This window comes from Corythoichthys intestinalis, chromosome 14 (genome assembly GCF_030265065.1).
Source record: "Corythoichthys intestinalis isolate RoL2023-P3 chromosome 14, ASM3026506v1, whole genome shotgun sequence".
Classification (NCBI taxonomy): domain Eukaryota; kingdom Metazoa; phylum Chordata; class Actinopteri; order Syngnathiformes; family Syngnathidae; genus Corythoichthys; species Corythoichthys intestinalis.
Genome location: NC_080408.1, coordinates 44,568,681 through 44,640,769, shown reverse-complemented (window position 1 = coordinate 44,640,769; position 72,089 = coordinate 44,568,681). Strand labels below are relative to the sequence as shown.

At 39.6% G+C, this 72,089-nt stretch overlaps 3 protein-coding genes across 3 annotated transcripts; all 3 read left to right on the top strand.

Annotated features, from left to right (window-relative positions):
- The first annotated feature begins 15,793 nt into the window (after positions 1–15,793).
- mrps14 (mitochondrial ribosomal protein S14) lies at positions 15,794–29,000 on the top strand. The gene is made up of 3 exons (XM_057856426.1): positions 15,794–15,948; positions 26,796–26,960; positions 27,055–29,000. Exons 1-3 carry the CDS (start codon positions 15,880–15,882, stop codon positions 27,235–27,237), a joined length of 417 nt encoding a protein of 138 aa, XP_057712409.1. The 5' UTR covers positions 15,794–15,879; the 3' UTR covers positions 27,238–29,000.
- Positions 29,001–34,291: 5,291 nt separating this feature from the next.
- cacybp (calcyclin binding protein) lies at positions 34,292–37,919 on the top strand. The gene is made up of 6 exons (XM_057857791.1): positions 34,292–34,455; positions 34,957–35,167; positions 35,253–35,349; positions 35,507–35,606; positions 37,192–37,286; positions 37,383–37,919. The coding sequence occupies exons 1-6, from the start codon at positions 34,438–34,440 to the stop codon at positions 37,549–37,551; spliced, it is 690 nt and encodes a 229-aa protein (XP_057713774.1). The 5' UTR covers positions 34,292–34,437; the 3' UTR covers positions 37,552–37,919.
- Positions 37,920–39,848: 1,929 nt separating this feature from the next.
- On the top strand, positions 39,849–52,023 carry plk3 (polo-like kinase 3 (Drosophila)). The gene is made up of 15 exons (XM_057858419.1): positions 39,849–40,201; positions 41,232–41,339; positions 41,413–41,529; positions 42,264–42,393; positions 42,542–42,629; positions 44,820–44,915; positions 46,742–46,940; positions 47,051–47,177; positions 47,532–47,647; positions 49,418–49,538; positions 49,605–49,688; positions 49,772–49,934; positions 50,011–50,140; positions 50,222–50,332; positions 50,416–52,023. Exons 1-15 carry the CDS (start codon positions 39,983–39,985, stop codon positions 50,608–50,610), a joined length of 2,004 nt encoding a protein of 667 aa, XP_057714402.1. The 5' UTR covers positions 39,849–39,982; the 3' UTR covers positions 50,611–52,023.
- Positions 52,024–72,089: the final 20,066 nt, after the last annotated feature.

The window sequence follows — 72,089 nt, the reverse complement described above, 5'->3', positions numbered from 1 at the left end:
TGAGTGTTTTACTCGGTTAAATTGTATTGAAAGCATCATTCGCTGTGTCAAAACTCATATTACAGTTTTTGATTTACTGCCATAGCAACACCTTAACAACGAGGGATGCGCCTCGCTGCCGGCCGCTATCTGATGACGTAATTTACAGAAGACCCTGGCAGAACTCCAATACGAAAGTATAGCACTATGCTATCCTTGCCATATGTTTCAAGATTTTCTGGGTTTTACTCACGAGATTCATCATGCCATCTTGATGTGTAGCGATGTAATGCTCGCACGAAGGCTCAAGACTCTATCAATGCACCCAAAAAACCTTCTTTGCAAGGATTTGGACATCTTTTGTGAGAGTCGAGAGGAAGAACTTCTCGCCAGCTCATTGATCACTCTTTTGTTTTCAACATTTTCAGCAACGACAGCTTTAAAAGGCTAGGAGAATACAACGTTGTTTTTTCAAAGACATAAGCAGACCCTTACTGGCTTTTATAATTCTAAAATTTGATGCAATTCTGTTGATATAAGAGGGCAAATCTTACTGCCTGTTCGTTGAAGTGCAACCTGTTTTTTTGTTGTAGTTGCTGGCCTGTCATAAGTTGATAGGACAGCTGACCAGTCGTCTATTCATGTGAATTTAATACATTTATTACTAGATCTAAATAACTACTCTCTGTTTTTGCAATTACTGATAACTATATCACAGAATAACTAAGGAAAGAAAGGCTCAGAGAGCAATCACGATGCTAGACGTAGGCTTACCACTCTTTCTTTCAAGAAGTGTCGACCCGCCAAATGGCGTCATCACGACGTCTGCTGTGCTGAGTAAAACGCCGTCATCTGACGCCTCAGGTCCAAACATGTCAGGATTAATTGTAGATAATCTTTCCTGGAAGCCCTCGTCGTCGCTAACATCATGAAAAATCAATCCTGAACGGCTATTTTCGCTGGAAATATCACTATTGCTGGTGCTTCTATGGATAAAATATGCCATGTCTTTTGTGACCTTCTGTAAATGGTGTCACACTTCCAGATTTAGGAGGGCAGTATTGATAGAGGGCTAAAAAACATAGTTAGATATTTCACAGTCAAGTTTAAATTTGTTAAATTACACCGAAATCCAACAAACTCTCCATCTGCCCATTAACTGTTGGCGACATAAGGTCAAAACTGCATCTGGAGACTAGCAGGTCGCTTTCGCATGACGATTCAACCTCTGAGTGACTAAGAAGAAACTCTGCCGCTAGGAACTAAATGGAGGACGAGGCACGAGCATGGTAAGGTCGAAACACCATAGGTCGAGGACATCGTAACCCGAGGACTCCCTGTATTTAACACTGGAAGTCCCAGGGGGGGTTTGGCCATAAAGAAAGACCAGAAGGGTGTCAGATAGAGGTGTGCATCGGCACTGCCCTCACGATTCGATTCGATTACGATTCGGAGGGCCACGATTCGATTCAATTCGATTCAATTCGATTCAGAGGGTCACGATTCGATTCGGTTCGATTCGGCAATGCATCGTGATGCATTAAAGCCTGGGATGCATTAAAATTCCAAAGCAAAGCATATTTTTCGTGAATCATGAGGCAACACAAGCGGTAAGACATTAAAAAACTTTTTATTGGCTCTTGTGTCACTCCTGGTTGAAGTCAAATGAAAATACTTTCATATATATGTGTGCATATATATATATATATATATGTATATATATATAATATATATCATATATGTGTGTGTGTGTATATATATATGTATGTATGTATGTATGTATGTATGTATGTATGTATGTATATATATATAAAATATATATATATATCATATATATCATATATATGATAGATAGATAGATAGATAGATAGATAGATAGATAGATAGATAGATAGATAGATAGATAGATAGATAGATAGATAGATAGATAGATAGATAGATAGATAGATAGATAGATAGATAGATAGATAGATAGATAGATAGATAGATAGATAGATAGATAGATAGATAGATAGATAGATAGATAGATAGATAGATAGATAGATAGATAGATAGATAGATAGATAGATAGATAGATAGATAGATAGATAGATTAGATAGATAGATAGATAGATAGATAGATAGATAGATAGATAGATAGATAGATAGATAGATAGATAGATAGATAGATAGATAGATAGATAGATATCATATATATATATCATATATATATATATCATACATATATATGATATATATATGATATATATGATATATATATATGCACACATATCTATCTATAGATAGATAGATATCATATATATATATCATATATATATATCATACATATATATATGATATATATATGATATATATCATATATATATATGCACACATATCTATCTATCTATCTATCTATCTATCTATCTATCTATCTATCATATATATATATATATATATATATATATATATATATATATATATATATATATATATATATATATATATATATATATATATGCACACATATATATGAAAGTACAGATCACAGCATTTAATTAGTGGTTTGAATGAGACCAGGGCTTTCTCTTTTTTTTTTACACACAGTAGCAGACTTTCACACAGTGCAACATCTGAACTCCTGTGCAAAATCAGTAATAACAGTCACTGTATTTTAGTCACAACGACCCCAATAAAAATATTTAAGTAAATATTAAAGAAAACGACAAAGAAAATATTGTAGTGCAGCAGCATCTTTATCGCAATATCAATCCAGGGATCAGTTCAATTGCAAACAAAACATCAACGAAATTGCAATGTAGAACAAAAGTAAAATGTAGGCCTAGCCCACTATATATGTGCAATAGAGGTTAGATTGGGCCTAAAAAATCCAACCCAACCCGACACGGCCTGCTGGTATTGAAGCCCGACCCGGCCCGGCCCGAGCCCGATCAATTAGATTTGTAGGCCCAGCCCGAAAAAACAGAATTTTTTTTTTTTTTTTTTTTTGGAGTGACGCGGGGAAAAAACGCAGCAGCAGCAATTTATTTTCATTTTTTGGAGTTGGCAGTTTTCTTAATATTTAAACAGTCTACATATTTTTATGATAATTATAAAAGCATTTACGCAACGAAATAACTCTGGGAAAGTTTAATATATATTTTAAAAAAACAAAATAAAACGGTTTTGCAGACACACAGAGGAGAAGATTCAAAAGGATCACATTTGTGTTGCCTTTGTGTGCATAAATAAAAGCGTCTTTCGTAACGAATCGCAAGCGCCACAGCGGGAGGAGAAGAAAAAGCGGGCGGCGCCACGGCGTTCATGTGCGTGCACAAGCAAATGCACAATACAGAGAGCCTGCTCCCAGTTTTAGCCTTTTTTAAAAAATAATTTATTAGTCGGCGCGGCGGCCCGACCCGACCCGAACGTGAATGCTTAACATTTTGGGCCCGACCCGGGCACAAGATCTAACCTCTAAGAGATAGGACATAACATAACAATGGCTGAAGCGGAGAAAGAGGGAGCGCGAAAGATTATTGATGCACCTAAGACATTGAAAGCAGACATCTGAGACATTTTGGCTTCTACGAGGTTGGTGGAAAACTTGACCAGAGTTATGAGTGTAAAAAATGAAACATGACAATAATAATACAAATGGGGAAACCAAATCCGTTGCATCACTGGAATTGCGCAGGGAAGATTTTTGAGCGTACTTATATATTTTAAAATGCGCTGAATCGATTCGGCTTGTTGCCCGAATCGAATCATCAATGCCCCGCATCGGGATGCATCGCCGCATCGATTATTGTTGACACCACTAGTGTCAGATGACCCTGATACCAAACTGACTACTTGTCTTTTGTCAAACAATAGACCCCTAAAACAAGCAATCAAGCAGACAACCCCCCTACAAACCCCTGTGGAGTCGCTGCTAGGCGTGACGGGGGGGGTTTCACTCTGGATAGCTACAATTAGCATCTTGAATACTTGCAAATCCTGGGCTCGCTTGGCTTTGTCAAACATGGAGGAACTCTGAGATGGCCAGTCGCCGTGTTCTACAATATGATTGACATGGCAGCACTGAATGCATATGTGTTGGATCGGGCATGCACTGGAAGGCAAGAGAAACGGGTGGACTTCTTGGTGGGTCTTGCAAAGGAACTGGCTCACTCTCATGTGGACGCAAAGAAGGCGCAGAAGGAAAAATTGCGTCGGCAACAAACTTGAACACCTAGTCCTGGGAAAAGGGCCAATTGTCATATGTCACATGTGTCATATGTTTTTTATTACACCATCCCTTGTACAGTATACAGTTTATTTTGTTGTCTTTTTCACATACGTTTCTTTATTGAATAAAAAGCTTTTTTGTGCAAAAAATGACTTGTGCTGTGCATCATCAGCCATCCATCATCATCAATATGACAATTATAGCTCCATACATACAAGAAACAGTTCAACTAAATATTCAGAGGGATTGAGACAGCTGTTCTTTCTCAATGCCGTAATGTCTGACAGTCCTCCGCAACAAATCCCCAGCAAAAAAAGCGCTCTGATATCTTCCCAATTTTGTCAAATCGTGCACAATTCAACCACATTAGACTGACATACTGAGTAGTTACCAAACACTAAAACAAATAGTAAAAAGGTAGTCTGCCCGATTGCCTGCCTGAGCGGTCCACTGTCCGACAAAGCCACGGCAGCCCTGCCCTGCAAACGCTCAAGATGCTAAATGGAGCAATCCAACCCTGTGGTTTTGCGAGTGGGAATGGGAATGACTAATGAGGACCTCATTACTCACAAAAGATATTCTGATTGTAGTCAGATGACCCTTCTCTGGATACAAAAGGGTTTTGTATCAACTGATCCACCCTTGGTAGTTGCAGTTTAAATGCCAGATCAACTGTACATACTAAACGACATTATTTTTTGTAAATATGAAAATACAAAATTACCCATTGTACGTATCAGACCAGGGGTCTGCAAGTCGGGTCCTCGAGAGCCACGATCCAGCTTGTTTTCCATGTCTCCCTCCTTTAACACATCTAAATCAAATGATCAGCTCATCAGCAAGCTCTGCAGGAGCCTGATAACAAACCTGATTATTTGATTCAGGTGTTTTAAAGGAGGGAGACATGGAAAACAAGCTGGATAGCGGCTCTCTAGGACCAGGGTTGCAGACCCCTGTATTAGACCCGACCACCTAATGTAAAATTTGGAGTCGGTCAATATAACTACTCTGCTTGATGGTGGTCAGAAGGGCCAGTGGGGAAAATTGGCTCCAGCGCTTCTGCCAGAATGCCCAAGGGCAGCAGTGGCTATAATAATAATTTCTAAAAAGTCATTTTATTTTGCTTGTATTTGCAGGTTTTGATGGAAAACTTTTTTAAGTACGCAGAACTTTTTTAAGTCAACAGATCTGCCATGTCTCATCATTCTTGAAAAAGTGTTTTTTATGTCACCTTAACTAAAAGAGACTGGCGAATGGAAGTCTGAGGAGACCGGCCATATTGTCGAGCCAGTTCACTCACGCACGCCACGCTCATACACTGCTGGCCAAAAGTATTGGCACCCCTGCAATTCTGTCAGATAATGCTCAATTTCACCCAGAAAATGATTGCAATTACAAATACATCCTCATTTATTTTGCTTGCAATGAAAAAACACAAAAGCGAATGGATAAAAAAAGTTAAATCATTATCATTTTACACAAAACTTCAAAAATGGGCCGGACAAAAGTATTGGCACCCTTTGAAAAATCATGTGACGCTTCTCTAATTTGTGTAATCAACAGCACTTGTTACTTACCTGGTGGCAATAACTAAATCACACTTGCAGCCAGTTAAAATGGATTAAAGTTGACTCAACCTCTTTCCTGTGTCTTTGTGTGTACCACATTGAGCATGGAGAAAAGAAAGAAGACCAAAGAACTGTCTCAGGACTTGAGAAGCAAAATTGTGAGGAAGTATGGGTAATCTGAAGGCCACAAGTCCATCTCCAAAGACCTAAATGTTCCTGTGTCTACCAATAAGTGTAAAGCCCATGGCACTGTGGCTAACCTCCCTAGATGTAGACGGAAAAGAAAAATTGACGGGACATTTCAACGAAAGATTGTGCAGATGGTGGATGAAGAACCTCGACTAACATCCAAACAAGTTCAAAAGAAGGGACTCTATGGCAGGATACCGACTTCTGACCCAGAGACATAAAAAAGCCAGGCTGGAGTTTGCCAAAACCTACCTGAGAAAGCCAAAAATGTTTTGGAAGGAAGGTTTTTGGTTGGATGAGACAAAAGTAGAGCTTTTGGGGGAAAAGTCAACAACACGAGTTTACAGGGGGGGAAAAAATAGGCCATCAAAGAAAAGAACACGGTCCCCACAGTCAAACATGGCGGAGGTTCCCTGATGTTTTGGGGTTGCTTTGCTACCTTTGGCACTGGACTGCTTGACCATGTGCATGGTATTCTGAAGTCTGAAGACTACCAACAAATTTTGCAGCATAATGTAGGGCCCAGTGTGAGAAAGCTGGGTCTCCCTCAGAGGTTATGGGTCTTCCAGCTGGACAATGACCAAAAACACACTTCAAAAAGCATTAGAAAATGGTTTGAAAGAAATCACTGGAGACTTCTAAAGTGGCCAGCAATGAATCCAGACCTGAATCCCATAGAACACATGTGGAGAGATCTGAAAATGGCAGTTTGGAGAAGGCACTCTTCAAATCTCAGAGACCTGGAGCAGTTGGCCAAAGAAGAATGGTCTAAAATTCCAGCAGAGCATCGTAAGAAACTCACTGATGGATACTGGAAGCGGTTGTTCGCAGTTTTTTGTCTAAAGGTTGTGCTAGGCTGAGGGTGCTAATACCTTTGTCCGGCCCATTTTTGGAGTTTTGTGTAAAATGATAATGTTTTTTTTTTTTTTTTTTTTTTTATCCATTCTCTTTTGTGTATTTTCATTTCAAGTGAAATAGATGAAGCTATTACTACCAAAGCATTTGTAATTGCAATCATTTTCTGGGAGAAATTGAGCATTATCTGACAGAATTGCAGGGGTGCCAATACTTTTGGCCAGCAGTGTATGTATTATTTCAGTCTTTCAATGATAAGCGTCACCTTTTTCCTTTTTCACGACCTGCACTATATGAACCCATATTGATTTCTCTCAAAAGAAAATTTGCCGCGCATCCGTCTTGTGGGAAAACAATGAAATCACGACGCTGGCATAAATCGTCGTATTTCGAGGATGTCGTCATATGTCGAGAAAAATGAAGAGCCAAATTTTACGTCGGATGTCGAAAGAATGGTATGTCGATGCGATTGTATTTCGAGGTACCTCTGTATATCTTTATAAATCACAATTGCAAACGTTATTAAATCTAATTGAAGTATGAAAAATGGACAAAAAAAGGAAGGCACATTGTTATTGCTTAAGATGTTATGGTTATCCATTTACACTCCAAAACAGAATAAAATAAATAGATACGTTAAAAAAGATACGTATAAGTGATATACAGTGGGGCAAATAAGTATTTAGTCAACCACCAATTGTGCAAGTTCTCCTACTTGAAAAGATTAGAGAGGCCTGTAATTGTTAACATGGGTAAACCTCAACCATGAAGGACAGAATGTGGAAAAAAAACAACAGAAAATCACATTGTTTGATTTTTAAAGAATCTACTGTATTTCCAAATTAGAGTGGAAAATAAGTATTTGCTCACCTACAAACAAACAAGATTTCTGGCTGTCAAAGAGGTCTAACTTCTTCTAACGAGGTCTAACGAGGCTCCATTCGTTACCTGTATTAATGGCACCCGTTTTAACCCATTATCGGTATAAAAGACACCTGTCCACAATCTCAGTCAGTCACACAACTCCAGAGACAAAATTGTAGACCTGCACCAGGCTAGGAAGACTGAATCTGCAATAGGTAAAACGCTTGGTGTAAAGAAATCAACTGTGTGAGCAATTATGAGAAAATGGAAGACATACAAGACCACTGATAATCTCCCTTGATCTGGGGCTCCATGCAAGATCTGACCCCGTGGCGTCAAAATAATAACAAGAACGGTGAGCAAAAATCCCAGAACCACACGGGGGGACCTAGTGAATGACCTACAGAGAGCTGGGACCCCGGTAACAAAGGCTACTATCAGTAACACAATGCGCCGCTAGGGACTCAAATCCTGCACTGCCAGACGTGTCTCCCTGCTGAAGCCAGTACACGTCCAGGCCCGTCTGCGGTTCACTAGAGAGCATTTGGATGATCCAGAAGAGGACTGGGAGAATATGTTATGGTCAGATGAAACCAAAATAGAACTTTTTGGTAGAAACACAGGTTCTTGTGTTTGGAGGAGAAAAAATACTGAATTGCATCCGGAGAACACAATACCCACTGTGAAGCATGGGGGTGGAAACATCATGCTTTAGGGCTGTTTTTCTGCAAAGGGACCAGGACGACTGATCTGTGTAAAGTAAAGAATGAATGGGGCCATGTATCAAGAGATTTTGAGTGAAAATCTCCTTCCATCAGCAAGGGCATTGAAGATGAGACGTGGCTGGGTCTTTCAGCATGACAATAATCCCAAACACACAACCAGGGCAACAAAGGAGTGGCTTCGTAAGAATCATTTCAAGGTCCTGGAGTGGCCTAGCCAGTCTCCAGATCTCAACCCCATAGAAAATCTGTGAAGGGAGTTGAAAGTCCGTATTGCCCAACAACAGCCCCAAAACATCACTGCTCTAGAGGAGATCTGCATGGAGGAATGGGCCAAAATACCAGCAACAGAGTGTGAAAAGCTTGTGAAGAGTTACAGAAAACGTTTGGCCTCCGTTATTGCCAACAATGGGTACATAACAAAGTATTGACATGAATTTTTCGTATTGACCAAATACTTATTTTCCATCATGATTTGCAAATAAATTCTTTAAAAATCAAACAATGTGATTTTCTGGGGGGGTTCCACATTCTGTCTCTCATGGTTGAGGTTTACCCATGTTGACAATTACAGGCCTCTCTAATATTTTCAAGTGGGAGAACTTGCACAATTAGTGGCTGACTAAATACTTATTTGCCCCACTGTATGCACTGACAAAGTCACGTTATTAGTAGTAGTTAAATAGTTTTTGAGGAAACAACAGTGCTGTTTTGGATTTGCGCAGTCCAGGTTTGGCAGAGGTTTACACGGTCCTGAACTCCATTCTATTTGATCCATCGGTTCATCCATAGGTCATGTTGCACAAAATGGAAAACCCCCAAATGGGAAGCGCAGCAGCTGCATTGTTGTTACACACTGAATTGTACCCATAAATGTTGTCATATCCGTCTGAAGGGATGACCACAACGAGGTCAACTTGTTTTGCGTTTCGAGCAGCGTAACCGATGCAACAGTCACCTCCTTGAGTGGTCTTCCTCCCGACATCCACCACGCGGTGGCGCTGCTTTATTATGTTATACATGTTCTTCTTCTGTTGCTGCTTACTTTTGTATTGGAGTTCTTCTGGGAACGCGTGTGTGCGTACCGCTGAGCTCCGAATGACGAGTGGTCAAGGTGGATTTATTATTATTATTTTGTGAATAAACGTGCATAAGTGGAAGCTTTTCCTCATTTTTGTTATTTTTATGCACGCATCCTACCTCCACGCGTTACACCGAGGAACACCATGGAAACAATGAAGCATGTTGTTCGAACAGTCAATTGATGTTTTGTTCTCATTAATCAGTCTGTTTAGCTTGCAATCATGTCTCTACTTCAAAAAATGAAGATAAATGCACGGTGGTAATGAATGTGCTACTTATTGTTAATAAGCGACTAATGCAATTTTTAATATAGCACTGAACACAGGAACATTTTGATATTGTGAAAATGTCTTTAAAAATATTCAAAGAAGGGGGAAAAAGTATGTGATACCTGCATAAACTGGTGATGAAATGTGGTCTGATCTTCATCACAATCACAAGATCATAATAGCCCATAAACCATCATATTTCCTATTCTTATTGAAAACAACATATACATTCATAGGCTACAGAGAAAAAATGAAAGTGAACCCTCTTTATTCCTAAATGGTTACCCTCTTTTCTTTGCAATATTTCCAAATACAGTATTTTTCTGCAGATTAGACATGGAAAACCCATTAAGATAAATGTTGAATCATTCCGCTTTATTAAACTGGAGCTTACTTTGAGGGAAGTTTCAGGGTCGCCAGTGAACCTGTCACTAGCCAATGCACTGCACCTATAGACCCTACTCACCAACGTCACAGTATGATGTGTCGCTGTATCCGGCCGCCATATTGTCCGTCTCTGTTTAGCCCTATTCTCAATGGTTTCAATTAGTCGTTCAGTTTATAGAGCAATTAATGGAAGCCCCGGTGTTATCTGACGCTGTAAACTCATTGGATGCGGTGCATAAAAGGCGTTATGTGGAAAAGCTTCAGTTCATCCATTCGCCAGATCCATATTTGATGCCTAAATCGATGTTTTTCGACCCGCTGTCTTCACCGTCTCTGCCTAACATCTGCTACCCTGATATCTACAACTATCTTGTCCACACAAAATCAGCCTATTCTCGCGAAAGTTTGAAAAACTGTAAGAGCAGCACTCTAAGCAACATTACCCCGTGTGACCCTTTAATTCCAATTTTCTAAAATGGCGACAGTCAATTTAAAAAAAAGTTGACTGCGATGGCCGACGCTTCAAGGATAGGTGGATATTGGACTATTTCTTCAATAAAACACGCAACAACTGTGTCTGCCTCATTTGCAAAGAGACAGTCGCTGTTTTCAAAGAGTTCGATGTGACGCGATAATAACAACACGCTGACATGTACGACAACATTACAGGGAAGATACGCAGCGAGAAATTATAACAACTTGAAGCTAGTTTAATTTCACAGCAGCAGTATTTCGCAAGAGCCCGAGTGTCGAAAGAGAACACCACAAAGACGAGACTGTTGAAATTATGAATTAAAAAAAATAATAAAGCAAATGTGACACACAGAAGGGCTCGCTAAAATGTGTTTAAACATATTGTTCAATGTAAATCAGCCAAGGTAGCCCCCCACATTTTTACCACACCAAATCTGGCCCCCTTTGCAAAAGGTTTGGACACACCTGTTTAACTGATGATCCATAGACGAGGCCAGCTTCTTTCACTTGGTACCAGCAAAATATTATTGAAAAGTAATGATGGTGGAAGAAATAAGCATCTTGAATTTGAAACTGTATGTTGTCGGCGATTAGCCTCGCAATGATCTTAATTGTGGTTGTCAGCCCAAAACCCTCTAAATATATATTAAATGCATCTTACCAGACATAAAATGACTACTACATAATCTGTGGTAATCGTTTGGAGCCCAGTTTTCTCGTCGAATTGCAGCAGTCCATCTCGCTGTCCTCTCCGGGTCTCTCGGAATACGGTAGAACTTCAAGTCTCTCCGTCTATCTTCTCTGTTATTGCAACCAACCGCCACACACGCCTTCACCATTTTGATTATTAATGTTAACGAGCAGAAAAACATGCCATAATAGGAGGAATTTACGTAGCGGTAATGCTAAAACCCGACGAGTAGACGGACAACATGGCGCGGAGGCGTGGTTGTGACGTCATGTGAGTAGGGTCTATAGAAAAATACACATTCACGCTTATGAAGGATTATTTTTGAATCTTTGAATAATCTAACGTTCAAGAGAAAAGCCGCCCAAACGGCAAGAGAACTTGCAAACTTTAAACAGTATGAGCACTCCCAACATTCATATCACATACCTCAAAATTGTGAGGCACACTTGCTCACCACTATACCACCATGGTGCTTCAGATTAAGCATATCCGGGAATTTTACACACAGAAACCTTTACAAACCCTGTTTTATATTCTAAATGTGTTTTTGCAAAAGCTACCAACTGCTGTTTGTCATGTTTTAATATTTACTTTTAGAGCACCAGCATAATTATGAAAACCTAATGGGATCTGTTGCTGTTTTTAATTGTTAGGCTGATTAAGTAATAAATGGACTGTAATCGGCGCAATGTATGCTTTCCAAAGTATGGATGAGGCAACTCCTCCATGTACAGACTGTACTCTGAGTGTCTCTTGCAGGAAGCCATCACTTGAAAATTTAAATGTATGCCTCACCATAAAGACAATAATTGCATTTTATGGGTGGAAACACTTCATCACACCACCAAACCTCAATTAAAATTGTAATGCTAAAAGATGGCTTGTAGCAGTTTAGGAGTGTTCCATCTTTTTTGTTATTGATAAGTACATACTGCCACCCTGTGGTTGTGATGAGTACCTTTGTCAAATCGAGAGAAGGATGAAGCATGACATTCAATTCCGCTCACGTTGCACATTATAATCGTAATATTTATTGTCATTGCACAGTGTAAGTTGTATTAATTCCGCCCTAAAAGTGGTGAGTTTGTTAAAAAAAAATGTTATATTCAAAGATGATGACAATTTGTATGTATACATTCAAAAAGTATCACACAGTTGCATTTAAATACAAAAACAACATCAACAAGTTTTGTTGCATTTAATTATGTCAATACATCAATTTCATACATCGGTGAATTTGAGGAAAGTGTTGACTTTTAGTTTTTTTACCATTTTTAATCGCATACTATATTATTTTATTTATTCTTTTCATCCTTTGTGGATTAAAAGATCATCTACAATAGGGTGACCAAAAGTCCTCTTTTGCCCGGACAGGTCCACTTTTTACACCCTGTCCTTGGCGTCTGGCAGGGTTTTATAAATTCATGAAAATGTCCGGTTTTCATTATTTTTCACGGGACCAATTAGCGTGTGTTGTAATTGACTGACGCTTTGCACAAACTACTACGATACAGTGCTCCATATGACGTGTTCCCAGAGTAGTACGAGAAAAAATCTACATATTACTACGAGAATAAAAGTCGTATTATTGCGTAGGACTAATGTAGCAGCTACAAAAAGTACGACAAACCTGGAGTAAAGTTCGTAGCTTATTCAGCTACATTAGTATTGAAAGCATTGGTTTTACAAATAAGGAAATCCTTGATATTTTGCCTCCTTTACATCATGTTATGATCTGAGGATATAAGGTACATGTACATAAAGTGCTTAGCGGCTTACAGCTACATTACCCCTACGTAATAATACTTGGATACTTAATACTAAGACTTTTTTTTCTCTCATAGCAACAGTATAACTTTAATCTTGTAGTCCTTTTTTTTGTTGTTTTTTGTTGTTTTGTGGCCCTAATACTTCATCGTAGCCCTAATCCTCCGTCATAACAAAGTGCTAAAACAAACAAACAAACAAAAACTAAAGACTATAGTGATGGGGGGGTTTTTTGTTAGTTAGTTTTTTTTTTTTTTTTTTTTTTGTTAAATTGGTATTGTTGTGAAGCTACATTGTGATTTGCATTATATATATAGAGCTTTTATTAAACAGCTTTTTGTTCAAAACTAGATTTTTTTTTTACCGAATTATTTTAACAGTATTATTTAGAACATTATTTAAGATTATGTATTAGTACAGTAAGAATGTACAGCTTTTATTTTGTTCAAGGATGATTAGCTCATAAAGAAGATGTTTTTTTTTTTATCATTATTTTATTCCAGTTTTTTTTTTATTATTATTATTATTATATTACTGTTCCATTATTTTAGGAATAATGAAGCCTGTTGAGTAACCTCTGACAATTTGAAATTGTGTCTTTGGTTATATAGCTGTTATTTTGTTCTAAAACTGATTTTTTTTTTTTTTTTTTTTTTTTTTTATATCCAGACTGAGGAAGCACATTTTAAATATATTAAAGTGATCAGGCATCTTTGAGTGAACGAGTAAAATTTAAGTATTTAGAGGCCGGGTTGAGTGTCGTCTTTTTTGGAAATAAAAATATGGTCACTTTAATCTACAACGAAACCAAGGACATAGGTTTACATAGGGACGGTAGGGACATAACACTAGTAACTTTTCAGGATGCTCAAATTGTCCCAACCAACTTTTTGACAAACTTATTTGCGTTATATAATGAGTTCTGTTTTGTAGGTAATTTACATTGTCTTCCCAAATGTTGTAAGGACAGTATTTACCCTACCCTAATTGACCCTTAAGTAAATTATTTTCATTATGTTCAAACTTGCATTTACTCCTTTTCACTTGCTGAATGTGCAGTTCCATTTTTCCCTTCAAATGCATGTTTGATTGGCTGATGACTTCCATTTATTTTCTACATTATTAATTTAAAAATATTTTTATTTGCAGCCTACATATGTTGACATTTTTTCCCAGATAATCATACATTAATCATAGTGAAGGTAAAAGTTTTCATTTTTTGTTTGTGGACAAAACAGTAGTTTTACCTTAAGGGAAGCTCCATTTTTATTTATTTTTGTTATACCCTGACTAAGAAGTTGTTGTTTTTTTAGTAGTACGGTATTTATTTAGACAATGTTGAGTGGTCTTAAGACAAATGTTTATTATTATTATTATTTTGCATTCCTGGATTGTAAAAGAATTATAAGCTTGTATTGATTGTGTATGGTAATATAAATTGTGTTCAAATATTGCAATTTAGGTTTGCTAATAAATTCCAGACATTTATTAATATACAAGTTTTCCAAATGTTTCTTTAGTATTTTTTGAAAACAAAGGTTTGAATCGAACGGTGTATCACCTCAACCAATACACATGAAAGTTAGTATGGGTCAATACTGATTTATTTCGCATCAGTGGTGTTACCAGGATGCCAGGTGTGGGTGGGCATTAGTCTTTACCTGGGGAGGGGGGGGAGGGGGGGGGGAATAAAAAAAGCTACAATGCTCAAGTAGGTCGAAATCCAGCGTAGGGCTACTGCGCCTTAAAACATGTTTTGTTTTCTCCTTGAGATACCTATTGTTGTGATTTGATCAAAACAAATAAAAGTTAATTTCATTTTATTTGACTTAGAACACATCCATAACTGAACAGTATGTAAATGCAGGTGACAATGTTTATTTTAGGTAACCAATTGTGGTTCCTCGGTTTTATTATTATTATTATTATTATACTTATTCTTTGTTCCGCAGTCCCTTTGAGCTCAATTTGACGCTTCAAAATGTTCCAAAATCGGCAGGCAGGTCAAGACAGGTAGAGTCTTTGTTACCATGGAAAGACAAATTCCAAATACACTATGTAGCGCTCCCTAGCAGTCATTCGCCGATGCTTTGAGCCCTACTTTTGACCCGCTCAGAATGCTTCAAAAACTCACCAAACTCACCAGCCAGGTGAACACTGGTGAAAACTCACAGAAAAAATAAATAAATAAAAATAAAATAAAATAAAATAAAATAAAATAAAATAAAATAAAATAAAATAAAATAAAATAAAATAAAATAAAAACATGCGTAAATGTGTGTAGCGCCCCCTAGGAACAAAACCAAAATTTCATTTATTTATTTATTTATTTATTTATTTTTTTATGTGAAAGAGGAGGTAAAAACGCAAAGGTTAAAACACAGCAGTACTATATGAATGGGATACCATATGCGGTCCCCAGACTGCCGTGGCGTGGATTGGCACTGCGCCACCCCCACCCCACCCCCACACCCCGGTGACACCCCTGTTTCGCATTGATCATTTATCCTATCAATTAATTAGGTTCATATTGGTGAGAAATCTAGGCCTGACCCCCATTCAACCAATCTTTTTGGTCCAATTAATGTCCCGTCCACAGCAAAAAGTGTACAAGCAGGTTATGCTGGTATATCGTCCCTACCAATGTTGAGAACAAACCTAAGCCCTTGAACGAAACTGAATATTTGTACATCACCATCCTTCGTTATTCTCCGTGTTGTACTCAGATAGTTTTCATTTATTCGCCCTCCTGGTCAACAGGGGGCGTAACTCTATGTTAACCTTCTCAACTGAGGTTTAGTAGTAAGCGACTTAATCCAACATGGCGGCTCCCGTCGTTGCACGGCTGGGTTTCAGTGCCCTTTATAGCAGTTTATGTGCTCCGAAGCAGGTATTGTACTCTATAAAGACATTTTACTTTTGTCGTGTGCGTATTTTACTACACGCTACTATATTGTGATACGTAGGAGACAAAACGTGCAACGTCGTCAAGAACTGGGTGGGAAGCGCAAACAAAGCTACTAAGGCTGAGCTACCGGTCATACAAAATATTATACGTATTTTCTTTTTAATTGAAGGTCATTTATTTTTAAGATAATAATGTCATTAGAAAAATACCTGGTAATTGTTGTGGGGAAGCTGCATGATGCCGCTTAGCCAATGGAGGATTTTCCGTAGTCGTTCCGATATAAATAAAAAAAACACCAATGTGCTTGCTAAAAATGATTAAAGTATAGGACGTAAAAGTTGTATGCGTTTGTATGTTACTTATTTGAAATTTAAAAAACATAATTATACTGTATTTAAATATGTGAGTAGAGGAATACAAGTTAAGGAATACAAACGATATAGGTGTTCACTAATGCCAGTGCATGGAAATACACACATACGTAATGTGTAGGGGTGTAACGGTACAAAAAAAATCTCGGTTCGGTAGCTCCCTCGGTTTTGAGGTCACGGTTCGGTTCATTTTCGGTACAGTAAGAAAACAAAATGCAAAATATAAATGTGCTAGTTGTTTATTACACACTTTTGTGCTTTCAACAATAGGAACAGTAGCCTATAGACCCTACTCACATGACGTCACAACCACGCCTCCGCGCCATATTGTCCGTCTACTCGTCGTGTTGATGCATTACTATTATTCCTCCTATTATGGCGTGTTTTTCTGCTCGTTAACATTAATAATCAAAATGGTGAAGGCGTGTGTGGCGGTTGGTTGCAATAACAGAGAAGATAGACAGAGAGACTTGAAGTTCTACCGTATTCCGAGAGACCCGGAGAGGACAGCGAGATGGACTGCTGCAATTCGACGAGAAAACTGGGCTCCAAACGATTACCACAGATTATATAGTAGTCATTTTATATCTGGTAAGATGCATTTAATATATATTTAGAGGGTTTTGGGCTGACAACCACAATTAAGATCACTGCAAGGCTAATCGCCGACAACATACAGTTTCAAATTCAAGATGCTTATTTCTTCCACCATCATTACATTTTAAATAATATTTAGCTGGTACCAAGTGAAAGAAGCTGGCCTCGTCTACGGATCATCAGTTAAACAGGTGTGTCCAAACCTTTTGCAAAGGGGGCCAGATTTGGTGTGGTAAAAATGCGGGGGGCTACCTTGGCTGATTTACATAGAACAATATATTTAAACAAATGTTAGCAAGCCCTTCTGTGTGTCACATTTGCTTTATTATTTTTTTAAATTCATAATTTCAACAGTCTCGTCTTTGTGGCGTTCTCTTTCGACACTCGGCTCTTGCGAAATACTGCTGCTGTGAAATTAAACTAGCTTCAAGTTGCTATAATTTCTCGCTGCGTATCTTCCCTGTAATGTTGTCGTACATGTCAGCGTGTCTTGTTATTATCGCGTCACATCGAACTCTTTGAAAACAGCGACTGTCTCTTTGCAAATGAGGCAGACACAGTTGTTGCGTGTTTTATTGAAGAAATAGTCCAATATCCACCTATCCTTGAAGCGTCGGCCATCGCAGTCAACTTTTTCTTTTTTTTTTTATTGTCGCCATTTTAGAAATCACACAAGGTAATGTTGCATAGAGTGCTGTTTTTAATGTTTTTCAAAGTTTCGTGAGAATAGGCCGAGTTTCTGAGGAAAAGATAGTTGTAGATATCAGGGTAGCAGATGTCAGGCAGAGAGGGCGAAGACAGCGGGTCGAAAAATATCGATTTAGGCATCAACTATGGATCTGGCGAATGGATAGACTGAAGCTCTTCCACATAACGCCTTTTATGCAACGCATCCAATGAGTTTACGGCGTCTGAAAGCACTGGGGCTTCCATGAATTGCTCTATAAACTGAACGACTAATTGAAACCATTGAGAATAGGGCTAAACAGAGACGGACAATATGGCGGCCGGATACAGCGACACGTCATTCTGTGACGTCGGTGAGTAGGGTCTATACAAAGCTAGAATTCTGCTCAAAAAGTAGCGGGTATTTAAAGATAATAATCCAACAACAATTTGCCTTTCAGACCCCGCGTATTGGTCAGCTTTCTTTCTGAAAGAAAGAAGAAAAAAGAAGTCCTGTGCTAAAGAGAAAAGCAATCCCAATGACAAAGATTTTAACATGTATTTTACAAATGAAATGCCTCAATGATTTTTTTGTTTTCTTATGAACGGTTTTCAAAAGCTTTATTGGTGGATTTTCTCAAGTTAAAGCGCCACACAGAAATTAATAAATGTAATTGTGTAAGCAGGATCTGTGTATTATTATTATTATTTAATTACAGATGTTTTAGTTTATTTCAATTTATTTGATTTAAATGGGCTATTGTTTATTATGTAATTGAATTTTACAAATGTGATGTAGTATTCATTTATATTTTATATTTTATGTTGTATAACTTTAGTTCCTATGTGAATATTAGTTCCTACTTGTTTTGTTGTGGTAGGAGGGTTTTGTATTGAACACGAGGCCGTGTTGGTTATTATTATAGCAGAGAAGACAACTGTAAACTGTAACAAAGACAAGTCAACTGTGCCCTGATTTACCACTCAAGAGATCTGATGGACTTAAAAAGTGGGTTACGATTGCATGTTAGTTTGAAAATCAACCGGATCTACCTTATTTTTACACGAGTGACTTCCGGTATGCTAGCTAGTAGTATTGATGCAGGAGGGCCGTGTCTCGCGTCAGATAATAAACTCTGCCGTTCTTTTCGCCTGCATCGTGTTGAGCCGCTTCTGGGACGCGTCTAACACGCGGCCGCACTGCGACTGGTAGAGCTGGGAATCTTTGGGCACCTAACGATTCGATTACGATTCAGAGGCTCCGATTCGATTATAAAACAATTATTGATGCACCCCCCTCCTTTTTTATTTATTTATTTATTTATTTATTTATTTTTTTTTTTATGTTTTGTACATTAGTTCCAAAATTGTTCAAAAATACTCTCAGGCTAAACCAAACTACTATTTCAGTAACTCCAGTCCCCATTCTGTATCAGCAGCTTTAAACTACATTCAAATAATTTAATGTTGTGATTCACCCGTTAAAGTTGTTAAAATTGCTCCCTGTATTCCATAATTTCCCTTTTGTCTACTTTCAACATGTGAAAGTTTTAAAACTATTTTAAAGATGGATTCAAGTCAATATTTTACCGATTTAGGAATATTTTAGATAAAAAGTTCATTAGGTTCGCTTGGAAGGTTCGCTACAACAGCCTTGCAGGGAAGTGTACTGCTTTAAGATGGCGGCCGTTTACTAACGCGCGCATCTAGCTTTTTGTAGATGTGCTGCTAACGATACCGAATCTATATTGCATCTAGTCCTATATAAATGATATCTACCGTAACATTATGTGGATGTACTTTGTAGCAGCTTTTCGGCAGCAGTCAGGTATGTTGTTGTGTTTTTTTATCTCGTGGCATGAGTTGAGGTAGAGCCGTGAGTTGAGCATTGGCATTACCCGAGGGGCTGGGCAATGAGAAGCATGATGTTGAGCTACTCTCGCTTCGTTCCTCATTGCGTCCCGAAGACCGCGCGGCGCGCTGAGTGTGTTGTACTTCTGCTTTACTTGGCATATTTCAATAATCGGAATTTGGATGTTTGTGAATCGTTCTCGAATCTTCCACGGCCGAATCGCGAATAATCTAAGAATCGGAAATTTTGCACACCTCTAGCGACTGGTGTGCATTGGCTGATTGACTTTAACGGCCGCGTTTCACTGCATTCTCCGACGGCCACGTTGTCTCGCTGTTGACCTTTCTTACTGTCCTACCGTGTTGGTCCTCATTATAGTAGAGAAGACAGAGTAAATATAATCTACACAAAGAAACTGTTACCCGATCGACTCACAGCCTCGAAAAGTAAGGGTTACATTACGTCAGAAACTCGTTCGGTACGCCTCCATTCCGAACCGAGCACCAAGTACCGAAACAGTTCAATACGAATACATGTACCGTTACATCCTTACTAATGTGTAATAAAAAATAATTTAGTAAATAACTTTAGATTCAAATCATAATATGTGGTGGTGGGGGGGTTGTTGTTTTTTGTTTGTAATTATTAAGTATACAAAAATGTATTGTAAACAATAAGAATTAAAGTATGAACATTTATAACAGCTTATATGGCTTGAACAATGTACGTTGTCAAAATAAATATGCCTGTGCAAACATGTCATTGTAATACAAATGACTTACAGCTTGAACAGTACACTTCAAAAAGACGACTTATTGTTAATGGCTGCTGTGACATATTTACTTAACAGAAGTGTTTACTTCAGGGTTTCAGTTTTTTTTTCCCAGTACATTTTTTAATACATGCAAGCACACATGAACCCCTACACAGACACACACACATTAAAGCTGCATTTATCTAATGACACAGAATTAAGCACATACAGAAAAATAGCTGGGGCCATTAAACAGTCATATTAAAATTTTCACTGTTGGATTTAGAGGTGTGCAAAATTTCCGATTCTTAGATTATTCGCGATTCGGCCGTGGAAGATTCGAGAACGATTCACAAACATCCAAATTCTGTTTATTGAAATATGCCAAGTAAAGCGGAAGCACAACACACTCAGCGCGCCGCGCGGTCTTCGGGACGCAATGAGGAACGGAGCGAGAGTAGCTCAACATCATGCTTCTCAATACCCGGCCCCTCGGGTAATGCCAATGCTCAACTCACGGCTCTAGCTCAACTCATGCCACGAGATAAAAAAAACACAACAACATACCTGACTGCTGCCGAAAAGCTGCTACAAAGTACATCCACATAATATTACGGTAGATATCATTTATATAGGACCAGATGCAATATAGATTCGGTAGCGTTAGCAGCACATCTACAAAAAGCTAGATGCGGGTGTTGCAGCCTGGATAGGGATATCAGAATGAACACTCAAACCACGATGTTTTGCCTTCAATAGCTCAAAGGAGAATTGTATTTAACATAAAATGTCCAAGAAAACAGGAAAAACGTATCAAAAATATATCATTAGCATTCTAAATAATGTGCACTTTCCCAAAGGCTTTTTCATATAGTCAGTTTTACAAAGAAAAAAATCATAAACATGTTAATTTCTCTCAAGCTTCTGTTAGACATGTAATACAAAGTTGCAAACTATGTCAAAGAAGATAAATATAAACACGAACAACCAAACAATTGACCTTATCGGCCGTTAATGACGGCCATTTTACCCCTTAACTGGCGAACTAGCTAAGACAATACAGAGAAAAGTGGCATTTTTAACATTCACAGAAAAGTAATACAAATATATATCAAAACGAAATATTTACAAATGTATATGTAAATGCTTTGTGCAGTGTTTCATACCTGGATAGAGATATCAGAATGAACACTCAAACCACGATGTTTTGCCTTCAATAGCTCAAAGGAGAATGAGGCAAAGTGGCGAGCTTTCCCTTTTCCGTCATTCAGCAGACACTACTAGTCGATCGCCGATCATTTTTCTCACTGAGGCTAAACTAGGAGAGCAGGTTTCACATCGTTTCAGTTATTTTAAAAATGATTTCAATGAATGCTAATAATGTTATCCATTTCAAAATCCGTTTTTAACCCCTTCTTCAACACTAACATTTTACCACGTTTTTTTTCATCTGTCTTTTTAATTAACATATATATGAATTTTATCAATCATGGGATATTTCCAATCTATTACACACTCCCCTGCAGAAAAAGATGTCGTCCCGACATCATAGGTTTATGAGATAAAATGAACCGTTTTGCAAGTAATTGTAACTGCAGAAAATAGTGGTTGTTTTTGTCTGAGAATTTTTCTGAAACACAATGGCACTAAATAAACTATCAATCAATACGCTCGCATATCGTGAGGCTGGTATGTTTGGAATGGGTTTGTCCACACTGTCACCAACTGACCTTCTCTGTACTGCAAAGATGGATACTGGTAAGGCTCTCTTCTTGTGTGTGATGTACTACAGCATGATGGAGTTCCCAGCCGGTCATAGGTAAGGATTTCAGGAGGTCGTCTTTCTCTTCTTGGGTATCTACCATTATGTTCTTCGTTTCCTCCTGAACCACTGTGGAGCGATATCGGAACTTCCTCTTGAAACTCTACCCGTGGCTCAACATCACTCTGATTTTCATCTCTCAAAAACACATCATCTTGTCGTCTTCCAGCTGTGTTTGTGTGAGGTCCACGTTCATCAGTGTCTAATGCTGGTGTCTCTCGAGTTGGCTCAGTAGTCATGTCTGTAATGGGTGCTTGATACTCTACTACTGGCTTGTAATAGTACACACACTCATCTTCGTCACTCTCTTGCTCTTGGTCTGTTTCTTCTGCAAGGGTTGTCTTTTTCTTTTGTTTAAGTGCTGGTTGCGGATGAATTTCCAAAGGTAAATGATCACATGGTAATAACAGGTTTCGGTGCAATGTTCTTTGTTCTTCCTCTGCCCTTTTCAGGTTTGATTTCATACACTGGGTTATTTTCTCCTACTTGACGAATCACAATATGGATATCCTCTTCCCAGTGATTACGAAGCTTTCCTGTGCCTCCTCGAGGCGTCAAATTCCGAACCAGAACACGGTCACCAGGACACAAGACAGATGTTCTCACTCTGCTATCATAGTGTCTTTTACCCCTCTCAGTTGATTTTTTTATATTTGCTTGGAAAATTTCGTTTGCTTCCTGCATTTCTCTTTTCCATTTCTCCAGGTATGTTCGGTGGTCTTCATTTCCTACTTCAGTTGTAAGACCAAATACGAAATCAATTGGCAATCTTGGTGACCTTCCGAATAACAGGTAGAAGGGAGAAAAACCTGTGACTTCACATCGAGTGCAATTATAGGCGTAGATCAGTTTGTTCAATGATTCTTTCCAATTTGTCTTTTGCTTTTCTGTAAGTGTTCTCAGCATCTGAAGCAGTGTCCTGTTAAAGCGTTCAACTTGACCATTTCCTTGGGGATGATATGGTGTTGTCCGCGAACCAAGTACACCACAATTTTTCTTTAGCTGGGCAAAAAGCTGATTCTCAAATTCGCCCCCTTGATCATGGTGTATCCGCGCGGGTAGTCCAAACTTCAGGGCAAAATCATTGAATATACGATCAGCTACTACTTTAGCAGACTTGGAGGTGGTGGCATAAGCCTGTGCAAAACGAGTGAAGTGGTCAACGATTACAAGAATATACTCATATCCCCCCTTACATTTGTCCAAGTGGAGGAAGTCAATTGAAACAAGTTCAAACGGTTGAGTCGTGACAATGCTGGTAAGCGGTGCCCTTGTTTCTTTGCTTGGTGTTTTTTGTTTTAAACATGTACAAGTTCTTGCCACATAATGTTCTATTTCTTTTTGCATGTAAGGCCAAAAGAATCTGTCTCGGATCAATGACGTTGTTCGATCGATGCCTTGATGGCCCATGTCATCATGTAATTCTTTCAATACCTTGCTCTTGTACTGTTCAGGTAACACCAGCTGGGTTCTGTTTGTTGTCTTTCGACGGAGAATGCCATTTTCATCAATTCGTAGTCTTTCCCATTCCCGTAGTAAGCATTTGCTGTGGAAACTAAGGGCTGTGAACTCTTGTCCCAAAGGTTTCTTGTTTTCCAATTTGAAGTGCAATATTGGAGCAATGTCCTTGTCGTTTTGTTGCGCTAGCTTGATTTCAGCCATTGAAAAAGGCTTTTGTGTTTCTTCGTCCACTTTTGACCAATGCTGAGATGCCAGTATTGGACCAATTCCTGGTGGACTGGAGTCTTGAACCTCAACAGCATAGGCTGTCGCTGCCACACAGTCTGATGATAGCTCCTCTTTGCACTGTTCCATCATTTCTTCAATATTTACAGGCATTCTCGACAAACTGTCGGCATCCACATTTTCTTTCCCTGGCCGATAGCGAATGGTAAAATGGAAGTCTGTCAGTTCTGCTACCCATCGGCAACCTGTGGCATTGAGTTTTGCGCTTGACATGACATATGTAAGTGGATTATTGTCAGTAAACACAGTGAAAGTTGGTGCATAAAACAGATAATCTCTGAATTTTTCTGTGATGGCCCATTTTAATGCAAGGAATTCCAACTTTCCTGAATGAAGATGATAATTTTTTTCAGCAGCAGTCAGTGTTCGGGAACCATATGCTATGACGCGGAGTTTGTCGTTTTGTCGCTGGTATAAAACTGCTCCCAGACCTTGATTTGAGGCATCCGTGTGCAGGATAAATGGCCGTGAGAAGTCTGGGAATCCAAGGACTGGAGGCTCAGTTAGACAATCTATTAACTGTGACAGTATGCACTGATGATCCTCAGTCCAGTCAATCGGTTTTTGTGATGGTACTCCTTTTTTCTTTCCTGTAGAACGTCTTATACTTGCCCTGTTTTGCGGTGCATTAGCGTCTTCTGTTCCTTTCAGCAAGTCATAAAGTGGACCCGCTATGCGTGAAAAGTCCTGGATGTATTGTCGATAATAGCTCAACAAGCCCATAACAGCTCGGAGCTCTCCAACAGTGCTTGGTTTTTTTTCTTTCAAGCCTCTCACAGCGATGGTGTCAGCTGGGTCAATTCTGCTACCTTCGGCTGAGACAATCCTTCCAAGATAGCGAACTTCATGTTTAAACAATTCACATTTGCTGGGTTTCAATTTGACTCCGTATTTTCTCAACAGCTGGAGGACCTTTCTGACGTGGTTGACATGGTGGTCGAATGACTGACTGTATACCAACGTGTCATCCAAGTAGGGGACACAGATGGTGTCTCGTACTTCCTCCAGACACTCTTCCATACAGCGTTGAAAGGCTGCAGGTGCATTCATCAGTCCAAATGGAATCCTTATCCATTCATACAAGCCCCATGGAGTCACAAATGCTGTTAAATGTCTACTGTCCTCATCCATGAACCCTTGATGATAGGCCTTTCCTTGATCTAGTAAGGAAAACCATGAGTTTCCACCAAGACGGTCAAGGATGTCTTGAACACGGGGAATTGGCTGTCTGTCAGGATGTGTCTTTTTATTTAATGCTCTGTAATCTATACAAAGATGCAAACTTCCATCTTTTTTTCTGACACAGACAATTGGTGAGGCGTAAGATGAGTTTGATTTCTTCACCCACCCTTGGGCAATGAGATTGTGCAAGTATTCTTTCATTTCTTTGTACAGAGGCTTTGGTACTGACAGATAGGTCCGTGCAATTGGATCTACATCTTTCAAGGAAATTCTCAATTTCAATTTCTCAATTTGCCCAATGTCATCATCCGATTTAGAAAAAGAGGAGCACTCTTCGCAGAGCATATTTTTTACCACTTCTCTCTCTAGTTCTGGCAGATGGTTTAAGTCAATTGGTGGATCCCATAAGCATTTCGCGACTGGTTCAGCATCTACACTTATTTGACTCACTGAGACGATGGGTGACCTCTCCAAAATGGATGCTGGGTGAACAGCTTGGATTTGCTGCACTGTGCCCACAACAGTTCTTCCTGATAACTCAATGTCGTGATGGGATATTTCCAATCTATTACACGGGCGTTAGTAAATGGCCGCCATCATAAAGCAGTACACTTCCCTGCAAGGCTGTTGTAGCGAACCTTCCAAGCGAACCTAATTAACTTTTTATCTAAAATACTCCTAAATCGGTAAAATATTGACTTGAATCTATCTTTAAAATAGTTTTAAAACTTTCACATGTCCAAAGTAGACAAAAGGGAAATTATGGAATAACGGGAGCAATTTTAACAACTTTAACGGTTGATTCACAACATTAAATTAATTGAATGTAGTTTAAAGCTGCTGATACAGAATGGGGACTGGAGTTTTTTTATTTACTGTTATTTTTGTATATTTGTTTACTGCTATATGTTAACTTGATACTGAAATAGTAGTTTGGTTTAGCCTGAGAGTATTTTTGAAAAATTTTGGAACTAATATACAAATACACATATACATTTTTTTTTTTTTTTTTTTTTTTTTTTTTTTAAAGGAGGGGGGTGCATCAATAATCGTTTTATAATCGAATTGGAGCCTCTGAATCGTAATCGAATCGTTAGGTGCCCAAAGATTCCCAGCTCTAGTTGGATTGTACTTTATGCTTTATGCTTTACTATCACAACAGCCATCAGAAATCACACATAGACAGAGATACACAATAACGTGACATACTAATTCATGATGCAGTCCGTGCCCAATCCACTCATTAAGTTCAGCTGTTTCGCCAAGGTTAGAGCCGCTATCCGACTCCATCACGTTTATTTGTAGCGTTAGCCACTAGCGTTAGCCTGTGGCTTGGCTACTAGTAGAAAGCATTGAAAGCATCCTCTTTGGAAATCGTGAGAACAAGGGAGGACAGCGGGTGAAAGCCTGTCTGGATGCCACCAAGAGTCTATTTAATGTCGGGTGAAAGTTTGGCGAACCTCCCTTAAGCCACACTCCCATCACGTTTGCTTGTAGCGTTAGCCGCTAGCGTTAGCCACAGGGCTCTTGTTTGTTTGGCTTCCTGATAACCACGTGACTCCATACGTAAGCACACTTTCTGCTTTCTTAAAGGGGAATGAACATTGCCGAACAACACAGAGTCAAAGCGGGATGAAAAGACTATATTTTCTTGTTTTATTAAATTACCGAATTTACCGTCATGGTCAAAATTACGTCGGTCATCGTGAAGAATTTCGGTGCCGGTAAATTTTCGGTTTACCGCCCTGCTGACGTATGTTTCCAAATTATAGTGTACTCATATGCGTTGTTCACTCCTTTTTGTCCACTTATCACAATTTGCTGAACACTTCTTTGCAGGCGCTGAGAGTCTGCTGGGGGGCTGTTGAGCAAGTGAGGGCTTATTACGTTGACTGGAGGATGCTGAGAGATGTCAAAAGAAGAAAGATGGCCTTTGACTATGCTGACGAGCGGCTACGGATCAACTCCCTGAGGAAGAACACCATCCTGCCTAAAGAGCTTCAGGTTTGTCATGTACATGCATTTCCATTCATCTTGGAAGACTGTAAAATCAGAATCAAAAGGTTCATACTTCATATTGTCTTTAACACTTTTCCAGGAGATGGCAGATAAAGAAATTGCTGCGTTACCGCGAGACTCGTGTCCTGTGAGGATACGTAACAGGTGTGTGATGACCTCACGGCCGAGGGGAGTGAAACGCAGGTGGCGACTCAGCCGCATAGTCTTCCGTCACCTGGCCGACCACAACCAAATGTCCGGTGTCCTGAGGGCCAGGTGGTAACTCCAAAAGACAGCTTTCCGTGGCATTGTCTGTGGTGTGGTTGAGAAAACACACACACACACGCGAATCATTTTTGACATTATGACATTATGAAGGCCTTCAAGGAATGGATCATGGCAAAAAACTTTTATTTTTTGTTGGAGTACAAAGTCTTTTTGTTGTCATGTGCTACAGTATGTAAACTTTTTCAACAATAAAACAACAAAAGTCTGTCTTACAGCAGATTTAAGATGAAAATGTCCATCAGTCTCTCAGTATAGCATTGTAAATAAATTAAATGTACTAAAACGTTGGTGTATTGACTATTGATTCATATAAAGATAGCTAGATCATCAATAAACCAGGGGCATTTTAAATGGCCTGTTTAAAAATACTGTCCTTCTCAAAAATTTAGCATATTGTGATCATTATTTTCTGTAGTGTACTGACAAACATTAGACTTTCATATATTTCAGATTCATTACACACAACTTAAGTAGTTCAAGCCTTTTATTGTTTTAATATTGATGATTTTGGCAAAAAGTCAAGAAAAAACAAATTCCTATCTAAAAAAAAAAAAACATATTTCATCCAACCAATACAAAAAAAGTCAACCTTCAGTTGATTATATCAGTTATGCACTCAATACTTGGTTAGGAATCCTTGCAGAAATGACTGCTTCAATGCGGCGTGGCATTGCGGCAATCAGCCTGCGGCACTGCTGAGGTGCTATGGAGGCCCAGGATGCTTCGATAACAGCCTTAAGCTCATCCACAGTGTTGGGTCTGGTGTCCCTTAACTTCCTCATCACAATATCCCTCAGATTCTCTATGGGGTTCAGGTCAGGAGAGTTGGCAGGCCAATTGAGCACAGTAATGCGATGGTCAGTAAACCATTTACCAGTGGTTTTGGCACTGTGAGCAGGTGCCAGGTCGTGCTGAAGAATGAAATCTTCATCTCCATAAAGCTTTTCAGTAGATAGAAGTATGAACTGCTCCAAAATCTCCTGATAGTTGCATTGAACCTGCCCTTGATAAAACACAGTAGACCAACACCAGCAGCTGACATGGCACCCCAGACCATCACTGACTGTGGGTACTTGACACTGGACTTCAGGCATTTTGGCCTTTCCTTCTCCCCAGTCTTCCTCCAAACTCTGGCGCCTTTATTTCCGAATGTCATGCAAAATTTGCTTTCATCTGAAAAAAGTACTTTGGACCACTGAGCAACAGTCCAGTGCTGCTTCTCTGTAGCCCAGGTCAGGCGTTTCTGCCACTGTTTAAGGTTCAAAAGTGGCTTGACCTGGGGAATGTGACACCTGTAGCCCATTTCCAGCACATGCCTGTGCACGGTGGCTCTGGATGTTTGTACTCCAGACTGAGTCCACTGTTTCTGCAGGTCCCCCAAGGTCTGGAATCGGCCCTTCTCAGGGTGCGGTCACCTCTTCTGGTTGTGCTGCGTTTCCTGCCACACTGCTTCCTTCCCACTGAGGTGCCTTGATACAGCACTCTGGGAACAGCTTATTCGCTCAGAAATTTCTTTCTGTGTCTTAGCCTCTTGCTTGAAGGTGTCAATGATGACAATCGGGTCGGCAGTCTTGCCCATGATTGCGGTTTGGAGTAATGAACAAGGCTGGGAGTTTTTAAAAGCCTCAGGAATCTTTCGCAGGGGTTTTGAGTTAATTTGTTGATTCAGATGATTAGGTTAGTAGCTACTTTAGAGTACCTTTTCATGATGTGCTAATTTTTTTAGATAGGGATTTTTGTTTTTTCTTGACTTTTTTGCCAAAATCATCAATATTAAAACAATAAAAGGCTTGAACTACTTCATTTGTGTGTAATGAATCTAAAATATATGAAAGTAATGTTTATCAGTACAGTACAGAAAATGATGAACTTTATCACAATATGCTAATTTTTTTGAGTAGGACTAGTAGGCAGTGTACACTAATGCAAATTTATCTGTATTTGTACTTTCTTTCCTTCATATTCCATGCCACTTAGCCGAATGAGGGTCACAGGGGTTGTGGAGTCTCAGCTAACTATTGGCAGTAGGCAGGGTACACCCTGAATTGGTTGCCAGCCAATTGTAGGACACAACGAGACAACCATTCACCCACACACTCATTCCAATGGACAATATGGAGCCTGCCATACATGTTTTTGAGTTATGGGAGGAAACCCACACAGGCACAGGGAGAACACACTGAGTGAAAACAGGGAGGCCAGAGCCTGAGATTTAGTGATGAAAATGTTTATTTTGAATGTTCAATACATAAGTTCCAGCAATCAAAATTTACCAAAGACAAAATATGAATTTTTGAAAAGTGACAGGAAATCAAACTTATTTGCTCCCATCCATTTTCTTTAAGTACTGGCTTATGAGCTTCCGTCCATAAACATTGGACAAAACCAGGATAAGGGATTAAATCTCTGAATATTGGTCATACTGGATCATTTAAACCTCAAATTGGTTGCTCAAAAGCTGGCTAAACTGATCCTGGACAAGTAAACATAGTGATTTAGCCTCTGCCAGGATAAACTTCTGCTGTCAATCTTTGACAAATTCGAGCAGGCTAAACACATACACAGTGCTATGCTGCCTTATTTTGTCGTGTAGTTTGATGAAAGGGGGAACATTTCAGAGTTAATTCCTGTTTATCCTGAACAAGGGCATCGGTTTGCATAGGGACGGTAGAGACATAACACTACCAACTTTTCAGGATGCTAAAATTGTCCTCACCAAGTTTTAAGCAATCTTATTTGCATTACTGTATATAATGACTTCAGTTATATAGGTAATTTAGATTCTCTCCCCATATTTTGTCAGGATAGAATTGACCCTACCATTATTAAGTGAATCATTTTCATTGTGTTCAGAGACTTACATTTACCCCTTTTCGCTGCTGAATGTGCCACTCATTGTTTTCCCCCTCAAATGCACGTTTGATTGGCTGATGACTTGACACCCCCCACACACACACACACGCACTCACAGCCCCATGCCGCCTCCTCCGTCCCCTTCGAAAACGAGGGATATTGGAATTTTTTTGCGGCCAGCAGCAGCAGCTGCAGCCACTCTAAGTAATGTAAAAAGATGTCAATGTTGTGTAGATGGGGAACACACCACTAATTTTGCTACTGAAAGTCCGACATGTATCAGCTTTATCATAACGTTAAACTGTGAATTTGCTAAACTGCAAAACTTGAGTTGGAACCTGCTTAGAGAGGTGTCCTCCTGTATGTGCTTTCTACTGTGAACATTGACTAAATTGTGAGAAATGTAGAAATGTAAACCAAGGTTTATCCCTCTCTCCCCAATTTTCATTTTTACTTTATTTATGTGGTTTTAAAGCAGCCCAAAGGAACTTTAGTTTTTTTGTTGAGTTTGGCTGTGCTTGTGACAAAAACAGTAGTGTCTTATAGAGCAGGGCGGTAAACCGAAAATTTACCGTTACCGAAATTCTTCACGATGACCGACGTAATTTTGACCATGTCGGTAAATTCGGTGATTTAATAAAAGAAGAAAATATAGTCTTTTCATCCCGCTTTGACTCTGTGTTGTTCGGCTATGTTCATTCCCCTTTAAGAAAGCAGACAGTGTGCTTACGTTTGGAGTCACATGGTTTTCAGGAAGCCAATCAAACAGAAGCCCGTTAGGCTAACGCTAGCAGCTAACGCTAGCGGCTAACGCTACAAGTAAACGGGATGAAGTCGGGCTTAAGTTAGCTTCGCCAAACTTTCACCCGACATTAAGTAAACTCTTGACGGGTTCCAGATAGGGATGGAAAAACCGAGGCTTTCTGAAACAATGAACCACTTTTAAGACAATTGCCCTAAATTGAATCACTGTTTGACACACTGCAAGAGCCCCATCTACTGGATAAACAGTACACGTTTCTTTTAAAAGTAAAGTTGACAAATTGCCTCAGCATTACATATCTTCAATAGAATTAAGTGGATGTCGTCTATTTCAACCAGGAGATCGTATCGTTATTAAGTGTGATTTACACAATTAAACTATGTGAAACCTGTGTCATTGCTTTTGTCTGTGAAGATGTGTTCAAAGCAGTATTTGTAATACACGACAGTGCTAGTCTTGTAAGTGGCTCGTCCTAGATGACGGGGAGTAACTATTGTATTGTTTATTTTTTGTAAAAATTACAGTACAGTAAGCACAGTGCTTGGGAACAGGAATATTATTTATTGCATACTGTAAGGATTTCCAAAATCATAAGATGTAAATAATTGAGCCGAATAAAAGAAAGGAAAGGTTTGTGAAACATTTTATTTTTTAATTAAGTATAATTTCTGGGGGGCGGGTGGATGTGTCGTATTTGTATCTATTCTAAATATCTAAACGTATGCCACTATCTAGTGTATAACAATGCGGAATGAATTTAATGAAATTCAAGTGATGATGTTTTTCAAGTCATACAAGCTGTTATAAATGTTCACAAAAGAATTCTTATCGTTTACAAGATTTTTTTTAATACTTAATGTTTAGACTGCATGTGCAATTGTTAAATTGAAAGCTGGTAAATAAATTTAATGAGAAACTTAATTTGTATTCCATGCATTGATTCAAATTTTCAAATTATATAACAGTTTGCTTGGGCGAATTTATCGTCATTTATCGTTATCGAGGTAAATCTGCTCAATCTATCGTGATACGTACTTAAGGCCATATCGCCCAGCCCTAGTGTCTTACGTGAAGGAAGGCTGATTTTTTATTTATCTTTGTTATTCCCTGACTAATAGTTTTTTTTCACTTATATTTTAATTGATATATATATATATATATATATATATATATATATTAGGGCTGTCAAAATTATCGCGTTAACGGGCGGTAATTAATTTTTTTAATTAATCACGTTAAAATATTTGACGCAATTAACGCACATGCCCCGCTCAGACAAATTTAAATGACAGTACAGTGAAATGCCCACTTGTTAATTATGTTTTATGGAGTTTTGCTGCCCTCTGCTGGCGCTTGGGCATGACTGATTTTATAGGCTTCAGCACCCATGAGCATTGTGTAAGTAATTATTGACATCAACAATTGCGGGCTACTAGTTTATTTTTTGATTGAAAATTTTACAAATTTTATTAAAACTTAGAAATCAAGTTATAGAAATCAAAATTTCTATAACTTGTACGAACATTTTTCTTTTAAGAACTACAAGTCTTTCTATCCATGGATCGCTTTAACAGAATGTTAATAATGTTAATGCTATCTTGTTGATTTATTGTTATAATAAACAAATACTGTCCTTATGTACCGTATGTTGAATGTATATATCCATCTTGTGTCTTATCTTTCCATTCCAACAATAATTTACAGAAAAATATGGCATATCTTATAGATGGTTTGAATTGCGATTAATTGCAATTAATTACGATTAATTAATTTTTAAGCTGTAATTAACTCGATTAAAAATTGTAATCGTTTGACAGCCCTAATATATATACACACATATATATATATATGTTTATTTTTCAACAATGTTGAGTTGTCTTAAGACAAATGTTTATTTTTTGCATTCCTGGGTAGTCAAGAGATTATCAACAAGTTTGTATTTATTGTGTATTTTAATATAATTTGAGTTATGTTTAATTATTGAAATATAAATCTCCTAATTAAATCCAGATATTTATTCTTGAAGTTTTCAGACTGTTTCTTTAGTAGTTTTTGAAAACAAAGGTTTGAATCAAACGGTGTATCACCTGAACAAATACATGTGAAAGTTAGTCTAAGTCAATACAGATGTATTTTGCATTGATCATTTCGCCGATTAATTAATTAGGTTCATATTAGTGAGAAATCTAGCCCTGACCCTAATTCACCTAATCTGTTTGTCCGTCCCCAGCGTGCACATGCAGTTATATCGTCCCTACCAATGTTGACCAGGGGCGGACTGGTAATCTGTAGCTTCTGGAGGATCACAGAACGGCCGGTGCTCTGGACGGCCGGCGGCCGCCATACACTGTCTTTATCCCTCTATCCTCTATGATTATCTACAGTTCGCACCTAATCCGATAGGTGGCAGCAATGCGCTTGGCTGTTAACAGCCAATCTGATAGGAGGAGAACGAAGAAGTGGCCCATTGCCGCAAGGCGCTGTGACTCTGAAAGACTTGCTGTGGGCCACGAAGTGGCAGGATAGAGCGATAAGAGCTTTGGCGGACTTTCTAGTTGCCGCCGGGCTGAGATGGAATGAAGAGGGTTACTTGTTAGGGATATTGGCAATTGTTATCCACCAGGTAGCTATAATTTAAATGGAATAAATGGCAACTAAAGGGCTAGTATTTTAGCTGTAAAACAACATATGCACACGCAGCAGCAATATTAACTCAGAAGAAATATAACAAATATTCATAAAACGAATGGTTTAACTTTAGAGTTTAGGTAGTTAAATTGATATGATATATATTTTTAATCATTTATATATCGTTTTGTTTTCTGGTTAATACTTTCCAATGAAGGTTATGTGTACAGGATTTGTCTTGAAATGTTTATTGTATTTTCATTGAAATTTATTATTTGTGCGGCAAGATTAATTATGACATAAACAATGAAGTCATTTTATAGACACAGGGGATATGTGTTATTATAATCAATTGGATACATAAAACTTGCTTTTAAAAAAATAAATTCTTTAATTTGTTTATTCAGGTTGATCATAGAGCTAGGGCAGAAGATGAATCCAACTCCAGTTCAGCTTTGCAGTATTTTGAGCGCCCCAAGTCAGACAGTCACAGTCAGGACACATTTTCTTCATTTTTCTCTCAAAGTGCGCGAAATTGATGCATTTTACAATAAAACATAGAAAACATTTCTCCCGGGGGGCATGCCCCCGGACCCCCCTAGAGGGTCTGTGTTTCCCTTCGTACAGTGATTCTTTTGGGCTGGGCTGGGTCAAAGTCCAGGGCTGCTTTTTAGTCCCAGTCCGCCCCTGATGTTGACACCAAACCTACGCCCTTGATCCTGAACGTCTTATGCCTTGTTTCTTGTGCAAACCTGACCGAAACGCAAACGGTTCTGTAATTCCGCTTTCATTCGATAAGTGGCAGCAGTGCACTCACCTCGATGATACGTCACTACGGTTTCTTTCGAGGAAGAAAGCGGCATTGCGTTGCGCATGACAAACGGACTTAGCGCGCCGAAGCCACTATCTTTCAGCAAATAAAGACTTAAAAGTGCAGCATTTAAAGCCCAAATGGATCTGACAGAGCAGGTACATAAAGCCTTATAATTTCGTTTACTTAAATGTAAGATGTATGCGCACGGTTTGAATTATTTTACCCCGCTAGCTTCCTTCTACGGTTAAAATGAAAGTAATGCTACATGTGCTAAGTTCTAGAACATTGTATTGCTTTTCCCTTACTTGGATTCCATTTGTATTTTAAAAAGGAATTTGTTACTTGTTAGAATAATTCATTTGAAGAGTATTCGATGGCATATACGACAGTCATAGTCTGGTGTTCAACTGAATAGATTTCAATTTCACACGTTTGTAAGTACAGCGAGATAAGATCGTTGTTTCAGTTCGTTATTTTTAAAAACGTTTTTGTTTGGTGGTGTGCAGACATTTACCTGTTTAAATATGTGACTCGATGCAATAAATGTGGAAAGAGTTTAGTTTGTTGGTGGAGCAGAATCCACCAAAGCATGGAAACGTGTTATAGTATTGAGTTTTTAAAGCATTCATCTAATGCTATCAAATCCCATTGAAAAGATAAACCAGTTGGAGGCAGATTTACTGGAGCTGGGTTCTCTGGTGGAAAAGGCCGAAAGGACAAGAGTGCAGGAAGTCCTCAAACAAGAGCAGAAGAAGGTTGAGAAAGAGATCGCCGTCAAACGTCAGCAGAAAGAGCAACAAGCCCGAAGACAGGCTGATCCAGTGGCGTCCTCCAAGGCAGCGTACACTGTGAAGATTACCAACTATGGTATGACGTCGCGCATTGCATATTTCTTGTCATGTTGAGAGTCTCGATCTTTAAATGCTTGATTGCATCTCTCTATCTAATGCAGCATGGGACCAATCGGAGAAATTTGTGAAAATCTACCTCACATTGAAAAATGTGCACAACATTCCATCTGAGAAAGTGGAAGTCAATTTTACGGAAAGGTTTGTACTATTAATTATAGCATTACAAGAACATTTAGATTATTAAGATTAAGAATGTAACGCCCGTAAATCAATTACCATTTACCATTTACCTCTGTGTTTTTGGGAGGCGTTAAGTGTTGCACATCAAATGAATGTACTTGTTGTCCTGCTCTAGGTCATTTTCTGTGCTGGTAAAGGAGCTCGATGGGAAGAATCACCAAATGACTGTTCTCAATCTGTTGTATCCAATTGATGAGCAGAACAGCAGCACCAAGGTGGACCATGATTTTAAAATAGTTTCTATGTTCATTAAGGGTCTGACTAGAGGTGGGAATCTTGGGGCACCTAACAATTCGATTACGATTCAGAGGCTCCGATTCGATTATAAATCGATTCTTGATGCACCCCAAAAATTAATAAATAAAATACTCAAGTCCCAATTCTGTATCAGCAGCTTTAAACTACATTCAATTAATTTAATGTTGTGAATCAACCGTTAAAATTGCTCCCGGTATTCCATAATTTCTCTTCTGTCTACTTTCAACATGTTAAAGTTTTAAAACTGTTTCATCATTTAAAGATAGATTTAAGTCAAGATTTTGCCGATTTAGGGAGTATTTTAGATAAAAAGTTAATTGGTTCACTACAACAGAGCCTTCAAGAGAAGTCTACTGCTTTAAGATGGCGGCTGTGAAACATTAAAACTGTTCAGACCAACGGGACACTTAGACTTCCATTCTCCGTGTCAAACAGCTGAATGGGACAGGTTAAAAATAACTAAATAAGATGGCGGCTGTTTACTACCGGTGTAGGCGCACTATCCTATTCCCCTCACTATCCACTCGCGGGGGCCTGCGCTTGTCAGTGACGTTCCTTATTCTCGCTATATGAATATACAACTTTAGCATTTGTTAATAATACGCTCTGTGTGTAGTATCATCCATCGATTTTCCTTTTTAAATGAGCACTTTTAACGAACGCAAGAAGTAACAACGGGAACATTTTTAAACAGGCATTTCACGGGAGAGCATTTCGACTCTTCGGCCAATCACGGGAGAGCATTTCGACTCTTCGGCCAATCATATAGCGAGAACGAGTGGATAGTGAGGGGAAGAGGATAGTGAACCTACACCGGCGGCAAGTCTGTCATTTCGCATCTAGTTCTCTATACATGTTCTAACGCTGCCGTCGTCTGTCATCTCGCATCTAGTTCTACGTATATGTGATATCTACCGTAGCCGTATGTGGCTTTGTTTGTAGCAACTAGCTAGACTAACTCACTGTTTGCCATTGACGGCGCTAGACGTCCGATTCGTTTTGACTGGATTGGACATCTAGTGCCGTCAATGTCTCTGAAATCAGAGCATTTACAGCCAGTCTTTTTTGGGCATTTATAGGTCACTTGTTGTTCATTTTAGAGCTTTTACGGATTACCTCCTGTTGATTTTGAGTCACTTCATTTTCAGCAACCCAAATTCAGCAACAAGCGACCTGTAAATGCCTCAAAATGAAAAGGATGTGACCTGTGAATGCCACAACTGGAAAAAGAATTGATCAAAACTAACAGGAAATGACGTCAAATGCCCCAAAACTAACTCGTTGCCTGGCATTGGCTGCCACTGACTGCCATAAAGATCCAATCCGTTTGAAGTGGGAGGGGTTGCAGCAAATGAACTTTCATTCATTCCCTTCCATCCCTCCCAATTCAAATGGATTAGACGTCTACTAGTGATAAACTCATTCCAATTCACAGCGAAAGGATGTGTTTATTAGTTGTATTGTTCCCACACCTAGTGCTAATACAGTTTTGTTTTGAATTGAAGCACAATGTGTTTAAAAGCCCTGTCTTGCCTTCCACAGATAAAAACAGACATGGTTTTGATCATGTGCAAGAAGAAGGCGACCAAGAAGTGGGAGTACCTCACCACGGTGGAAAAACAGGCAAAGGATAAGGAGTAAGACACCGCCTTATTAAATAGGGTCTGTTGTGATCATTGGAAGACAACTAACTTCCCTCGTTTCTGGTATTTCTTCTTTTTTGCCGTAAAAAGTAAGCCCACCCCAGCTGATGACAACGCAGACCCCAGTGAGGGTCTCATGAGCATGTTGAAGAAAATCTACTCAGAGGGCGATGATGAGATGAAGAGAACCATCAATAAAGCTTGGTCGGAATCGCAGGAGAAGAAATTAAGAGGAGATGAAGGTCAAATGGATTTTTGAAATGTAAATCTTATCTTTCATGAGAGTTGATTGTGTCAAGTAATGTCCAATATACAAATGAAATTCCTGACAATATGTTGTCCAAAACATGAGATTGCCTGCTATATGTTGTTCATTGTTTTAAGGTAAAAATAAAAATATTACACTACTACAAGGATATAATTTCTTAGACCAAAACCACACCTTCAGTAAATATACTTAACATGTTTCATTTTAAACTATTGTCTGTTTTGCTGTCATTCCATAACCAATGACCGTTCAGAAGAGTAGCAGTTTCTTCCAGTGATTTTACTTTGCTGAAACATGTGTATCTTGTCACAATTTCGATGGATTGTTAGTCCATACTATTCCAGTCAATTATGCACTTGTCATGAATAAATATGTTTTTAAAAAATTTGGGGGGTTATCTCATATTTTTTGATGGCAAACCTTTAAAACAATTTAGGAAACGTCGAGCAGTTCAGTCGACAGGTGGTGCTGTTGTCTTTCTGGATCGCAATTGCAGGGAAACTTCAATTTACTCAATTGTTTCGGAACGTAACCATTAAATTAACTGCTTTATGTAGAGGATTTCAACCAACGTATGAAGAGACAGTGTCACGAAGAACACTATGCTGGGATGGAAGTGTTTGGAACCTTGAAATGTCGGAAAATCAAATACCCACTATAAAGAGTCTGTACTAAAGTTTTTGTCCAACAGACGGCAGCAGTGTTTCGATCTAAACCTAAGTAAAGGTATTTTCTCCCCATGCAAACTATAAACCGCAACTTTTTTCCCTCATTTTGAATCCTGCGGCTTATAGTCCAGTGCGGTTTATTTGACAGCGGCGTCATTAGACTGCCAAAAGACCGTCATAATTATGACAGTATCATGGGCATTAATGAATGCTTATGACAGATGTCATTAAATGTCATCCAGCAAATTATGTCACCAACTCCATTTATGTCCTGCTTGGATCTTTTCCATCCATTCAAAAGTGAGATAAATTGCCGGATTACACAAAATTACATCTTTCATAAGCATTAATGCTCATGTCAATGTCATGTCATAATTATGATGGTCTTATGACAGTCTAATGGCGCCACTGTCAAATAAAGTGTTATGAAATACCATAATTAGCTATTAATAAAACAACTGGAAAAGTAAAGAAATAATTAGCACAGAATATGAATTTTGATTGTTATTTACATCTGTAGCGCTGCAATGCATGCTAGGAGGCATGTTGGACAACAACAGTGTTGACTGCAGGTGGTAGCACAGGTTGACTGTCTCCGCCAAGGGAGCAGTGTTGGCCAAGTGAAGCTTCTTGAAGTATGAAGCTTTGCAGCCAATTTGTTCAAGGCTTCATGGTGGTTTATTTGGTCTCATAACAGTCTGTCAAATAAAGTGTTACCGTTTAATATCTTTTGGTGTAAATATCCCATAATACAGTGAGGACAGCTGCGGCTTATAGTCCAGTGCGACTTATCTATGAACAAATGCAATTTTCGTGTCAAATTTTGTGGGTGGCGGCTTATTGTCAGGTGTGCTTTCTAATCCGAAAATCACGGTTCATACAGAGATCTAAGTCCATATTCAAAGAAAGAACCAGAAAATTCATTGACTGCTCAGTTTTAGTCAAAACTGCAGAATGGGAAAAAACAAGCATTAAAATCGACTGCACTGTAAACGGAAGCTTAACAACTTCAAAAACTCCAAAACTTAGTTTAATGGAAGATTGCAGGCAAGTATCAGGTGATTACCGCCACCTCCTGTACAAGAGTGTGGTGGTTTTTATTGGTCAATATCTTGTTCACCTGCCTAATCCTGCTTGTACTCGTGTTGCTGCCTCTTGTGCTCAATTACGGTACAGTCACATGTGACTTATCGATTGCGCCAGAGGCATGAAAACGAAACTATCAATTCACAATGAGAAAAACAGCAAACCGACAAAAATATCGTGTAACGCAGGCGACAATTTGAAAAGTCGTGGAATAAAAAGTATAGATACCTGCTGTAAAATTGTGTAGTGAGATAAAAGTAAAAAGAACTACTTCAGATTTGTACTCAAGTAAAGTAGATACACAAAAATACAGCAACCAAGTACTTTTACTTCGTTACATTCCACTACCGTTGTAATGTAACCAACTACGTACTCAACTGGGGTTTTGGGGAAAATAACAGGGTTAGTCGGGTAGTCCTATTTTTCTTTCCATTCACATTTTCGTCCATGACTGTCTGGAGAAGTTTCCCTTTTAGCCACGCCCCCCGTCTGTGACTCCACCCACAGCGTATATATAGTCCTTTTGGAGCATTCTGAGCCGTCAACCGACATGCCAGATGGATGAAACAGAGTGAGACAGTCCTTTCCTTTGCCAAACGCATCAACTTCTCCAAATAGGAATACAAGAAGATTATTTTTGTGCGCTTTGTCAGACGCCGCCGCATTAAATGGATATCGGTTGCTTCACGGCGGCGCAGCGTCTCTCGTGCCACAACATGAATGCGGATTTAATGAAGAAGCCCGCCGCCGAAGGAGCCCAGCAAGCCGGGGCTCCGGTGGCCAAAGCCGGCCGCGCTAAATCAGAGCCTGGTAAACCGGAGCTTGCGCAGGTGGTAACCGACGCCAAGACTGGTCGCTCGTACAGTAAAGGAAAGCTTTTGGGAAAGGTAATACATGTTTCATGTATGTACGTGTCGTTAGCGTGTTGATTGTGTGTGTCAAATCATACGAGGTTGTGATGCAGGTGTGTCTCATTAGCAAGGTGTGCCATTTTTTACCATTCGAAGCTTCTACATTTTAGTTAAGAGGCGTTGGACAAGCTACAACAGCGTCAAGGATGATGTTAAATTATTTCACAAAAAATATTCGAACCTTTAGACAATGTATCAACATGTTGCGTGTCATAGTTCACAGCTACCAAGTCATGTCTGTGCTCTGATATGCCGCAGAGCCGCCAACCAACGTCAAATTCGCGCTTAATGAGAATGCAGTAGCCCGGCCTCTGTTTCTGCCTGCATGCCTGCTTTCGACCATCCGTGCTTCTTTTTGGTGCATCAGATGCACGCAAATGACGCAGAGGATGCTTCAGGCGCAACGACCGAGGCTGGAAAGCACCATTATTAGCTTTCCACAAACTGGTGTCTTTTGATCATGGTGATGCTTTAACAGTCATGTGCTCAGTTTCTACGTGCTTTAATGTGGTGCCCTGACAATGTTCAGCTTATGATGTACTGCGAAATTAAAGGTTAAATGGAGCTGTGTACGTGGATTCCCCACCTCCTCAATCAAGTTATTCATTTCGACTAGTTCCGATCTGATCGCCTCCATTTTCCTCCCCAAGGGTGGTTTGAGATGACATTTAAAAACTCAATAATGTACCTCGGAGGTGGCCAATTCAGTCATACTTGACCCTTTTTAATTGATAGGGGGCAAGAATCACTTTTGTAATCACTTTGATAATGCGCCTACATAAATCTAGACACTGATGATTGAATTTGTTGTAGTTTAAAGTATTTTCAGCAAACAAGATTTAAGCCCTAAATGTGGCGTATACGTTTCACTATATTTGCCTTAGTGAAAGTGAGATCTGTACAGCACAGCGTTGTCTTGAGTCATTTGTGTGAATGAGACTTTACAGGTTAAAACTAGGTGTGTTAGAGGAATTCCAATTTGATCCCTTCTGTTTTTCTCCTCAAGGGTGGCTTTGCCCGATGCTACGAAATGACAGACCTGTCGAGCAACAAAATGTTCGCCGTCAAGGTGATTCCACAGAGCAGGGTGTCCAAACCGCACCAGAGGGAGAAGGTATAGGCGAATGCGGCACACGTTTGTATGCACATCCCTTTGCACAAATCATGCTTATCATCTGTCATTGCAGATCACCAATGAGATCGAACTGCATAAAACACTGTCGCACAAGCACGTGGTGAAGTTCTCTCATTATTTCGAGGACCAGGATAATATCTACATATTCCTCGAGCTCTGCAGTCGCAAGGTGAAGAGTTCTACGGAATTGGCGGTCTGATTTATCTAGATGTGCTAGACCAGGGGTGTCAAATGTACAGCCCACGGGTGGTTGTTCTGCCTGACAGGCATGTTGTAATTCATTCATACTGTACAAACAAAATCACGTACTTTTATTTTGACATTGGCGCTGTAAAATCCGCAGTCATATTCGTCCATTCGTTCCCTCCCAGTCCAAATCGATTGGACGTCGAGCACCTTCAATGGCAGCCAATGAGTTAACAAGGAAGTGACCCGGAAATGCCCCAATATCAACAGGAAGCAGTCCAGGAATGCCTAAAACGTCATTAGGAAATTATCCAAAATTTACCGGAAGTTAAGTATCTTGAATTGACATTGAAGAACTCAAAATGAACTCATGGCCCGCTATTGACAATGATAGCTGTCCAATTCACTTATACTGGAAGGACTGGCTGTGAATGCTCATCCTCTAGTGCCATCGATTCATTTGCCCCTTCAAGTCAGTGGTTTGGACGTTGAACGCTGTCAATGGAAGCCAGTGAGTTAACTTATTTGGCCAAAAAGTCCGGCATACATGAGATCTAGTTGCCATAAATGTGGCCCATGAAACAAAATGAGTTTGACACCCTTGTGCTAGACAAATTCCACCTGGGCTGCGAATGTCTGTTCGAAGCAATCAAGTACAGTTTTTCAACTTTGAAGGCTGGATGTTCATGGCTCATGGCTCTGTTGCTCCCTTAACAGTCGCTGGCCCACATTTGGAAGGCAAGACACACGCTGACAGAGCCTGAAGTGCGATATTACCTCAGACAGATCATATCTGGTCTCAAGTATCTACACAGTAAAGGCATCCTGCACAGAGATCTCAAACTAGGTATGACAGCAGCAACAAGATGGGCGGGTTGTTGGCTGCTATGACAGGAATGTTGCAATCGTGCATGAAAGCGTCCAAAGTATCAGTTGTGACTTTGGCTGTGCTGTGCAATGCTGACTTTGAAAAAATGCTTTTGTGTCTTTTCAAGGCAACTTCTTTGTGAATGAAAACATGGAGCTGCGACTGGGAGACTTTGGCCTTGCCGCCAAGCTGGAGACTGTCGAGCAGAGAAAAAAGTAGGTTTGGTTTTTAATAGATTGGGGCCACAAGCTTGTAGACTTGAAGTATTGTCTCTTTTTTTGGGCTGGAATTTGGGTTGTCAGTCTAAACTTTACTTTCGAACAGTGATAGATCTGATAGTGAAGTCTGAATAAGGGACACCTTATTGGTAGAGCCAGCCAGCTGGACCGACAACCATCCCTTTAGTTCATTTTTGGTTTGTGAAAAATATTTTTTTTCCTAAAATTATTTGACTCAAACCTGAATTAATACTGAGTTTGTCCCGTATTCAGAAACAAAAGTGCACGTCCTGTATTAAGCTCACAAGGGGCGTGCTTTGTCTTGTATTGTCATGAAAATCGAAAGTGTTTTATTTGAGAACAAACAAATACTGGTATGGTGCTTCTCAAGAATATGTAGGGGAACGCATTCCCCTGCATCTCCTGTTTTCTGACCAATGAGCTGACAGAAAGATAACAATCTTGCTCAACTCATTGGTCAAGGGTCTGTGGGTTGTCAGTTTGAAGACAGAAAACTGTGTGGGAGAATAAGGGTAAAAAGCATGTTCAAAATGATTTTTTGTATTTATTTATTTTTTTGTTCTTCCCTGTGTACTGTATTCTCACTATTTGTATTTTGTTTTTGTGTTCTGTCAATTTCGTTTGCGTTTTCGCACTATATTTGGAGTGATCATTTGCGAAACTGTTATTACTGAGGGACTTTGAATGCACCTTTTGCATTTTTAAAGTATTAAAGAATACATTGCCGATAATTATTTTTCGATGTGCTTATATCACTCAAATGTGCACCTAATTCAGGTTTGAGTAAAACGATTATATTCAAATTACTGTTAAAAATAAATAAATAAATAATTCACGTACAAAAATGATCAAAGCGTCTTTGTTATCAGGCTGCCAGGCTCTACCAATGAGGTGTCCCTTATTTTTATATTCAGGGAATTAGGAACCCTAACGGCAGCTAACATTACTGTTTACATTGACTGACACTGGGCTGCTACTGAATTATGTTAACACCCCGGTAATGGTGGCTACCACTAGAGAGCTATGTCACAAATCTACTCTCATTAGTCTATACGAACTGTTATAATTACACTATAACCTATTGAATTACCAGATTAGGCCAATAAACGGAAATCAAATTCTGACTAGAAAAATATGTATTCAGTGACGCGACCAGACCCAAGAGCACAAGTGCCTTCTAGTGTCTAGCTTGACACATGCATTGATAACGATATTTTCTATCAAATTAAATGCGCATATGTCTGACTTTCTGTGGTCTATCAGTGCCAAATGTAAACTGGGACAGAGTTTGAAGTCCTCACTTTCAAGTGCTCTATTTGGAAAGTTTTTTATTTACGCCTCTTCAAAGTAGCCCCGTGATTGATCATGCATTCTTAATTGTAGGACTCGTTTAGGGGTAATATACAAAGCAGAACGTTTTATACAGATAGAAATATGCAAACATTAAAATAACATGTATCCTGCATTTATTTTTGGCTCGTCCATACCGCTGTATAGCCTCTTGATGACTAGCAACAGTGCCTCAACCAATGAAATGGATATGATTTTATTGTTATTGTGATACTCGTATGGTCATTGGTCATAAATCACGAGAAATGGTATACGTCGGCCTGGCTGCTTATTTTTAAAAAGCATCCTACCAGTATTTGTTTGCCCTCCAAATCGGACACAATTTTTTTTTGTTTTGTTTTGTTTCATGATAATACGGGACAAAGCGTACTTTTGTTTGTGAATAAGGGATTGTTGGCGACCGTAAATGGAATACTTGTTACTACAGAAATGGCAAAAAGCACAAGGTAGCGCCAACCGCAATTTTTTTTTTTTTTTTTTTTTGTACATTTTCAGATGAGAAGTGATGAGAAATCACGTCAACCTTGCAATTCTAGTTCAATGTGTTCAGTTTCCTCAAGGTGGTTGTGTACAAGGCATTCTTGTGTGCTGTTGTCAAACGTGCAATAATGCAACCTTTCTTGATCACCCCACTAAACCAGTTTTTAAGTGGCGGTTGAATGCAGCATTGAAGGCCTAGTTTCGCTGTAGATTTGGCACATTACTGTGGAATACCTGAGGATTTAAGTAGTTCTGCTCCCCTCCCTTACTTAAGTTTGGACATATATTGAATGTTTGATTCTTTTTTTTTAACTTGATCTATGTTTCCCCGCTTAGGACCATTTGCGGAACCCCCAACTACTTGGCACCCGAGGTGCTCAACAGACAAGGTCACGGCACAGAGTCTGATGTTTGGTCCCTTGGATGTGTTATGTAAGTAAGCTGATTCTGCACTTCTGTGTATACTGGGATGGGGGGGGGGGGGGGGGGGCGGTGTTTGAGGGTTTGCCCTCAGTCATTAAGTGTGGGAAGACCTCTACTGATGTCTTGAGCAAGCTCCAACATGAATGACTAACCTCAGCCAATTGCGAAAGGACATAATGTGCCCAATCCAAAACTTCAGCCTGCTCAGAGTTCATTTGCAGCCACTTGTCAATTTTATAGAGGCCCGCGGCTTATACTAAAAATAGCACTTGACATTGCTTACAATGTTAAAATGACACGCTTGACAAATACTTCAAGTTCTAATTGTTGGTTTTATATAGCTTGACAAAGTTGGCACCTTTACTTGAGGTTTTGAAGACTGGAGCCAAGGTGCAGTTGATTACCCCCTCACCCCTCCAGTACGTTTATAGAATTGCACATTGAGTATTCAACCAACCTAATTCTTTTTATCAATTTCTGCTAGCTTAATAACACACACTGCATAGACTGTAGCTATGTTAGCTAAACTTGCATCCATGTTGCTGTAAACTAAAAGCAGTTACAGAGCATATAAAGATGTCCACAGGTAAGCTGGTGGCAATATTAAATGAGTCAATATATCGCACGGTAAATAAAAATGATGGTAATTTTCCCAGCTGCGATTTATCGCCACGTGCGTGCGTGTGTTTGCGTGTGCTGCGTGAAGTAGGCGCACACATGAGTGTTGATTGAATATGAGACACCAGTTCCTTTCAGATGTTTATTGGTCCTCCGCACGCCATACAATTAAAGTTCAGACATACAAAATAAGGAAACGCATCTGTATTAAACATTGTAAATCGTTAGTATTGCTACATTGAGGCTAATGCAAAAAGACAATGTACTAACCACTTTAGCCTGCTGTAAAGCATTGCAGTTAAAAGGTGACATTTCAAACATGAAAACTCGCTGGTTTACAGCATTCGCAAATGATGAGAGAAAAAAACTCATACTGACACAACATGGATGACTATAAGAGAAGTGCACTTTTGTTTTTGATTTTGTGGAGTGTAAAGCTTACGGTTAGTGGCACGGCGAACATACTTCCGGTAGACATTTCAAAATAAAACGATGTCATGTTTATGTAAATAATTTCTGGCGTTAATCTCACATACTTCAGATTCTACACTAAGAATAGCTTTAAAGTTATGAAAAATCTAAATGTCAATGAATAATTTGGCTTCAAATTTGATAAGGTGCACTTTGCAGGACAAGATGACAGTCATTTTGGATCAAATAAACACTTTTGATGGATTCTAATTGGGAGAGAACAAAAATGGCATTGGTTTCTCACGTATTTCATATTGTGTACTTAGCTATCTTTAAAATTACTTTTTTTAATATTATTTTTAGTTTTTTTTTAAGAATAACAATTTAATGCGTTTAAATGGGTGATTTATTAGGATCTATCGTCACGACGTAAGTGGTTGAATTGGTTAAAAATAATTGACAATAGTATCTCTATTCGGCAATAATTTATGAGACAATATATTGCCAACTAAAACTGGCAACGGGCCAAGTTACAGGCATGCATTTTTAGCCGCAATTGACTAATTGTAGTGTAAATTGGGATCATCTTTTGTTTTGTCATCAAATCTGTGTACGATAAGCATTACCGTTTGGCAAACTGAGTAAACCAGAAGGAGCAGCACAATGCACATGGAATCATAATGTGAAAATGCTTGTGTGGGCCTTTGTCCTTCAACATTTCTTTGTTTCGCTTGGAGAGAAAAGTTTGGTCACGCCTTGCTTGTTTATTTTGGGTCATGACTCTGTGCATGGCTTCTTGCATTCAGGTACACGCTGATGTGCGGCAACCCTCCTTTTGAGACACTTGACCTGAAAGAGACTTACAAATGCATCAAGGAAGTTCGCTACAACCTGCCTTCTGGGCTCTCGCCCGCCGCGCAGAAACTCATTTCAAGCATCCTACAAAAAAGCCCCAGCGACAGACTCACCCTGGATCAAATCCTTAACCACGAATTTTTCACCAAAGTAAGTCAGATTTATCCTCCGGACGCCGACAGACATCTAATCGTTTGCTGCATTGCCAACCTTCAACTTGTCACCCCAGCCTTATTGTGAGCATCTTTTGTCCCCTGCAGGGTTTCACACCCGACAAACTTCCCCCCAACAGCTGTGTCACTGTGCCTGAGCTCCACCCACCTAGCCCAGCCAAGAAATTCTTCACCAAAATGGCCAAGAGCTTCTTCAGCAAGAAGAAAGCCAAAGGTATTGTAAATATTTTCATTTATTCGCATATAATTACATATTTGTCTTATTCATTGCATGACTATGAGCTCCAACTCTTTCAATAAGATGTGAATGGGAGCTCTCAGCGTCTTTCCTTTAGCAAGGCCATTTTTGATGGTAGCTTTGCACATAATGCAATAGCTACCATCTATAATATTATTATAATAAGAGAAAGTCGACTTTGGCTGAGTCAACCTTATTGGCTCGCGTGTACTGTGGGGAATTATCCAGCAGGGTTGCTTGCGTGTCACGCTTGCTTAAAAAGGACTAGGCTCAAGTGCATGGTTTTGTTTTCCAAATGTAATTTTATGGGTGTGACTCATCATGTTGCAGTGGAGAAGGCGCCTTGTGAGGAGAAAGAGGACAAAGATATTTCCAAGCTGGTGTCTGGAATCGTCAAGTGCTCCATCAACCGCCAGATCAGCTACAAAACGGTCGGCCCTAATGAGGTGCGTCTATTTATTCTCACTCGTCACTTTGGGGCTAAATGTGATAGCAGATATTTTAGACTGATCTTTCAGTGTCATTGATGATGATAGTCGTCCAATTGTGTGGCTTTTTTTCATCCTTTTGCTATGAATTTGAATTGGTTTATCCCTAGTGGTCGTCCAATCCATTTGAACTGGAAGGGATGGCATTTACTGCTAACACTCTCAGTTCCAATTGATTGAACGTCTATCGCTGTCAATGGCAGCCAATTAGTTAGGGCTGCAACTAACGATTTTTATAATTATCTGATAAATGTAACTTTTTTTCCGATTACCCTCACAATTTGAAGTTGCTTTAGGCATGTTGTAAGTAACAATCAAGACAAAATGGATGATTATTTCCTTCAAAAATCTTATTTTATTGCAGCTTCCTGATGTACTGTACCAGTAGTCTACAACTGTACTATTTTAATCCATAAAAACGTGTTAGTTTTCAATAAAGGTTGAGTATAAACAGAAAAGGATTTCTCAATACACAAATCAGACAATAGTCCTGTTCATTCAAATAAAAAAATAAAATAAAATAAAAAAATACTGTTGATTGACATGTTTTTTTTTTTTTCTTCTGGGAAAAGTGGTGATATAAATTGTGTCAATATGATCAACATTATAGAATAAGGAGGAGGAAGACCGTGATGAATGTTTTCTTTATCAAACAGTTCAGAAATACAATCCAATTTCAAAGCACACTCTCATATGACAATTTACAATTTGTGTTGAGCTGTTATATGAATGGGTTTATGTGTGTGGTTTCTTTGTAGTCTCATTTTTTTTTTTTTTTTGATAATTATAACTCAAGTGCTAATATACTTCTCCAAAACACAATACAGACACGTATTAACATGATCGCTAACTAGCTTTGCACTCCGTCCTAAGTAGTAACTGTTCATCATGGAATACAAACAATACAATTGGCGTAATTTACTCTCCTGCGACAGAGGCGCACTGGATCTAAAAACACAAAAGACAATCTAAGTCTCAACACTTTGTAGTACTATTGATTAAAAACTCGCGATAATATCGGTTACCAATAATTATCGGCCGATAATGGCAATTATGACATCACACCGATAATCCAGGTTTTAAAAAATTCAATTTGATAATGCATTCCGATAATTATATACTTGATTTAGTCTCCAAATGTGTACAATCGACGCAGTTTTGTCCACTTCTGGGCCCACGCCTCAACCCCTCCTAAAGGCATTTTTATGCAATTACAGATTTACTTTGTAAGTATTATTAATTAATATATATTGTTTAGATGTTGGAATTTTCTACCTGTTCACATGTGATGTGGAAAAAGTAGCAAAAGATTCTCCTTTTGGTCAGTAACATTCGCTGTTGTGTATAATTTATTTTTTAATAGAATTATCGGCTGGAAGGAGGAGGAAATTATTGGTTATCGGTATCTTGAAAATGCATTATCGTGCATCACTATTATTGATTCAGCGACCCAACCTGAGTGTAGCAGTGAACTCTCTCTCCTGCTCTAATTACTGGTGTGTGCGTACAGCCTCGCATTGCACACAAACGGGGCTGCTCGTAGCTGCATGCAATAACAATTATCAAATTCGTCGGCAACTAATTTATTAATCGGTTTTAATAGATTAGTTTTTGCAGCCTTAGAATTGGTTAATGAATTTTGTCAAATAAGAAATGCTGTCTTAGTATTTTTCAATTGGCTCGTTTTTTTTCTTAAGTCAACCTAATCCCACCCCCTTCTCGCTTCAGGTACCCTCCCCCACTGGTCAGCTAGTGAGCTCAGTTCCGCTGGAGCAGACCCCCGCTGAGGAGGAATCCAGGAAGTCTATCTCGCGCTCCTTCAAGGGCACTATGGCCAGCAGCTCTGAACGTAAGCTCTTGTTGGACCTGTTATTTTAAAGAATGTCATTAAACGGATGTTTTTCCCCCTCTCCAGCATGCGAGGATGTCGTCACACCGTCCGCTGTGGCTGAATCGGCCTTGAAAGTTCTCAATGGCTGCTTGGCCAACATGCCTGCAGGTGAAAATAACTTGCAATACACCTGTTTTAACATCCTTTTGCTTTCTTTATTGTTCTTACCATGGGTTATTGTTTTTGTACAGCCATTAGAAACCCACCATGCCTGACTAGGCCCCAGTCCTTCTTGTGGGTCACCAAATGGGTGGACTACTCCAATAAATACGGTTTTGGCTACCAACTGTCAGACCAAAGCATCGGCGTGCTCTTCAACGAGGGAACGCACCTCAGCCTGTGTGATCAACGCAAGTGAGTGGAAAGCGGCCACAAATTCTCCCTTCGGACAAATGCGTAAATTGACCGTTTTTTCATTGTGCTCACCCAGGACGGTCCACTACTGCTTGACCAACAACAAGCACTTTAGCTTCCCTGCCAGTTCTCTACCTGAGCAGCTTCGGAGCCAGAAACAAATTGTGGAGCTCATGGCCAACTACATGGAACAAAATCTCATGGAGGTAGGAGCAAACGACAAGCACAATTTAAAAAATGTCTATATTTGTCATAGATTAGTCAATTTTGACCCATTTTGTCTACAGGGTGGTGATATTCACTGTCATGAACAAGTTCCTGGGCCTCCTCCTCTCCTGCTTCAGTGGGTGAAGACCGACCACGCGCTTGTCATGCTGTTCAACAATGGAACCCTCCAGGTTAGTTTTTTTTTTTTCTCCCAAATTGACCTTAACGCTTTGTAGCTGAATCTTCACAATGCTCTCCTTCTTCCTAACTCCAGGTGAACTTCTACACAGACCACACGAAGATCATCCTATCAAAGTCTGTCGACTCGTACCTACTGACCTACATCAGCCGTGAGCGTGTGTCCTACACGTACCTCCTGAGCACACTGAACGAGACTGGCTGCACAGCGGAGCTGCGTCACCGCCTCAGATACGTGCTCCACCTTCTCCAGCACCATGCTGACGCTTGATTACCCCACCCCTCGACCCCCAAAATTATAATGGACTGGATAACTGTGACACCTTCTGAGGCCCAATGACTGGCTTCCGTTTGATTGGTTGAGAGACGGGCCTCGTGACACATGTGGACTAATACCGAGGCAGCTGATGATATTCAAATCTGTTCAGATGATGCGATGGCCTCCAGAGTTCGTGCCTGTCCAAAGTTTGGCATTGTATAATGATTGGACGCTCCATGAAAGATGCCTAAAAAGAATGAAAACAACCATTGATTCTACTTCTTGGTTGCATGGTGCCAATAGAGCCTGCTGCTTTCCGCCTCTACTGATATTTGACGTTATTGCCAGGTATGGCGTCTCCGCGGTAAATGATACTTTAAATATCAACTCTTACTGGTTGAACACAAAATGGTGGTGGACCCTCTTTAATCCTCTTGGCTGATACCTAACCTGTGGACACTGGTGCGCACAATCATTTTTTCAATTTCCGTTTTAACAAAAAGATGAGCCAGCAATAGATCACACTCTGATCTTTGTTTACCTCACAGGCACACTTGACATTCCTAGCCGTATTTGGACGCTGAAATTCGGAGAGAGCCTTAGCTTCTCCGGCCTCATCGTCTGCCATTTTGTTCATAGTGTTCACTGACACGGTACACAATTTACGGGGCTATGGGAGCGACACGTTAATGCACGCTTTTTGTGTAATTCTTTTATTTAATTTTACTATCACTAGTTTTATTTGATTTTAACTTGATACCAAAAGGCCCAACTTTGGTCCATCAGACTTTTTAAAAAATTAGTTTTAAATGGACACGTAGGTGAACGCGTGTGTGCCCACATGTTCTGGTTAAGCAGACAGCCGATCGGGGGAATGAGAGGAGATGAGGGAGGGGGTGAAAAGTGCCTTTCTGAGGGGATGCCTGTATAGTGCAATAACAAGCCTCTTTAGTGAATGTCAAGCTGACGGCTTTGTCATAGTTCGCACGTGCTTTTGTACTCCAAAGTTCAAAAGCACGTCCGAAAGCGCTTCACTGTCACTACCTGGTATAAGCTTTTAAAATGAACCCTGCTCTCGTCAATGTATACTCCCCAGCAAGAAGAAAACGTTGCACTCGTTGTACTGTGAGCCTCATTTCTCGAGCCAGAGTTGTACCCTCAAAGCTGTGACCTGGAATGCAAAGTGTCTCGTACAAGTGTCGTGTCTTCAGAAACATTGTGAAAGCAAGTCTGACCATTCAGGAGAGTCTTTATTTTTCTGGCACATAATGTCCTGTTAATTTATATATTTTTTTTATTTATTCGGTTTTCTTTTTAATTTATTGTGGAATACGTTTGGTTTTGACACATGGAAATGTTCAATTCTGCTCACTTTTTGTATGTATTGTACGGGGGGGGACGTGGGACGAAAATAAAGTTTATTGAAAAGAAGACCAATGTCAGCTGTTTATTAGAAGTACTGCTCCACTGATACCAGTATCGGCAGGGGGGGGGGGGGGGGGCGATCAGGCCCAAAATGTTGGCATCTGCAAATAACAACACACAGGGTGCCAATACCATTTACCGGTCCGGTAACACTGAACGCAGCTTATTTTCTCCTGACACTCAATCCACTCTTATGTTGTGTGATCACACGTGATTACTTTGCATGCCAAGAAGCTAGCGCTATTGACCTGCTCCAGACCAATGAGAGCAGGCCATTAGTTGCTCTTAACCAATGCTCGGGCAGCTTTTTCATATGGAGGAAAAACAACCTAGGAGAAGAAAATGCTTTTTCATATGGAGGAAAAACAACCTAGGAGAAGAAAATGTTGGCGGTTTCGGAATATTTCAGCATCCAGTACAACAGCTGGGGATGGACCGCAGCAACAAACCCTGTGCAGTGGGACGAGAAGAGTGAGGCAGCAAGACGTCCGAAAAAAAATCACCGAAATGACAGTTGTCTGTAACCTGTCCCTTGCCTTCGTTGAAAGCGTGGGAATTCTTTTTATGGTTTACGCAGTACCTAAGTATAATGTCGCAAATACATTAAGGAGATGACTATCCTGCACAAAAAAAAAATGAAGTAACGAAATATGTTTTGGAAAAGCTGGAGAAGGCAGGGGCCATAAGCTTTTTAACAGACGTTTGGAGCAGCCAAGTCTCCCAACTTTCCCTGCTTAGCTTGACAGCCGACTGGAAAGCATAGTACTTCCATGCGAATGAATTCAAGGGATCACACACACACCGGCCAAGCTACTGCTGCTCAGCTGGAGTATCCCGGAGTCAAAGGTACTTCACTTTTCTTGTCTTTTACTGAAAGAAATGCCTAAGTAATTTGAGACCTGTTTCAAAAGTGTTGAAGTAAGCAAAGTAAGCCAAACTAAGTGGCTAAGCTGTGTGTGTGTGCATTGTTTGCATTTGTGCGTTGCTGCAGATGAGTTCTGTTGCTGCTGGTGCACAAAGAGGGAGGCTAATAGCTTTGGCCTTTGAGAGGTTTAAAAAAGGTTATTGAGTTCATTCAGAGTTTATTGTTATGAATGTATTTTTACTTTCTTACTGTTGGGAGAGTGTTATACATGTTTTAATTTTGCAAATTTAGCACTATTTTGGCCTTTGAGAGCCAAAGGTTTATTCAACTATGGTCACCCATACCAGGTATGCAATAAAGAGTTCTACTGGATTCACTTTGTATTAGTCTTTTTCCTGTTTCGCACAGGTAAGCAGCAGCCTGACAAAGCCATGGCTGCAATGATTTCACATCCAAGTATGTAAGTCTTTGGGGGAAAAAAAATACATATATATATATAATATAATAAAACAGAGTGGTATGGTATCTGTATCGGTGCAACACTAATTAGAAGCTTAAAATGCTTGTTCTAGTAATATACCAGTACTTAATGCCACTGTTAACTCTTACTCTGGGGTGAAAGTGGCTAGAATTTCTTGCCAGAACTCCCTGACATGAAGGTCGCCATGGAGCCAGAATTTTTTTTTTTTTTTTTAATTATTTATTATAATCTCCAAAAAAACACTGAAATGCAAAGAAAACTGCTTTTGGTAGTTATTCCTATAACACATAAAAAAATGATTTACATTCCAAATTATATATTTTTTTCAATGATTTGCAAAAAAAGAGTGAGCAAAAACAGCAGTATACCAATCTCCATCTCCTAATTTTTATTTCCCCCTCATTTCCTCACATATAAATATAAAATCTCAATTTTAACTTTTTAAGAACATAGGATGTGCAATAAAATTGAAGTTAATGTTAACAATTTTGGTGAGGAAGAGCGGCATGGAAAATGAATGAATGAATAATAAAGATATAAGTAACATACATTCGCAAAAATAAGTACAAATGACATATTATGCACAGTGAAATGAAATATATTTTGAAGATCCTTCCTTTTTTTTTTTTAATAAGGAAATGGCTAAGTAGCCTCAAATAAATGAACAAAAATAGGTATAAAGTGCACAGTGACAGGTAAGATATTCTGCCCATCAGAGCAAATAAAATAAAATATAACAAATAAGCCTTTCACTGCTCTCAAAAATTAAAGAGTGCTCTTTTATTCATTTATTTATTTTGCTGTCCCAGAAAACGTGCAATTGAACCAATCGGAGCTAACTATCTCTGCTGATCACATGTCAGTATGTCAGCCAATTGAACGGACAACTGAGTCCAGAGCGGTTTACTTTACTACGTGTTGTGCATGCGCACATTGACGTGACTTGTCATCGTCAGATTTAGATAAATGCAGGAGCTGGGGGACACCTCCATGCCGTCCTTGGAATAAATAATATCGGTGGAAACGCAGTACGCCACACAAGCACTTTATTACGCTTGTTGTTAACACTTGTGTATGTAAATCGGATGTTGATAGATTGTTTTCTTCTTGGCAATGAGATGCGTGTGCGTTACACTTGCAGTTTTTTTTTGTTTTTTTGCATAGCGCAATGACCGTTGCCGTTATATTTTCAGGATCAAAGCACCGTATACCGGAATGGCGTTCCGGCCCCGAATCTTATACCGGAACACCGTTCCCGCCCACTTTCACCCCTGCTCTTACTCTATCTCAGGGGTTGGCAACCTTTAACCTGAAACAGCCATTTTGACTCGGGTTCCACAAAAAAAGCCATCACTTGAGCAGCACTGTATACATTTGAAATGATTGCAACAGCACGATTTTTTTATATGCAGTGGTATGAAAAAGTATCTGAGCCTTTTGGAATTTCTCACATTTCTGCATAAAATAACCATCAAATGTGATCTGATCTTTGTCAAAATTAAACAGATGAAAATACAGTTACTGCATTAACTAAAACCACCCAAACATTCATAGGTTTTCATATTTTAATGAGGATAGCATGCAAACAATGACAGAAGGCGGAAAGTAAGTAAGTGAACCCTCTGCCTACGGAGACTTAAAGAGCAATTGAAACAAATTTTTACTATACATTTTAAGTCAGGTTTGTGCCCAATCACTGATGAGTGGTTTAAAGCTGCCCTGCCCACTATAAAACACACACCTTGTAAGAAATGTCTTAATGAAAAACATTGTCTGATGTGAATCATGGCTCGGTCAAAAGAGCTGTCTGACGACCTGCGATCAAGGATTGTTGATTTGTATAAAGCTGGGAAAGGATACAAAACCCTCTCTAAAATTCTGGATGTTCATCAATCGACAGGCAGAGAAGTTGTCTACAAATGGAGAGAGTTTGGCACTGTTGCTGCTCTCCCAAGGAGTGGCCGTCCACCAAAGATGACGGTAAGAGTTCAGCACAGAATACTCAGAGAGGTAAAAAAAAGAACCCTAGCGTGTCTGCTAAACACTTGCAGAAATCACTGGCACAGTCCAATATCTCGCACATTACCTAAATGTAAAACTATGGTAAAGAATGGTGTTCATGGGAGGACTCCTCGGAGGAAGCCACTGCTGTCTAAAAAACACGAGGTTTGGCAAACTATTTTGTGGACTGATGAAACCAAAGTAGAATTGTTTACGCAGCGTCATGTGTAGAGGAAAAATGGAACAGCTCACCAATATCAACACCTCATCCCCACCATGAAGCATGGTGGAGAGAGCATCCTGATTTGGGGCTGTTTCGCTGCCTCACGGCCTAGACAACCTGCAATCATTAATGGAAGAATGAATTCAAAAGTTTAACAGGATGTTTTATAGGAAAACATGAGGCCGTCTGTCAGACAGTTGAAGCTAAAAAGAGGATGGATGCTGCAACAAGACAACGATCCAAAACACAGAAGTAAATCAACTTCAGAATGGTTTCAGGAGAACAAAATACATCTTCTGGAGCGGCCAAGTCAAAGTAAAGACTTGAACCCTATTGAGATGCTGTGGCATGACCTAAAGACAGCAATTCATGCCAGACATCCCAGGAATCTGACTGAACTACAGCAATTTTGGAGAGAAGAATGGGCCAAGATTAGTCCTGATCGATGTGCCAGACTGATCTGCAGCTACAGGAAGCGTCTTGTCGAAGTTATTGCAGCCAAAAGGGACGGGGGGGACAAAATATTAAATGCGATTGTTCACTCACTTATTCTTCCCCCTTCTGTCATTGTTTGTATACTATCCACATTAAAATATGAAAACCGATGAGTGTTTGGGTGGTTTTAGTTAAAGCAGACACTGTTTTTTCATCTGTGTGATTTTGACAAAGATCAGATCAAATTTGATGGTGATTTTATGCAGAAATGTTAGAAATTCCAAAAGGTTCAGATACTTTTTCATACTACTGTACATCTGTATATATGTGCTCTGTGTTGCATATTGACTCCTTTTAGTGGTTTTGCGCTAGTGACGAGATTTGTCGTTCACTTGAGTAAACGAATCCATTCCGGTTCGTTCAGTAAAAAGATTCGTTCAAACAAATCGTTCAACGAATCGTTCGCCCCCCTCATCTCCCTCCCCGCCCAAACGAATCGTTCGGTTACTGAACGGGAAGTGACGTTGCCGAACGAATCACCAAAGACCGCTTCGCAGTATAACTGAACGGGAAGTGACATTGCTTGGTCCCTCCCTCTCTTCCACATTGACCACTCGTCGTAGTTTCAGAAATGAGTGACAGGCGGTATCATTCTGCTTCCACAGACAGCCTTGTCTCCCTCCTGCTGCTGCAAAAGCGAGGGAGAACTTCCGCGTCGTCTGTCCTAGTTCTATGGGCTCAAAGTCATGGCTCGTGCTTGCATTTCGATGTAGGACACGGTTAAACATTTTCCTTTTGTGAGGGGAGTAGGGGGCGGGGGCGCACGGACTTTCTTTAGCAGGTTCTTGATCACACATGCAATCACATATACAGCATGTTTGCTGTCACGAAAATAAAAATACATCGAAAGTTTAATTTCTGAATATGGAACGACCAACACATCATATTTACATCTCGCTCTGTTGTATTTTTGTTTTTTAGTATTAAGATGAACGTGTTGAATTTTTGCACTGGTATTAATAAATAAAATAATCCGGTCAACTCCCCTGTCGTCCCCGCATCTCAGATCGTCAAATGCTGACGAGAAATAATTGTTTGCTCTTTACGATGTCGCCTTTCTACTCTCATTAGTCTGTTAAGAAAAATGTAGACATATTGCGACATCTCCCGTGTCCGCGTGCTTTGTTTTTGGGCGCTTGAGTAGCACATGATGGACGGATTGACATAATTTGTCAAAACAACCAACACCCGACACGCTGACACGAAAAAAAAAAAAAAAAAAACACTCGGGAAAAAATTGACATGTATATACAGTTTCATTGCAAATCAGTATTATGGTGATCATATTGTTTTTTTTGCACTGGTATTAATAAATAAAATAATCCGGTCAGCTCCCCTGTCGTCCCCGCATCTCAGATCGTCAAATGCTGACGAGAAATAATTGTTAGCTCTTTACGATGTCGCCTTTCTACTCTCATTAGTCTGTTAAGAAAAATGTAGACATATTGCGACATCTCCCGTGTCTGAGTGCGTTGTTTTGGGCGCTTGAGTAGCACATGATGGACGGATTGACATAATTTGTCAAAACAACCAACACCCGACACGCTGACACGAAAAAAAAAAAAAACACTCGGGAAAAAATTGACATGTATATACAGTTTCATTGCAAATCAGTATTATGGTGATCATACTAAATATTTTTTTCTGTGCACATATGAGGTAAATATCGCTGCCATGAAGCCTCCATATAGTGACAGTTCTCTGCCCGCTTCACTGCCGTCACGCGACCGCAGCTCAGCTTTTGCTTGCCTCGTAGCTACCCGTGTTTTAAATTACTGTAAATTTGATAGTATGTCGTCATAGGCAGTCACGAGTTTGTTGAGAAAAGTACTACTCTAAACAATGCTCGCTAGATTTGTGTGGTGTTTTTGTCTGTTTGAGCAGCATTTGATAGGCTCCACGTTAACAAATATGTGACAAAGTCATTTCCTTTCATTTTCTGATTCGTTCACCGCATAGTCATTACTGGAAAATCAAGTTAGCAGCAAGCTAGGTCAGGAACCGGAGGACCGAGTCACTGAACGGGAAGTGACAAAACTCAGTCTTGCCCCCCTGCCTGCACGCTGGCTGCTTATTGGCCACACGTGGACGTGAGTGACAAACGCCCTGATTCTGTTTCCGCTCCCTCCCCTGCCCGCGATGAGGCTGGCGTCTGATTGGTCGTGTGCGATGTCAGAAGACGCTGCCGCTTGCTCAACGCCCTCCCACGCAGCGAACAAGCACCACCTTCATAGAACGAATCAGTGCAGATGATGATTAGTTCGGTCTCGTTCACCAAAACAATTCGTTCAAAAAGAACGAATCGTTCGCGACCGATACAACACTATTTTGCGCCTGTGAATGGCGGATAGACTTGTGGGCACACCCACTGAGTGGCAACCGTGACTTAACGTAGTTTGCAAATTCATGAGCTGCGTGAGTGAACTAAGTAAGGTCGCGATTCGTATTTGGTAAATGTACCCACAAGTCTCTGCACTTGGGGGTATATCTTCCGAAATGCAACCATAATTTAACATAGTTGGTAAATTTATATGTGAGTATTCTATTAACACACAAAACAGTGAGCCTGTCCTGATCTGCCTACTAAAAGGAAGTTAAAATTCTTAATTAAATCTCACAAGCACCAGAATAAATTTGACAAATAATCATTCATTCAATATTATATCGAGTCGCATCAGAGGGTTCAAAGAGCTTCATGTGGCTCCAGAGCAACGGGTTGCAGACCCCTGCTCTATTCTTGCTCTATTACTCTGTACTCTAATATTTGATGAACTAGGCATGCTTAGTATCTAAATCCAATGAAGCTAATGAATTTTGTTGCAATGCTACTATAAATTGTACATTTTCCAAAGCTCTGGGAAGCAGCACCCATTTGTCACTTGTACAGAGCAGTAAAAGTGGGGCAACAAGCTCTGTCACAGCATGCGGTGTAATTAAGCTGATTTGACACCTTCAAATGACACCTTCACGTCAAAACTCACGTAACTCCTGTACTGTCACATTCTTTGTCCTCGCCCTGTGACTGTGGTTTGAAGCACTGCACACCAACAGTGATATAAAAGCATGCATTTAAATTTGTTAAAGTCAATAAAGCAACAGAAAATCAATTGCATTTAGAAAAGATTATACAGTATGTCCCCTTTGCTTGGCTATGTTACAAATTGTCAGAACAAAATTTCAGGTTATGAAAGCCCACTTATTTTTTATTTATTTATTTATTTAAATGTATCACTTGTGTCACAAGAACATGACAACATTTTAGCAATTTATCATGAAGGAAAGTAATGCAACATAAAATTATGTAAAGTAACAACATATGCTGTCCTTTACTTAAATTAATCAAACTTTACATTGTTTCAGCACCATAGTGAATTGATAATGTACCCAAGCACGTTAACATACTGTTAAAGGGCCTATACTTCCAAGTTTTCATCAAGCGGAGACACGCGTGGACGTGCACAGGCGCGTGTTCGCCCAGAGTGTTCGACCCCAAATATCTATTGAAGGTAAGAAAAAAGGCTTTTCGGGCTTCTCAGTTAAAATGTCAGGGCTCTGTGTAATCATCAGGGCATTGGTGGAGGATGTATAGAGTAGAAAAGTATTTTAAAGTGCGTATGACAGGATAAAAAAAGTCTTAAATAGCATTATTAAGTGAATTAGAATCATATTCTGAGACGATTCGACTACAGCTATATTCAACAATTTGGCAAAGCGCAGATGACGAGAAATTAGTCTTTTAATCTACAGTCTAGCCACACCTAACATTATAGGGCTCTATCGTCCCCAACAGGAGGATGACGTCGGCGGGGTCGTGGTTTCATCTGATTTAGAACAGGGGTCCCCAACGACCGGGCCGCGGACCGGTACCGGTCCGTGGCACATTTGGTAACCCTAACCCTAACCCGGGCCACGCAGAAATAATAAATAATTTATTAACGACTGCGTTCTGGCCGATTGACTTTTGCCTGTGCTGCTTAACACACCAATGTCACTGTCTACACTAAATATACAACTACAGAATAGGAGGTCATCATAGAAATGCATTGATTGGACTGTAGGCAGTACATCTTGTTTTGTATATCTAAGTACGCTTGGCCTCAATAATTACGTATGACGTTGGTCGTCGCCCATCACATTTGTTCCCGGAAATAATTAACCCCCACACTAGAATGACTGAAAAACAGACGTCTTTGGACAGATTTTTTATGGAGAAAAGGGAACCTCATGAGCCAAAAGATGAGCCTACAACCTCGAAGAAAACAAAATCTGCGCTACTTCCCAATCACTAAAGACCCACGAACTGCAAAGGAGTGGAATCCTGACCCGTATCTGAATAAACCGAGTGATTCCAGCATGTCTGTGCAACAGGAATATCAGCTTGTAGAGATCGCAAATCATGGCGACCTTAAACGTACATTTGAAACAACAACTCTACCGAGGTTCTGCATTAAAGTCATTTCGGAATATCCTGACATCGCTAGGAGAGCACTGAAACAAACGAAACAAGCTCAGGCCTCCCACTGATTCAGCGGGTGAGTTGTATTTTCCCTGCACTTAACACAACGGGGCTAAAAACATATGTTATTTTGTACTTGCTGTATTTTTCTGCCGCACATTGCCGGTGTTCTGACAAATTTGGCATGCGCGTAAGGTTAAAAATGACCGCGAATGCAGCGATTCCAAAGTACACACTGCAAACTTTCTTTAACGAAAGAAATATTAACTTACATTTGCCATGTTAGCTGTACACAACAACTGCACGCAGCTCTCTCACTTAACGACTTCGCCGTGTCATTAAGCATTAATTTACGCCATTTTTGTGTTGCACATGTATGTTTATGATGTAAATAGTTTTTTAGCACCGTTGGATAGTCCAACTGAATATAAAAGAGGGCTTTTTTCACCGCCACAAAAGCGTCGGGAGCAAAATTTTATAAGGGTGCAAAATTTGACAGAACATCGGTCGGTGAAAAAAAGAGCCAAATCACACCGGTGCAAAAAAGGTTGGGGACCCCTGATTTAGAATTAGGGCCATTGAGGAGGAATTATTCAGAACGAGAAAAATGCGACGAAGAGAGCAGCAAAATGTCACTAGCCACGTTTACATGCTGACTTTTATTCATACTGATTCAAATCATTCCGAATGGAAATTTCAGATCAGCTGTATACATGTCACTTCATCTATTCCGAGACCAGCGTTTACATGTGACTGCCTTTATTCCGAAAGGACGTTTGACAACTGCCGTCTGACATGCGCAGATTAATCAAAACAAAGCGTCACGTTGCAAAACATGGAGATCGATCGTCAGATCAGCTGCTGTTTTAACTTTTCGAGTGGAAACAAAACTTCAGAATGACACGCTGTTCATTTAAAATGTTGTGTGGGCTGGTGGAGGGATTCATGGATATAAACTTTCCGCCGGACTCCAATTAGGTGCGCTGTGCTTGGAAGCCATGTTGCAAGTGACGTTACTTACGTCACCAAGTGACGTCACCATGTCAGTACGGAGCATGTGCAGAAAGAACGCAACCAGACACCATTCCGCTTCCCTGTTTACATGATATAATTTTACTTCTAATCGGTTTGGGAAAAGGAATATTCCACCCCTGTGAATCGGAATGAAATTCCATTCGGTTTGGGCCTGTTCATTCCGAATGAGGTGTTTATATGGAACACATTTATTCGGTTTGAACAAATATTCCGATTGTAATTGGAATATTTGGCTCCATGTAAACGTGGCAAATGTTTCAATAGCCACGTTTACATGGAGCCAAATATTCCAATTGCAATCTGTTTAGATGTTCAAACCGAATAAATGTGTTCCATATAAACACCTCATTCGGAATGAACAGGCCCAAACCAAATGGAATTTCATTCCGTTTCACAGGGGTGGAATATTCCTTTTCCCAAACTGATTAGAAGTAAAATTATATCATGTAAACAGGGAAGCGGAATGGTGTCTGGTTGTGTTCTTTCTGCACATGCTCCGTACTGACATGGTGACGTCACTTGGTGACGTAAGTAACGTCACTTGCAACATGGCTTCCAAGCACAGCGCACCTAATTGGAGTCCGGCGGAAAGTTTATATCCATGAATCCCTCCACCAGCCCACACAACATTTTAAATGAACAGCGTGTCATTCTGAAGTTTTGTTTCCACTCGAAAAGTTAAAACAGCAGCTGATCTGACGATCGATCTCCATGTTTTGCAACATGACGCTTTGTTTTGATTAATCTGCGCATGTCAGACGGCAGTTGTCAAACGTCCTTTCGGAATAAAGGCAGACACATGTAAACGCTGGATCGGAATAGATGAAGTGACATGTAAACAGCTGATCTGAAATTTCCATTCGGAATTATTTGAATCGGTATGAATAAAAGTCAGCATGTAAACGTGGCTAGTGTCTCCACTCCAATATTTTTACAGGATATTCTTTTTTTTTCCCCAAGTATTTTTCCCCAATTGTTAAATAAATGGTATGGTCATGACAAATAACTGTCTTGTGGTAAATTGAATATGAAATATTAAAAATGCATTTATTCAGTACGACATGGCAAAATTATTCCATAATGGTCAAAACTGTCGACTTCACCTTTACTGTCACACCTCCCGAATGATATTCTATGCCACCGTAGTTAGTCCGGCTTTTGTCATTTCTCTGCCCCGGCTTATAAGAATGTAAACAAACCAAGAGGCGTGACAGCTAGGCGACATGCTAACCCAAACCGAGTGACATATCAAAGTCTTCGCTTTTAAAACCAAGAAATCACACAAAACATATCACAAGACGGCAGGGTTGTCGATTGTCTACGCCGATCGGCAACCCACCCGGCGGCAAGCAAGTTACAACTCGTCGTTCTCTTGCTGCGGGTAGGAGAGCTCATTTGCGGGGAAGCAGCTGGACAATGACCCCCGGACAAACCGGCCGACGTCAGAGGAGTGTGTAGCTGCCACATGGTCAACACGAATATGGCGTAAATTGATGCTTAACTACACGGCGAATACGTAAACAGTGAGAGAGCGGCGTGCAGTTATTGTATGCAGCTAACAAGGCAGGATGTGTCTCAGGAGAACTTATATACATGTCTGTCAATGATCAAACGTAAGTAAATATTCCTTTATTTAAAGACATTTTGTAGTGTTTACTTTGTAATCGCTGTATTTGCGGCCATTTTAGCAGAAAGTCATTTCTGATGGGGTTGCAAAATTTGACAGAATGCAGAACACGAAGAGGGCAATAAGCAGAGTATAGCGCTCTCCCGGCGGGGTCGGTGTGCGACAAGCCGCCGGTCGTCGGGGGAGTGGCATTCTCGGTGGACAAGGAGCATTGTCAGCCACAAAATGCGAGCCACCTCCGTATTAAAATGTGTGCCATCATCCCAGTATTTGACATAATACAAAACACGATCTTTACTCACTTCCTCGTAAGTCCAATGGTCCCACAGTTGTCGCACACTTGTCTTGGCTCATCTCGGGGTGAACGGGAACTTTCTGAAACCCAAAAAGGCTCACACACCGCTCCCTGGTGCAGCTACAAATGCCTGCAGCTGTTTGGCTGGCGTGATGCGAAAAATAAACGAATTGATCCGCAAAATCAGCTTAATCCGCAATCCAGCTGCATGCTTTAAAGCAATGCTGTATTGTAAGATGTTGACCTGGGTGACGTCACATTCACATTCGTCCTAAACCCGAGACTGGAGCCGGAAGTAACTCATTTTCATGGTGCGTGATTCAAATATTGAATATCTAAAACGATCGCTTCCACACACATCCAAGCGGTCCATTTCATTCAGGAGCATAAAACACCGCATGAAATATGAAATAAATATGCCCTTTGGTGTCATAGCACTTTAAACTAAGTCTAAAAATGCAGTACACTCCCTTTAAGTAAATTACCAACATGTAAAGTTGTATAACTTGAAGAAAACTATTGGTCAAAGTCACACTATATAAAAAATCTCTCATGCCCATTTTCTTGTTATTCCAAAATAGCTGATTGTGAATTATGGCATACAAGATGGAGTTTTGTCCATTCGCGGTGGAATAACAATCTTGTGCAAATTTTGTTTTGAAGTGAAACTATAGGCTATACTGTCCACTGATATCACAACTTTCTCTTTAAAAGTATTTTGACGCTGAGTAAAGTCACTTTAAGAACAGTTCAATGATGAGCTACTGTACAGTAGTCCTCTGCGTCCTAACAGTTCCCTTGAAAATGATGATGCGAAACAGTCATTTTACGAAAGGCTGACGTGAGTGCGACTGTGACATTCATATTGAGTGCAAACAAACCACCAGCAGCAGAAGCTTGTTCAAGCTTTCAAGAAAGCATTCAGTACAGAGTGGGTAGCATGTGGGGGAAGTCAGAGGAAGAAGGGACGTCCTTCCTTCTGTGACCTCGGCCTTCAGAACGTGTTTTTGTTGGCCGCGACTCTCTGCTGATGTCACACTCCAGCACCGAGCTCATCACACAACGCTTACGCACGTCACACCGCCGCCCTCCAGGAAACGAGTATTTCCTTTTCCCCATATCCTCCTGTGTCCCATTAGTAGAACAAAGAAGCTTGTCTTGCTTGTCTGTGCAGCCTATCCGATTCAAACCATTCCACCAACAAAATGTCCAAAAATTCTTGAGTAGTTTTCATAAACTCACCTTAATAAACTAACTAGTTTTTTGACAAAAAAAATCCTTAAAAAAAAAAAAAAAAAAACTATTTTTTTGACAAAAAAAAAATCCTTAAAAAAAACTACTTTTTTGACCAAAAAAAAAATCCTCATTCATTTACAAAGATACATTCAATTAAAAAAATAAAACCTGCTATATCACTCCTAACTCAGACCCACAAAAAATGTCAATTGACTCATACTCACGTTGAACTAGAGCAACAAAAATGTTGTATGGCCCATTTCAAATACTAAAACTTTAAACTCATCAACCAAGAACCAACCAACCAATTAACCAAAAAGTTGACTAAAAATACATATTTCTCCCGAAAACTCACATTTTTCAACCAAAAATAAACAAACAACAACAACAAAAAAACACTCATTTGACATTTTTTATGTAGTTGATTTTGTCAATGATTAACACCCCCCAAAAAAATCTCAAAAAATTCACTCGTATTGTCTTTCAACTCGGACCCACAAAAACATTTCCACTGGCAGGATTCCAGAAAAAAAATTCTCCTTTGGCTGTCATTCACATTCAACTGGGACCAACAAAAATGTTCTTTGGCTAATTTCAAACGCAACAACTTTAAACTCATCAACTTTGGCAAAAAGTTGACCAAAAATTCACAGTTTATCATAAAACTCACATTTTTCAACCCCCTCAAAAAACACTAATTTCCAATCTAACACATTGACATTTTTGATGTAGTTCATTCACATTGTCATTGATTAACACCTGCAAAAAAATCTCTATTCACTCGCATTGGCTTTCGATTCGGACTCACAAAAAAAAAAACATTTCCACTGGCAAGACCACCAAAAAAAAAAAATCTCCTTTAGCTTTCATTTACATTCAACTGGGACCAAAAAAAATGTTCTTTGGCTAATTTCAAATACTACAACTTTAAACTCATTAACAATGGCAAAAAGTTGACCAAAAATTCACAGTTCTCCCAAAAACTGATATTTTTCGACAAAATAAATCCCCACTCATTTCTACTGATACAGTACATCCAACGTAACACATAGATACTGCTAATTTAAAACCCATTATCATTGATTAATACCCACAAAATAGTCTCTATTCGCTCTTATTGACTTTGAACTCGGGTCCACACAAAACTCACCTGGCAGAATAACTCCAACAACAAAAAATAACCTCCTTTGCCTCTAATTCACATTCAGCCGCAAAGGTGTCCACCATGACAAAAATTTGAACTAAAAATTCACCTTCAGCAGGAACTAGGGCTGTCAAAATTATCGCGTTAACGGGCGGTAATTAATTTTTTTAATTAATCACGTTAAAATATTTGACGCAATTAACGTACATGCAAACAGACTAAAACGACAGTACAGTGTAATGTCCGCTTGTTACTTGTTTTTGGTGTTTGGAGCCCTCTGCTGGCGTTTGGGTCCAACTGATATTATGGGTTAGTACCATGAGTGAGCATGGTGTAATTATTGACATCAACAATGGCGAGCTACTAGTTTATTTTTTGATTGAAAATTATACAAATTTTAATCAAACGAAAACATTAAGAGGGGTTTTAATATAAAATTTCTACAACTTGTACTAACATTTACCTTTTAAGAACTACAAGTCTTTCTATCCATGGATCGCTTTAAGAGAATGTTAGTAATTTTAATGCCATCTTGTTGATTTATTGTTATAATAAACAAATACAGTGCTTATGTACCGTATGTTCAGTGTATACGGTATATCCGTCTTGTGTCTTATCTTTCCATTCCAACAATAATTTACAGAAAAATATGGCATATTTTATAGATGGTTTGAATTGCGATTAATTACAATTAATTAATTTTTAAGCTGTAATTAACTCAATTAAAAATTTTAATCGTTTGACAGCCCTAGCAGGAACACAATTAACTACATGCGACATAAAACAATGTCACGTGAAGCCATCTAAGACAACACTTAATTGAGCAGCAGACTTGTTTCAAATGTTTTAATTAAAGCTCCCTGTCTATTTTTGGCTTCCTCACGGCCTCGTTATTCATCCGCTGTAACGATCAACCGCCTTGTCTCCCGCTGAGACGACAGTACTGACTGGAAACTGAACCAAAAGTAAAGAGTGAGAGGGCCAGGAAGTCAAACATCTGGAAGCGGCGAGACCAAAAGGGGAAGAATTCCGGCAGACATCTAAGTACAGAGGGCGGGGGGGATTTTAGCTAATTAGTAACTTGTGTTTCCTCAAGAGCTTTCCCTCTTCTTCCCAGACTCAACTTCTGGTGTGTGTGTGCGTGTGTGTGCGTGTGTGTGCGTGTGTGTGTGTGTGTGTGTGTGTGAGTGCGTGTTAAAGGCCATTGTCATCATGCTGTCGCTTCCTACAAATTCCCGGCCAAGCCACAAGCCGAGGCGTGCTTGAGTGTGTGCGGCTGGCTTCGTTTGATGGTTTCCTCTCAGGAACTTTTTTTTTACTCATTGCTGTCTGTTTCATCAGCCCTCTTTCCTTTCCCACCACTTTTTATGTGCGTGTCCAAAAATAGTGACTTTGCTATTCAAGGAACCCCTGCTTATCATATGTTCCGAATCCACCCATTATAGGTAAAGATTTGCCATACAAGAGACCATATACATAGCTGGCCAAAAGTTTTGGCAACCCTGCAATTCTGTCAGATAATGCTCAATTTCTCCCAGAAAATAATTGCTATCACAAATGCTTTGATAGTAATGTCTTCGTTTATTTAACTTGCAATAAAAAACACAAAAGAGAATGAAAAAAAATCATTATCATTTTACACAAAACTCCAAAAATGAGCCAGACAAAAGTATTGGCACCCTCAGCCTAATACTTGGTAACACTACCTTTAGACAAAATTACCGCGAACAACCGCTTCCAGTATACATTAATAAGATTCTTACAATACTCTGCTTGAATTTTAGACCATTCTTCTTTGGCCAACTGCTCCGGGTCTCTGAGATTTGAAGGGTGCCTTCTTCAAACTGCCATTTTCAGATCTCTCCACAGGTGTTCTATGGGATTCAGGTCTGGACTCATTGCTGGCCACTTTAGAAGTCTCCAGTGCTTTCTCTCAAACCATTTTCTAATGCTTTTTGGAGTGTGTTTTTGTCATTGTCCAGCTGGAAGACCCATAACCTCTAAGGGAGACCCAGCTTTCTCACACCGGGACCTACGTTATGCTGCAAAATTTGTTGGTAGTCTTCAGACTTCATAATGCCATGTACACGGTCAAGCAGTCCAGTGCCCGAGGCGGCAAAGCAACCCCAAAACATCAGGGAACCTCCGCCATGTTTGACTGTGGGGACCATGTTCTTTCCTTTGAAGGCCTCTGTTAGGGTTTGTGTTGGTTCCCTCCTAGTGTGTCCCTGTGATTGCCTATTGATTTCACCTGTTGTACCTCCAACTCGCATCCTCCTGTGTCACCCATCTGTTCCTCGTTGTCTCGTTACCCCTTGTGTGTGTATATAAACTCCAAGTTTCTGTTCACTCCTTGTTGCGCCATTGTCAATGTCGACGTAAAGTCCTGTCCAAGCCCTCGTGTACCAGTCCCTCCGATTAAGTAAGTTTTGTTTGAACATTGCCTTTTTGATCCCCAGTCTGTTTGGTTGTACTTTGTGTTGTTGTTAGTTATTATTAAAACATTCTTTGAGTTCACCGCCACCTGCCTTGCTGCGTTTTTGTTTCCCTGCATTTGGGTACACACCTGCCTGCCAGCATTCCTGACTGCCTCATTTTTTTCCCTGTTAACTCAATGTTGATGCCTTTTCCCAAAAAACTACTTTTTTCTCAATTGACCAGGGAACATTCTTCCAAAACGTTTTTGGCTTTCTCAGGTAAGTTTTGGCAAACTCCAGCCCGGCTTTTTTATGTCTCTGGGTCAGAAGTGGGGTCTTCCTGGGTATCCTACCATAGAGTCCCTTTTCATTCAGACGCCGACGGATAGCACGGGTTGACACTGTTGTGCCCTCAGACTGAAGGACAGCTTAAACTTGTTTGGATGTTAGTCGAGGTTCTTTATCCACCATCCGCACAATCTTTCGTTGAAATCTCTCCTAACATTTTCCTCTCCGTCCACATCTAGGGAGGTTAGCCGCAGTGCCATGGGCTTTACTCCTATTGATGACACTGTGCACTGTAGAAATAGGAACATTCAGGTCTTTGGAGATAGACTCGTAGCCTTGAGATTGCCCATGTTTCCTCACAATTTTCCCAGAGTCCCAAGTCCCCAGAGTTCTTTTGTCTTCTTTCTTTTCTCCATTATCAATGTGGTACACACAAGGACACAGGACAGAAGTTGAGTCAAGTGTAATCCAGTTTAACTGGCTGCAAGTGTGACTTAGTTATTGCCACCACCTGCCACAGGTAAGTAACAGGTGCTGTTAATTACACAAATTAGAGAAGCATCACATGATTTTTTTAAAGGGTGCCAATACTTTTATCCGGCCCATTTTTGGAGTTTTGTGTAAAATGATAATGATTTTTAAAAAAATTCCCATTCTCTTTTGTGTTTTTTCATTGCAAGCAAAATAAATGAAGATATTACTACTAAAGCATTTGTAATTGCAATAATTTAGTGGAGAACTTGAGCATGATCTGACAGAATTACAGAGGTGCCATTACTTTTGGCCAGCAGTGTATACTGTATATGACCAGGGGTGAAAGTGGCCAGAATTTCTTGTCGGAACTCCCCGAGCCAGATTTTTTTATTTTTATTTTTTATTTCTCTCCTAAAACCACTGAAATGCAGAGCGCGATAATGGAGCAATGAGTCACACCCATAAAATAAATTAAATTAGCCTCTTCTCTCTTTCCTTTCTCTTAAAGATCTGATCAATTATCTGTTTCATAGACCTTTTTATCGCATTAATTCAACAAGCTTGTTCATTTTTTCTTTTTTTTTTTGCTGTTGAAGAGAACATGTGCATTTGAACCTATCAGAGCTAACTATCTACAGTATGCTAATAACATGTCAGTATGTGAGCTAATAGCGTACAGCACAAATGCTATTTTCAGATCGCAAGGCTGCGTGACATCACCGTCGTAAATCGGAAAAGGGTCAACATAGAAGCGCGCTCACATACAACCCATGCTAGTACTGCTTGTTTTCTGATGGTAATCTTTCAAAAAATAACATGCCGAGTAAAAACTGTTGCTATGGAACTTGCAAAAATGACTGAAAAGAAATGTTACAGGTCTCTTATGTAAATGTTACAGAAAGGACCGGTCACATATGAAGAATGTTTTCTTCACACGTTTCACGAAGCCAAAAACTCAGAGGGAAAAAATGCTAACAATGGATCAACTTGTGCGGACGACCAAAAGACCAGTTTAACGCCAGCAAGGTGAGGCCATTCACCTTCATATGCAGTAAACATTTTGTTGGGGGCCATGGTCCTCCAGATGACAATCTTGATCATTGCCTGCCACAGCCTGCCTCGAAGAGGTAAGCCATTTTGATAATTTTACTTATTTTTTAGCGTGGCGTTTTGCGGTGCTGCTTCTGTCTGACAATGAATGACCTGGAAAAAAAAAAAAAAAAAAAAAATATATATATATATATATATATATATATATATATATATCATAATTGTCTTGGTCTTTTTGAAGTAAGCTTGTTCATGCTTACAGGTAGGCTGTAGATTTAACAGCTTGACCTTTTCTATTGTAAAGAAACAACCTTAGTAAGGGGGAAGTATAAAAATTAAGATTCGTTATTAATGAAAAAATTAAAAGTGTTCGTTGGCTGTCACTGAGTAGCATTTGCCATCGTCACACAAAAACAGCAATATAAATTACCCCCAAGAACTGTCCGAGATGTAGCACAACCAGAGGATATAATAAATAATAAAGGAAGGGCATATGGTGGTAAAGGATAGCTTGTTGAAGCAGGCGAATGTCATTGTCAGTGGCGTAAGGTAATGCACACAAGAAAAAGGTGTCGATAAAAAAGCTACCTCTGGATCAGGTCGGCTCTTTTCCCCTTGTTTTTCAGCGCTGAACACTCAAGCCATTTCTTTAACTGAACATTTGTATGTTATTCCACATCTTCACCAGTAAATTTGGCACCAGGGACATCATTTTTGGACAGAATTGGTAGGTTTAGCTCAGTAAACATCTAGTTCGTACACTATTTACATGCATCTAGCATGAGGGACAAACGCGAGTTTGACCCCCCTAGCAACAATTGCTAACGTCATGGATATTAATGAGCAAAGGTGCGGTACACTATTGAACGGACAACTAGTGTGCACGCGCACATCGACGCGACTACCTGCCTGTTCTTGTCAGTCTCCGATAACTGCTGCAGCAGTGGAGAGCTCCGTGGAATAAATAAATAATAAATATCGGTGAAAACGGATGATGCTACACAAGCACTTCATTATTCTTGTTAACACTTGTGCCTGTAAATATATAGACGATAGTTGGTTGTTTTCCTCTTGGAGAAAAATTAAAATGGGATTGGGCCTTAATAGGCATTTAGAGGGCAGGTGGACGTCCATACACTGCAAACACACACCTCCTTAAAACCAGTTAAATTCCCTTGTTTTGCACGTAAATCTATTAGAAATAAGGGAAATTATCTGCCAGTGCTTCAAGAAAATTTTCCTCATTTCTTGAAATAAGAAGAATGGCTAGATGAAAATATGTATAACAGAGTTATTCTAAGCAATAAATGAGTGCATTTAATCTTAAAAAAAAGCTTGTTTGCCAAAAATGTTAGTAAATCACATTCAAAAATTATTATAATATATTTACCGCTGGTGGAGACATCACAGATTTAGTTAATCTTTAAACACTTTTTAGTCATTTGAATTATTTCAGTCGTTTTATTTCTTTTCGTTTTTTTAAATTCTAAAACAGGTGAGTCAGAAGTGCAGACATCCTGTTGACTTGCAAGCGAGTGGGTGAGCGGTACAAGTAAGCCACACACAAAGAAAGTGTTTGCACATGGAAACAGACATACTATTTGGAGGGTCTCACATTCATGGTGGTTCTACGATGACTTTGTAGAAAGTTCATCGAAGATTATCATCCCGTAGCCTACAGATAGACAGATATAGACTGAGATACATACTCATAGGTAACTTGTGCTTTTTGTCAGTTGTAGAGGAAGTTGTCGTTCCCACACAACAACATACCACAATCAGTAACATAAACAGAAGTTTTTTGCATTGCTAAGCAATTGTTGCATGAGTTATAAGATTTCAAAAGTAGCTTAGTCAGAGTATTTTTACAACTATTAATGCATAATGCGGATAATGTTGCTGCACTATGTTTAATTAAGATAAGCTATTCACAAGGGTTGTATGCTTTTTTTTTCAAATAGGCATGTGCACACCCTTGA

What these genes read in the sequence shown, in the direction of transcription:
- mrps14 (XM_057856426.1), top strand. Translation starts at nt 15,880, where the DNA reads ATGGCGGCTCCCGTCGTTGCACGGCTGGGTTTCAGTGCCCTTTATAGC. An exon ending in GTTTATGTGCTCCGAAGCAG is followed by an intron (nt 15,949 to 26,795) that starts GTATTGTACTCT and finishes ACTTCTTTGCAG; the next exon opens with GCGCTGAGAGTCTGCTGGGG. An exon ending in TCCTGCCTAAAGAGCTTCAG is followed by an intron (nt 26,961 to 27,054) that starts GTTTGTCATGTA and finishes ACACTTTTCCAG; the next exon opens with GAGATGGCAGATAAAGAAAT.
- plk3 (XM_057858419.1), top strand. Translation starts at nt 39,983, where the DNA reads ATGGATATCGGTTGCTTCACGGCGGCGCAGCGTCTCTCGTGCCACAAC. An exon ending in AAGGAAAGCTTTTGGGAAAG is followed by an intron (nt 40,202 to 41,231) that starts GTAATACATGTT and finishes TTTCTCCTCAAG; the next exon opens with GGTGGCTTTGCCCGATGCTA. An exon ending in TCAACAATGGAACCCTCCAG is followed by an intron (nt 50,333 to 50,415) that starts GTTAGTTTTTTT and finishes TCCTAACTCCAG; the next exon opens with GTGAACTTCTACACAGACCA.
- cacybp (XM_057857791.1), top strand. An exon ending in GAAGTCAATTTTACGGAAAG is followed by an intron (nt 35,350 to 35,506) that starts GTTTGTACTATT and finishes GTCCTGCTCTAG; the next exon opens with GTCATTTTCTGTGCTGGTAA. An exon ending in AGCAGAACAGCAGCACCAAG is followed by an intron (nt 35,607 to 37,191) that starts GTGGACCATGAT and finishes TGCCTTCCACAG; the next exon opens with ATAAAAACAGACATGGTTTT.